General features: G+C 48.6%; 2 protein-coding genes across 4 annotated transcripts in view; both read right to left on the bottom strand.

The window, feature by feature from the left end:
- The window catches only part of Ankrd46 (ankyrin repeat domain 46), a 29,119-nt gene extending 6,026 nt beyond the window's left edge, over positions 1-23,093 (bottom strand). The window contains exons 1-3 of one of the 2 annotated variants that reach the window (XM_027431492.2): positions 22,997-23,093; positions 3,588-3,923; positions 1,476-1,634 (exon numbers count right to left, since the gene is read on the bottom strand). In XM_027431492.2, coding sequence (XP_027287293.1) covers positions 1,476-1,634; positions 3,588-3,898 — 470 coding nt within the window. In that variant the 5' untranslated portion in view covers positions 3,899-3,923; positions 22,997-23,093. Of the gene's footprint in view, positions 1-1,475; positions 1,635-3,587; positions 3,924-13,607; positions 16,221-22,996 lie in introns of those variants that run through there. The other variant, XM_035449615.1, reaches the window with a different exon arrangement.
- An 8,980-nt stretch (positions 23,094-32,073) lies between these two features.
- On the bottom strand, positions 32,074-68,965 carry Snx31 (sorting nexin 31). 2 transcript variants are annotated; one of them, XM_027431490.2, is made up of 14 exons: positions 68,900-68,965; positions 68,690-68,764; positions 61,150-61,264; positions 57,905-57,969; positions 55,278-55,388; positions 52,845-52,935; positions 51,735-51,822; positions 48,197-48,266; positions 46,122-46,214; positions 45,390-45,593; positions 42,609-42,722; positions 42,051-42,128; positions 34,952-35,008; positions 32,074-32,790 (listed from the first exon to the last, which is right to left on the bottom strand). In XM_027431490.2, the coding sequence occupies exons 1-14, from the start codon at positions 68,963-68,965 to the stop codon at positions 32,698-32,700; spliced, it is 1,320 nt and encodes a 439-aa protein (XP_027287291.1). In that variant the 3' UTR covers positions 32,074-32,697. The 2 variants fall into 2 exon arrangements, with proteins under 2 accessions (XP_027287291.1, XP_027287292.1); XM_027431491.2 differs by having other exon boundaries at positions 32,074-32,787.
- Between the last annotated feature and the right edge of the window lie 2,325 nt (positions 68,966-71,290).

Raw genomic sequence — 71,290 nt, 5'->3', positions numbered from 1 at the left:
CCCTGGGCTCCTGGAGGACAACGGAAAGTGCTTAAATAACTAACAAAGCAGAGCTTGGTGAGACCGTGGGACCCAGCAGACAGTGAAGGAAGGTGGCTGCCAAGGCATCCGAGGTGGGCTGTTGGGCTGTGCAATGCTGACCCTCGTGGTCCAAATGGTATGTGGGTGACTGGACCCCAGTTCACAGCTATGTTCCCACAGAAACGCCGGGAGAGACAGCCCGTAGTAGGCACCTGAACTGACCTCATTGAGTATTTGAAAGCTGAAACACTAAGGCAGCCCACCAGACTCCATGCCACGAATTCCTACTTGGCCTCTGGCGGTGCCTGCCAAGCCGTGGGGGTCAGAGAGCAGGGGCACTGTGCAGACCTCCACACTGACCCCACCGTGCTCCCCACCACAGCTAGATGAAAAGTGATCACATCTGAGGATCCTGCCAGCCACCATATCTGAGCTCTGTTACACAGAGGAGCCCAAATCTCGTTACTTCCAACTCATGTTACAGCTACTTTTTCTCATTTGTTTGAGTTATGAGCACTTGTGTATAATCATGAGGACTGGAGTTTGCATCTTTGCACCCACAAAATATGTTGGGAGCCAAATCTCAGGGCTTGGCATGAGATCCTAGGCCATGCTTGGCAGGCCACATAGTTAACCTTTACACAGCAGCTCCTTAGAACCTCAGCTCAAGAAAAGAAACAACTTGACCCAGTCCTCCACCCACAGGCTCAGCCACCTAGGCAACCCTCCCAGGACCTCTTACTCATGAACTCTTTACCCTGCCAAACATCCTCTTTGTGGCTTCCTAATATCCTGCCTATACCAACACCTGGTGCACAAACAACCCATTCTGCCCCTCCCCATATCCTGACTATATAAGCTAACCTGAGAAAAGTAAGTTGGCCAGTTGATCAGAATCCTGTCTTGTGGTCATTCTTTCTGCGTCTCTTGTCCCCATGCCCTATCCCTGACTCTCTTGCCCCAGGTTGACGTCCTGCGGGTCAGGACAGCTATGTAGCCCAGGCTGGCTTAGAACTTGTGGCATTTCTCCCGCCTCAGCCTTGCCTTCCAGTATCACAGGTGTGAGCCTGGCAAAGGCACTTTCAATGACTGATGAGTCCGCCGGTGTTTAGAATCCATCTCTCTCCCTCCTGCTTGTTCCCAGGGCTGCACCACCCTCCTTTGAAGTGATCACCTGCCCCCCATGCTACCCAACTTGTCTTATCCCTCTCTAATAAAGCCCATTCTTGTGACCCATACTTAAAATTTTGAAGCTCCTCCCCTCACCCCTACCTTCAATTGTCTCTTCTCCAACGCAGCCGCTGTGGCACAGCTAACTAAACGCTATGGGGCTGTGGTCACCGGGTACTTAGGGCAAGTTTTACAACTGTAACCTGAAGCCGCAGCACAAATATGAAGTAAGAGAACACAAAGCAGCTGGGTGACCACTTAAATCCATGACTGTGTCCTCGTACCTTTCGCTCTCCGCCGTCTGCATGGTCTCCAGCTTCGAGTGCGTGCCTCTGTTAAAGCCTTTCACCTCCTGCTCCTCCAAAGACTCCAGCAATCGGATGACATCTTTATTCACGCCCCGCCGCTTTGCCAGAACTAAGGGGGTGGCACCTTGATGGTTGCTGAAAAAGGTCACGAAAACAAAGTCATTGCAGGGACCGCGCCACAAGGCTAGCTCCCATTGGTGCCCCGTCAGCCAGGACAGCGTGGGCCAATGGTTCACAAGTCAAACCCAGAGCAGACCCAAGCAAGCTGGAATCAGACATGTGAATTACTGGATTTTTCCTTCCAGGAAAGAAAGAAAAAAAAAAGAGCATTCAGGAAAAAGAAAGAACAAATGACAGTAAATAAAAGGAAAAGGAGAACATCCCAGAGATGAATTGGAAAGCCCAGTCCTAGACTCAGTCATTGTACACACTGAGTATGTTCATGTATAGATACACACATGTATGTGTACACACCTACGACTCTAGACTCAATCATTGCACACATTGAGTATATTATTCATGTATAGATACACACATGCATGTGTACACGCCTACGACTCTAGACTCAATCATTGCACACATTGAGTATATTATTCATGTATAGATACACACATGTATGTGCACACGCCTACGACTCTAGACTCAATCATTGCACACATTGAGTATATTATTCATGTATAGATACACACATGCATGTGCACACGCCTACGTCTCTAGACTCAGCCTTTGTACACACTGTGTACATATATTCATGTATAGATACACACATGTATGTGCACACGCATACATCTCTAGACTCAGCCTTTGTACACACTGTGCACATATATTCAGGTATAGATACACACATGTATGTGTGCACACACACATCTCTAGACTCAGCCTTTGTACACACTGTGCACATATATTCAGGTATAGATACACACATGTATGTGTGCACACACACGTCTCTAGACTCAGCCTTTGTACACACTGTGCACATATATTCAGGTATAGATACACACATGTATGTGTGCACACACACGTCTCTAGACTCAGCCTTTGTACACACTGTGCACATATATTCAGGTATAGATACACATGTATGTGCACACGCACACGTCTCTAGACTCAGCCTTTGTACACACTGTGCACATATATTCATGTACACTTGCACACACACGTTTATATACACAGACATAGAAGGTTAAGAATAAAGAGCTGCCTTGAGCACTGAGCATCGGAAGAACAGAACAGACCTCAAATCATGTCAGCTCCTGCCCCAATCTGTCCTGCTGTCACAGAAACATATGCTGTCAGGCCCATCCAGGTGGCCACGGCCCCAGAGCACCAGGGCAGCAAGAACCTGCAGCCCAACAGTTCAAGCTCAGCACTGAGACGAGCTGGCCTTTCCCACACAACCAAACCCCATGGTGTCCTCAAGTGAACAGCCTGAAGAGGACTCGGGCCCCAGAGCCACGATGACGCCAGGACGCAATTCAAAAGACCAAATGACGGCACATGAGCTCTGTGGAGGAACTAGGTCCAAATCCCAGCCCTGTCCTTCATACACTATGTGGCCTCTTGACCTACTTATTTCATGAATGAGACACGGGAGGGTTGGAGCGGGGTAGGGGTGCTCAACAAATACTCGGCTGGGGAAAATCTAAAAATAAGAAATAAAAAATGAAGATAAGAGACTAGAGCTTTTGAGAGCTACCTGTGAGTTTAGAACAAGCAGATAAAAACAGCCTTCATCCTTCTTCTTGTCGAATTATACTTTACAATTAGTTAAGCGAAACCAGCTACGGTGTCACACACATAGACGTACACACACGTGTGCTCGCACACACACACACACACACACACACACACACACACACACACACACACACACACACACACACACACACACACACACACACACGCAGGTGCGCGCGTGAATGCTCCAGGGCTGATCTCAGGTTCCCTCACTCCCCTAATAAGGCTTCAGTCTTCGAAGCCTTCCTGAACTCGTCATTACCACTGATCACCTGGGGGTCAGACCCCAGCCTGCACCACTAACAACTAATGGGAAGAATCGACCTGGCTTCAAAGGCACCAGAAACTCACCAAATATCAATTTTGAGTCCATTGGAAACTAAGAACTGGATGGTGTCCACGTGGCCACAAAGGTGGAGGGCGGTGTTCCCTTGGTAGTCTGTGGCCAGAGGGTCAGCGCCAAACTTATGTAGCAGCTGGCAGATGTCCACATTCCCTCGGGCCGCAGCGAGGTGAAGGCCCGTTCTGCCCCGGCTGTCACGAATGTTTGGGTCGAAGCCACTTTCCAAAAGCCGCTTGGAATAGGTGAAGTCCCCATCAATGCAGGCCTGGAGCAGGGGCACATTAGTCTGTGAAGAGTCGTTCACAAAAACGTAGGACATTGTCGGCTGTGGTGGATGGACACTCCTGCAGTGAGAGATGAGGCCAAAGGTAATCCAGTCAGAGAAACACAATTGATCTTTCTTGGCCTCTTCCTCAGAATAAATTTCACCACCAAACAAACAATAATCACAAAATTATCAGTTATGTTTTATTTTCTGCTAAAAGATTGTATTTTCTTCACATCTGCCAGATGAAAATGGCAATTACATTACTGAATAGCTCTTACTTTTTGATCACAAAAAGTGCTGAAAGATTTTGAAGCTAAAATATAATTGCTTAAATTTCAATTCATGGCATCAGAAACGCCTGTGACTCTCCTTCACACACTTGCTTCTTACAGGAGACACTCTAGAGTAAACAGAAGGACCACTGAGAAAGCCCACTGAGCAGACTTAATCCAACCCATAGCAATTGTATTTGAGGCACAAAATTTAAGAATTTATTTATTTATTTATTTATTTATTTATTTATTTATTTGGTTTTTCGAGACAGGATTTCTCTGTGTAGCTTTGGAGCCTATCCTGCAACTCACTCTGCAGACCAGGCTGGCCTCGAACTCACAGAGATCCGCCTGCCTCTGCCTCCTGAGTGCTGGGATTAAAGTCGTGTGCCACCAACGTCCAGCCAAGACTTCATTTTAAAAAGTGAAAGGAATTAATACACTGGTATTAAAAACATCATTAAACCAGCTGACTTTTACAGAATTATCCTTCTTGCGCTGTTTCACTACCTCAATGCTTGCTTTTACCAGACTCCCAGCATGTAAGGACCGAGTGATGAGAGAGACAGTCAAAGCAACAGCCGCTGTGCCCACAGGACGCCCAACCCCCACTCCACGAGGGTTCTGCAGCCTGACACTCCTGGAGGCTAGGCACACAGTAGGCAGCCCCAGTACCAAGGCCCCTCAGTGTCCAGAGAGATCACACCTGAACAGACCCAAGCCGAGCCTGGTACTACCTGCCTTAGCCGCAAGATGCCCGGCTTCACAAGCTCTGCCCTCGCTCCTGGCTTCATCTAAGAAGAAAGTCTCCCAAAGGAAACTTCTGAAGAGAAAACAAAAAGGCATAGACTTTCAGACAAGGCTCTTTAAAAAAAAAACAAAAAAACAAAAAACATTTATTTATCTGTGTGTGTGTGTGTGTGTGTGTGTGTGTGTGTGTGTGTGTCGCTATGGTGCGTGTGTGAAGTCAAGAGAGTAACTTGTGGGAGTCCGTGCTCTCCTTCTACCATGAGTCCCGGTCACCAAATTCAGGTCCTTGTCTTCTGTATGCTTCCCCTGTAGAGGAGGCTATTATTCACCGGCAGGCTCGGCTTGCAGTTTCTCAGGTGAAATCTTTTTGGAACACTAATGGCTCTGGTACTAGGCCAATCCACTGTCCCACCCCATCCCCTCTCGAGAGGGTCCGGGAGTGCAGAGGCCCACTGCATTGAGTCTGTCAGGGCTCTCAGCTCTCCAGGCTGGGCTGCCTGACTGGAGCTCTCAGGCTTCGACCTCTCAGCCCATACATCCCGAGGACTTGTTCTGAGCAGGTGTCAACATGGGGTGTTTATTGCAGGCTGTGTAACCATAGCAACATCGAGGTAAGCTTTACTATCCCTGACTGTCCATGAGAACCCCTACAGATTTCAGGCCAAGGAGACGGTGTGGTCTTCCTGGGCTTCCAGACAGATGACCTGCACAGGAATGTAGACAGTTAGACAGGAAAGACTAGAGGCAAGCAATCCATCAGTAGGCCAGTGGACAGGAAATGATGGCTTCTTGACCCAAAGCAGTGACAGAAGGAGGGACCTTCTGGAGAGGGACAGAGAACATGACAAGGGTGAGCAATTGCTACAGATGCCTCTAGGCAGAGGTCAAGATGAGAAACACTGATTACAGCACAGCGTGATGCTTAGAGGTTCTCACTCTTCCTGCCTCAGCCACCACTGACAGCTTGAAATACTAAATGCTTTGTTTTATTGGTTTTTTTAAGACAGGGTTTCTCTGTGTAGCCCTAGCTATCCTGGCACTCACTCTGTAGACCAGGCTGGCCTTGAACTCACAGAGATCCATCTGCCTCTGCCTCCCAAGGGCTGGGATTAAAGGCTATGTGTACCACCACCACCCAGCTGAAATAATAAATTCTTAAAAATTAATCCCCAGGCCTAGAGAGATGGCTCAGCTGTTAAGAGCAGCTGGCTGTTCTTCCAGAGGACCTGGGTTCCGTTCCCAACACTGACATGTCGGCTCACAACTGTCTGTAACTCCAGTGCTGGTGGGTCAAACACCCTCACAGACACAAAGCTCCTAAAAATAAATAAACCATGAGAGAGAGAGAGAGAGAGAGAGAGAGAGAGAGAGAGAGAGAGAGAGAGAGAGAACGCACACTTATTGCTCTTGAGTAAGACTCAGGTTCAGTTCCTGGCACCCACATGGTGGTTTGCGGTCATCCATCACCCCAGCTGCAGGGAGTCCAAAGCCCTCTTTGGACCTCTGTGTGCATCAGGCGCACACTTGGTGCACAGACAAACTCGGAAGTAGAACAGTCATACACTTAAAATAAACCTAGAAAACTATTTTTAAGATTTAGAAAGGCCCAGTTTCCACATGGTGGCTGTCTTCTAACCTATCTAATAAAGGAGTAATTCCATCTTAATTCATTTAATAAAATAGTTCACAGTTTTGTGTGAGTATTCTCTACCCCCCGCCCCCCCACACACTGTTCACTGGATTCGGGCCCAAAACAAACAAAACCCAAACCCAAACTGTCCTGTCTTTGTCCAAGAGACACGGCGGCTATGCTCTGTAAGTAATGATCCTCAAAATGTTATCTACTTGGTGTCCTGACCCAGGTCTTCTAGCGTGCAGACTGGAAACCTGTGGAGTGGCCCAGGCTGGGCAAGGACGCGGCCCTTCTTGTCCCATGAGGTGAGAAAGGAAGTTGGTAGGTTTCTGTCCTGGATGAGCTGTTTCACCTCAGCCCCAGTTAAGACTCCCACAGGCAGACGGCGCTTTCCTCTTGGTCAGGGAGGTGACCTGCCCTAGCGCAGGCCACAGTTCTCAGTGAAGGTTCACAGACTGAAGGAGCCTGCAGCAGAACACATCTAACAAGGTCAGCAAAGACATCAGCATTGCACGCAGAACCATCGACAATGACAAGGAACTTCTCTTAGAGCCCAGGAGCAGCGTGGGAAAGAATGTACAGGTCTGTGACGCACAAGCAGGTCGAGGGTCCTGTGCACACTCCCCAGACGGCCTGCGGTTTAGCAGCAATGTGCCAGGGCACCCAAGCGACTGCTGGGCTCTCAGGTAGTGAGAAGGAAGGATGGGGACTGTGGCAGCACAGAGTCACCGAGGTGTCGTCATCCATCGACAGGGGACAAACCGGGTTCTGCAAGTCACTCTCAGCCTCTCAACTCTGAACGCACATTCTGCACAACATCAATGGAGGCTGACCTTTAACTCCGGGTAATCAGCTGTTGCAGGGCCACAGAATTTGGACCCAGAGTCTTGCGCAAGCCAGGCAAGGGATCACCCTCTGAATGACACCCCCCAGCTCCACAAAAGCACATTTGTAAACAAAATACTATTCGGGCTGGAGAGATGGCTCAGCAGTTAAGAGCACCAACTACTCTGCCAGAGGTCCTGAGTTCGATTCCCAGCACCCACATGGTGGCTCACAAACATCTGTAATGGGATCCGACGCCCTCTTCTGGCATAAAGTCATACATACAGATAATGCACTCATATACATAAATAAATAAATCTTAACATAAAAATCATTAAAGAAAAAAAAGAAAATACTATACATAAGAGAGAGAAAAGCTTGTATAAAGCAAACAAACTAGATTTAACTCGATACTCTAATTTCTGTCCCGCTGACAGGCCTGGCACTTAAGTCATGTGTTGCCCACCCTCATGCTTCCCTTGGGCCCACGTGGATGGCCTCCTATACACACGTGTACCCTGTCTGACCACTCAAGTCTGACCAAGCCCTGTGAAAGCACGGAGCTGGGCCACCATTCTGTTTCACAAAAGAGCAACATAAGAAAAATTCACCAAGTGCCTGGGATGCACCTTGTTAGCTGGCTGCATATAAGGTCCAAATACCAAAGTCACCATGAATGTGACACCTGCATTGATGACACTGGTCGTGCCATGTGCTGTCCTTCTGTCTTCTCAGCCTGGAGAAGACACTGCGTGCCCTCCAATTCTGTAACCACGAGAGCACGGCCCAAGAGAAACCGCACAGTACCACACATGGGCCTTTGCCCAGCTCCTTTTCACTTGCACGAGTCTCTTCACATACGGTTGTGACTGCCCCTTTTACTCTGCTGTTCCTTGTGATGGACAGACCATTGGTTGATGAGCTTGCTACTGAAGGACACTGAGTTGTGACTGGAATTTAGCCTTCACATCAGAGCACCAGGGTGTGTATGAGGAAACCAAGGATAACGTCTGTTTTCTCCTTCTACCAGGGATCTAACCTGGCTGTCAGGCTTGGCAGCAAGCCCATCCTGTCACTCAGAGCCATGCGCACACTAGGCTGTCAGGAGGGCTGTTGGGAAGGCTGTATGAAGCTGGCTCTTCTGGTTTTCTAGGTTAGGTGCTTAGGGATGTAACCGGTGAGCAGTAGAAAACCTAACACTTTTGACTTTTGAAAGAATGCCCGGCCCACTGGTGTCATCTTTCCCACACAAAGAATGATATAACAAAGTCATCTTTGGAGTCATTTTTCTAGGGTAAAGCTATTTACAGACAACTCTGTAGGACCCAGCCTTTGGAATTTACCAGAGGATATACTTAACAAGAACCATCCCAAATGCAAAGTGAGGGACAATGACCAGAGTGTCCGAAGTTGACTAGCAGCTTTCATGTCAGCAAGGGCTGAGGGAGACCCCCTGACTGTGGCTCTGAAAGCCAAGCACACACAAAGAGGGTCGGCTCTGAGGCGGAGAAAGCAGAAGGGAGGAGATGTGAACCCTGGCTCGTGAGAGGAGGAACCTCAGAACTGCAGCGACAGTTTTCTTGTTGCTGGAAGTTGTCTAAGCTCGGCCATGACACAATGTGTGGCGCTGCACTGCCTGGGAGCAAAGTCAGCTCTTACCAACGGGCAGGGCTTAGCCCTCAGTCACGGTAGTGAGCGTGAGCACAGTGCCCTGACTCGCTGAGGCAAGCTTGCAAGGCATGTCCACCTCTTGGTAAGAGAGTGGCTTCCAGCAGTGGGGTGACAAAACCCCCAGGAAAAAGAACTGGCCTGTGGCAGAGTGAGAACACAACAGCCTAGAACATGAGTGGCCTGTGGTGGAGGCAGCCAAGCCCCAGAGAGCACCCTGCCCTGCATATGGGCCCTGGACTGCAGGGCAGGGTGCATGAGGCCAGCCCAGGGATGGGCACAGAGGCAGACATGGGGGCACTGTCACAGGAGTATGGGGTCAAGTCTGGGGTGCAGCCTCACAGCTGGAACGCTTGCCCTGTGTGGCGCTGATGAAGTCACTCATTTTGTGGGACGAAATTGTCACGTAGCTCCCCCATGCCAACCAGCTCTGACCTGAACCCTGAACCAAAACAACAAACCAGCAAGGGGATTTGGGTGGAAACCTGAGAGCCACTGACTTGATGGAAAGTTCTATCGGCCTGAGAGCCACTGACTTGATGGAAAGTTCTATCGGCCATGCTGTTCCATTTATATCCCAAACTCTGGATCCAAGGCCTTGGATCAATGTGCAGAAGTTCCAGGATCAAATTTTTGGTGGCCAGGAACTAACAGAAGACGCTGCTCTGTCGCAGTGCAGACTGCACTGATGGCCTTGAATCTGTTTCTATATACAACCTCAACTGCACGTACTCTATCGATTTGTTTTTCATCTTGAAAGTCACTGGGAAAGACATGACTACGTGTTACGTTCCCGGTTCAAATGCACTGGTGACATCATACCTACAGAGTGACTGGAAGGGGTTTGAAGCTAAGACACGGGAGCAAAATGTAAACAAAACCCGGTGCTGTCAGATCTTCACTGCCCACATCGTCTAACATAAGGTAACAGTGCTGTGGTAAACGGAGCCTGCCTGCATTTTCTGTGCACTGTTGGTTACTGTTATCTCTTTAAAGGAATCCAGTGGCTTCCAGACAGAGTACAGCCTGAAGAGCCACATGGTAAGAGCTTGAGGGAGCCAGCCAATCCTGCCACTGTGCACTGACTACTCATAACACGGGGTCTCCCAGTCAGCAGTGACTGTTCATAACCCAAGTCTACACAGATTCACAGACCTCAGGCAAGGGAACACGTAAGAGGAATTCCACCATTTCCCAGCCTCTTTTCTTCCTACTAGAGTGGTTTTAATCATGTCAGAGGCCCGGAGATGTCAGTGAACCCACCACTGCTACACTATGGCAGAGTGAAGCTTTGTATCTAGTCCATAATATTTCTAACTGCCATGCAACTCTACACATTCAATTAAGAAATCCAGAGCAAATGGCTCGTGCAGAACTCGTGCGTAGGGGGTGGGGCCAGCTGGGTGGAGCACTGATCTTGACTCAAACCCCAGCACATTCCATAGAAAGAAGAAACTTCACTGCTTGCTCATGGTGGTCTTATACCTCAGACCACGTTTCTAGAGGGCAAGACGGGGGTGTTATTTGTCTGAATATCCTGGCAGAGGCAGGATGACGCCCAGCTCACTGATGTTTCATGACACATAGATGCAGGAGAGCCCCGTGGTTTTTTCCCGAGTGTACCTTACGTAGGGCTAAAGTTTCAGCCTTCCTGGGACCAGTTCTATGTTTCACTGTCAAGTGTCCAGAAAATAAATCAAACAAAGAAAACTCATCCATCCTCCTATCAGCTAGACGTCCAACAGCTGGGTGCTGTGGGCCTCCAGGTTTGCTTCTCTTCTATTCCCATGTATATTAAGCAGTTGGCACACACGCCAACGTTAAACCCTTTTACTTGCTATTCTGGAAACGTCCACCACTATTAACACTGCCTTATAACAATATTTAAGACAGGCTCATGTAGCCCAGAAGAGCCTAAAACTATGTAGTCAAGGTTGACCTGATCCCCCTGCCCCCACCTCCTGTGTGTCCTCGAGATTGCAGCCATGTGTCTGGCATCTTATAATCAGCTTCAGTGGGTGAAGGTGACTATACTACATGCATGCGTCACAGTTTTCCTAGTGAATCTCATCACAAGCTGTTTGCCTCTTATTTTTCCTATTAACCAGGCTCAAGTTCATTGGCATTTTAAATCATGCCTAAGAGAAGTTAAAAATACACGTTTTTGATGGACAGCTGACTATTATCATAGATCTAAGGTGGATGACAGTTGTGGTCAGGTGAGGCCAGTGGTGCCTGTGGCTATGAAACTCAGGTCCTCTCTTTATGGCTCACTTGTTACTGTGACAGCAAGCATGGTGTCACTGTGAAAGCCTCAAGAGTCTGTGTGTGTTCATCTTAAACTAAGTTGGATTTAAAGGCTTATTTATTTTTAGGACTCTTGTATTAGAAGTGCTTGGGAATTAAATTTCTATTGATCAATCCTATGGTTAAAATGTGAGAGTCTAATCTTCGAGTTATCTCTCCTAAATAAAGATAATTATGCGGGGGCTGAAGAGATGGCTCAGAGGTTAAGAGCACTGGCTGCTCTTCCAGAGGACCGGAGTTCAATTCCCAGCAACCACAGGGTGGTTCACAACCATCTACAGTGAGATCTGGTGTCCTCTGCTGGCGTGCAGTCAGAACACTGTGTACATAATAAATAAATATTTTTAAAAAGATACACACACACATTTTAAAAAGATAATTATGCAAGTATTTACTTGGTATTTTTAATTATTTCCTAAAAAACCAGATTTATTTTTATTTATATGTGTGTATTTGGTGCCCTTGAAGGTCAGAAGAGGGTGTTGGATCCCCTGGATCTGGGATTACAGGAGACTGTGAGTGTCCTAAGCCAGTCCTGGGTCCCAAACTCAGGTCCTCTGCAAGAGCAGTGAGTGTCCAGCCACCACCATGGGGTCTTAAAAGGAGAATCGGTTGCCAGTATTCTGAAAGTCCTGGTGTAAGAAAGCTGAGAAAGAACTGTTCACAGCCCAGCACCGTGGAAGGAAGACATTAGAGCTGTCCTCTGAGGTTAAAAACACGGACATTCAGAGTAAGCCATGTTTAGATGATCACGGAGCTGCTGCCAAGAAACACTTACACTCTACATGCAAACTTCAGAGTGCTCACATTCTGTGGCCCTTCTAACATTTTAGTCCTTTGCCCCTTCTGAGACATGGCCTTATGTAGCCCAGGCTGGCCTCCCAGTGTGGCTGTGTAGCTGGCATGTGCCATCAAACCCAGTTCATGCAGAACTAAGGAACGAAGCCAGGGCTTCCCACAGTTGAGGCAAGAACTGTACCAACCGCACTACATCCTAGCCCTAAAATTCTAGATTTATCATTTCAACGCCATCCTATCGATATTTATTTCATAATTAAAGCTTCATTAACACAGCAAAGGGGAAGATTAATTAGAAATGTATTAATTAATGAACGATACTTCTCAAAGGGCCATTGCACTATGCTGACATTCACAAGCTAATTTAAACTAGGTGAATCAGGAGGTACTTAGTAGATGCCCTCAGGGAACTAAGCTTATTGAAAAGCAAAATCAAAGCAAAACCACGAGAATTCCTGCACCTATGTCTGATCATGTGAACAACTGCCTGTAACATGTGAGGTGCAGGCATAGGTCACTAGGTTTGGTCATGAGACCCTTATCACATGATCAACTGACAATCCTTTCCATCAAAGAGTCGTACAAGGAAGCCCAAGTCTAATGCGCACATTCCAAAGGGACCCCCTCATCCCAGGAACAATGAAGGTCTGCGGTGTCCCGTGCTCCACAGGAAGTAGCTGGGCGCAAGTGTTCTGAAGAAACCTTGTCACTGAACACAAAGTAAGTTTTTGTGGAAAAACAACTACAAAATCTTTGGAAATATCCTCTACTTGTCAGGAAGTGACTGACTTCCTGGACTTGCTGTTCCTAAGTATTTCTTACATCTGCGGCAAGTGAACCATTACCCATTTTTTTTTCTCCTCCAGCAAGAAACCAAAAACATTAAAGAGGGCTGTCTGATATATTCCGGCATTATTATTTAATTATTTAATGGCGTGAGTTTAGTCACAACTCAACTTTTAGAAAAGATAACAGGTTTAAATAAGTCTAAATAAAATTTTCATGAAAGCAGTAATTGCTAGTTTGGATAGTTTAACGCTTTGTTTTCTAGGATCTTCGCTGTGTAAGTACGTGGCGTTTGACGCGGCTTTGCATTTGTCAATCGGTACACTGTACACTGCCCCACTGTACACTGCCCGGGAGGAGGTCAGGCTGTGGGGACAGCTGCTTTCACAGTGTGGCTCAGGTGGCTCAGCAGCGCCACCTTGTGGGCAATCTAGTCCTCAGCTTAGTTTAGTCTGCAGACAGCCACGCTTGCTGTGAGCGTGGAAACCAAGAGTTACAATATGCACAGGCGCTCCCCCCCATACCTCAGAGGCAGGGCATCGTCCCTCACACACTTTGGGGAGGGTCTAGTGCATGATCCTGAGGTTGTCTGGCTACTGCCTACTTTCCCATAACACCAGGAGACCCTCACAGACCCTAAAAACCCAGCAGCTAACTCTCACAGACCGTCCTATTGGGGCAACACGCCACCCCGGAGCCCTCTGTTGTTGGCCGCACATACCTAACGCAGCTGCAGAGGCTGAGCAGCCAACTTCACCCAAAAGCCATTTCAAACGGCTTATGGGAGAGGGACCTCCACACAGGTGGTGGATGTTTCACAGCCTCTGAGAGGGGAGGGAAGGGGTATCCCGGGCTTTACAGGGGGGAGCGCTGGCCCTTTCCTCTCTTGGAGCTGAGAGTCATCCTCTGATACCAGATAGTGAAGGTAGGAATGAGTGCCACAGTCTGGATTTAAGAAAGAAAAACGGGATTTCTTCTTTGTCCTGTGTTTCCAAGCCCAGATTATGGGGTAAGAATAAGATTAGAGGCAGAAGTAGAGAAGACTGTCTACATGTTGCCACTTGGGAACTACTCTATGGGTGAAAAGTGGGAAACGCCAAAACCCTGAGGCAGAGCAGGTCCAGCAGTTTCCAGAGTTTCTCCGGCAAAATAATCATCTCAAGGAGACGAGCAAGGAGTCCCGGCAATTTCCTTCTGAGTGTCAGCCACATAGTCTCTTAGTAAGGTAACACATCAGGCGCTCAGTCTCCCAGAGGACTCTGGGAATCATTCGGAGATGGGAACACAGGCTGGCAAGCCCTCGGGTAGTTCCCAGGAATTATGTTCACATGGTGGGGGTAGTGTGTGCATGTGTACAAAGGTCAATGGTGCTGGATCCCCAGGAACCGGAGTTTAGGGCCACCTGACACGGTGCTGAGAGCTGAACTGGGATCCTCTCGAAGAGCAGACTGAGCCGTCTCTCCAGCCTCCACCCTAGGAACTTATAAAGTTCCTAGGCTTATAAAGCTCACGGGTCACTGTGGCAACACTGGGGAGAACGACTGCTGCGGTCTCAGCTCAACAGCCGTACTCCGACCCACTGTGTCTCAGGAAGCGTCTGGGGCTGAGGAAGGGTCTCCTGCTTGGACGCGCTGGGCTGTCCAGTGAAGACCCAGACACCACCAGCTGAAGGTCCTCGATATTCAGTCATTTGCACCGTAATACTAAAGAGCGTGCCAATAGCACGGTGAATGTCCTCGTTTTTAAAATGTTCTGTAGGACCTGTCATCAGGGGCATGACAAACTATAACACTTAACAATCCTTTATTTGAAAGTCGGAACAACTGCTACTTTCAACTTCTGTTCTGGCACTCGAGAGAACCACGCTGTTCAGAAAAGATCACTGTGACATGAAAATTGTTCTTTAAAAGGCTTTCAAAAGATGACGACCTCATGGGCTTCAAATATTACAATGCGCTGCTTATTTTTGAGGACACGGAACAAATTATATCTCAGAATGCACAAGTTCTGGGTCCTGGAAAATGACCTGAAATCGGAGACATTTTGATCTTCATCTACAGAGGCTTAAGAAGAGACAAAGACAGACTAAAGCCATGCCTCAGGCCGAGACAGCTGGTAAAGGTCTCTCCCAGCAAACAGGGCCCCCTACGCCATCGTTCTACTATCTGCACTGGGCTGAGTCTCATTTTCAATTATTGTTTACCAGGTGACGTTAGGTGTGTGACATCACTGCAGAAACAGACACACGTGGAGCCCCCAAGCCTCATCTCCACCTTCGCTGCCTTCCTGGACTTGAACTCCCACCACCCGGATTCTACCCACAAGGACCTCCGACCCTGTAACACCCCCTCCGACACTGTAACACCCCCGTCTCCCCACTTCATGATATTTCTGTTACATCCTTCAGTCTCTGCTTTAGCCACACCCCACCACCACCTCCAAACGGGGACATCTGCCTGCACAATTGTTGCCAAGTCTCTTCAGCCAGCTTCAAGGCCAGCCTCTGAGGGTCAGTGTGGTCCTCCCATCAGCTTCAAGGCCAGCCCCTGAGGGTCAGCACGGTCCTCCCATCAGCTTCAAGGCTGGCCTCTGAGGGTCAGCACGGTCCTCCCATCAGTCAGCTTCAAGGCCGGCCTCTGAGGGTCAGTGTGGTCCTCCCATCAGCAGCTTCAAGGCCAGCCTCTGAGGGTCAGCACGGTCCTCCCATCAGCTTCAAGGCCAGCCCCTGAGGGTCAGTGTGGTCCTCCTGTCAGCTTCAAGGCCAGCCCCTGAGGGTCAGTGTGGTCCTCCCATCAGCTTCAAGGCCAGACTCTGAGGGTCAGCGTGGTCCTCCCATCAGTCAGCTTCAAGGCCGGCCTCTGAGGGTCAGTGTGGTCCTCCCATCAGCTTCAAGGCCGGCCTCTGAGGGTCAGCGTGGTCCTCCCATCAGTCAGCTTCAAGGCCAGCCTCTGAGGGTCAGTGTGGTCCTCCCATCAGCTTCAAGGCCAGCCTCTGAGGGTCAGTGTGGTCCTCCCATCAGCTTCAAGGCCGGCCTCTGAGGGTCAGCGTGGTCCTCCCATCAGTCAGCTTCAAGGCCGGCCTCTGAGGGTCAGTGTGGTCCTCCCATCAGCTTCAAGGCCGGCCTCTGAGGGTCAGCGTGGTCCTCCCATCAGTCAGCTTCAAGGCCGGCCTCTGAGGGTCAGTGTGGTCCTCCCGTCAGCTTCAAGGCCGGCCTCTGAGGGTCAGCGTGGTCCTCCCGTCAGCTTCAAGGCCGGCCTCTGAGGGTCAGCGCAGTCTCCCCCTGCTTTTGCTCGGCATCGGCATCTTCTATCGTCTAACCTGGTTACTGGTTCCTTTGTTTTCAGTGCCGGGTGATAGGACAAGGTCGGGTGTATCAGTCAGAGAATCCATTCATTCACTGAAGAACAGCTTGCTTGATCCCACACCTGCTCTAGTTTGAACATAGGGGCTGTGAATACCTACGTGCGGGTTTTTGTGTGGACATGTTTTTGACTCCTACCAAGGAATGTAACGTCTGGCTTGTGTGGCAGAAACATTCATTTCTGTAAGAACCATCAAACTGTTTTCCAGCGTGGATTGTACTGTTTTACCTTCCCATTGGTAATGAATAAGACCCTGGAAAATCTCTACTTTGTTTCATGGTGCAGGGCCTTGCTGGGCAGTCAAACACTCAATCACTAAGCTGCATTCAGAGACGTTGGTCTTCTGAGGTCAACCTCACCACGCAGCTTAAGCTGGACATGAACTCTTGCCCCCGGCTGGGGTGGGATCACAAGCAAGCACCCTGATGCTGGGCTGCTGACGTACATTCTTGCCAACAACCTCCCATGCGACTCGTGCTCTGGGTTTTAAGCGTTTTACTAGGTGGAGAACGGCACTTAAGCACTGCTTGAGGTTGCATTCCCTTGGTAGCGTATGCTGGAGAGTTTTCCTATACTCTTGTCCTGACCTGCACAGGTGTGCCCCAGGTACACACACATACATACACACGAAATAAATAACTGGGGGAAAAAAAAAAAAAACAGCCAAGACCAGTCACCAAAGTCTTCATCCCACATTTAAACTGGGTTAAATTCTATTTGTTCAGCTTTAAGAGTTTTTACATTTTAGGTAACAGTCCTCCTCAGGCTTGGCTTTTTTTTGGGGGGGGGGGTTCAAGACAGGGTTTCTCTGTGGCTTTGGAGGCTGTCCTGGAACTAGTTCTTGTAGACCAGGCTGGTCTTGAACTCACAGAGATCCGCCTGCCTCAGCCTCCCAAGTGCTGGGATTAAAGGTGTGCGCCACCAATGCCCGGCTCTCAGGCATGGTTTTTATACACATGTTCTTCTAGTCTGTCTTTCCACTTGCCTTTTCACTCACTCGATTATATCTTTCCCAGGGCAGAAGAGAAACCAAATCTAAAAAAAAATCTTCTCACTCCTTTCTTCAATACCGTGCCTCTGCTGTGGCCTCCCAAGTGGCCTGGGCTCTCCTGTTCTGAGGCCGCATCCCAGCCCGGCGGCGGTGGTTACTGACAGCCTGTTGATAGTGTTTCTGCGGAGGGGATCATGTAACCTTCATGTCTTCCCTCCTGAACACTATAATCTTTGTGTTCTACCACAGCTAGGAAGGACTCCCACCACACTGAAAAGCAGTGGTGAGAGACGCCTGTCCTGCATCTGACCTCGTGGGAAAGTCTCAGCACTGACTAAGTACAGTGTCGGCTGCAGGTTGGTAGATGCTCTTTCCTGAGTTGGCAAATGAGGTTGTTTCCAGCACTAATGCAATGACGGCCTTTCATTCACATACACGTGTGAGACAGCGTCTCTCTATCTGCCCAGGTTAGCCTGGCCTCAAATTCACAACCCTCCTGCTTCCACCTTCTAAGCGCTGGGGTTGCAAGCACAGACCGCCAGGCCTGCTCACTCCTGTTAGTGATCTGTGTCCTCCCTTTCTCTTCAGGGTTAGGGTTAGGAGCCAGCTTTGGGGTCCCCGGCTACTGGTTTCCCACTTTGAGTTTCGCAGGCTTCTGCTCTAATTCTTTCCTTCTCCTTCCTTCGGCCATCGCTGCTCTTCGAGCTTACTACAGCGATAATTTAGATGAAAGATTTTAAGCAATTTTGGTAAACCCCAGAGCTGTACAGTAGTTACCACAGCCAGGCACGTCATGTTTAAAATTTAACAGACATGTGCGGCCACAGCTATTTTTTTTTTTACAGGCAGCGTGGCTCTAGCACATAGCACGCTAGTGTCTGCATCTGTCTCCACCTTGTTCAAGTCTACAGGGTGCGTGTGCCTGGGTGCTACGGTGTTTTTACTGCCTCTGTTTATGACAGCTCATTTCGTGTATGGCAAGCATCGCAACCTTGTTCTGGGACCCTTTTGTCATCCTCCCTTTTCAACTCCATCTGCCTGGCTTGTCAAACCAGCGGGACGGGAGGACACTTAACCACGTCCCTCCAAAGCGCCTCCCCTCCCTAGGCCTCTAATGTTCTTAATCTCATCAATCACGAGCATAAAAGGTCCCACAGCTCTATTCTCTCATTTCCTTAGTCAGGGTGCCACAGTCTCGTGACGTTAACCTGTTATGGTTTGAGCATGAAGTATTCCCACCACAGGTACTGAAGGCTCGTTCCAGCTGGGGGGGGGCTATTTGGGGAGATTGTGAGATTTTCGGCATGTGGATCCCGCTGGAGGAAGTCAGTCACTTGGAGCCTCTCTCTCTCTCTCTCTCTCTCTCTCTCTCTCTCTCTCTCTCTCTCTCTCTCTCTCTCTCTCCCCCATCTCTCCATGAGACAAGCCTTGCCACCAGCTCCCATCTCTGTGATGTTTTGTTCCACAAAGGCTCTAGAAGCAACAGAGGGAAGACGATGGACCAAAATCTCTAAACTGGAAACAAAATACATCTTTCCTCTTTTTAATTCATTTATATCAGGAATTTTGCAATGTTGAGTAAAAACTGGCCAAGGAACCACCTTTCTGATAACTACTTAAACTTCTGTTTCCAGTAAAACCTTTGTCTCGAACCCCAGTTTCTAATAATCTATTTGACCAGGCACCTCAGGTACGGCTAAAACTAAACCCGACTCCTGCTCCGTGTGTTTCCCGGCCTCACGTCTGCTTTCAATCTCTCAGCCAGTCCTTTTCTAGAATATGACTGCCGAACACTATACAAATCCCTCTAATCCATGCTTTCACTTTCTTTGCTTTCAACAACCCAAGGTCAAACACAGTCCGAAAGGTAAGTGGAAGACGACTCTAGAGAGAACACACACCGTTCTGAATAGTATGGTGAAATCTTGAGCCACCCAGCTCTGCTCCAGCCTAGACATGACTCACCACTTCGCTCAGCAGGTCCTGTTTACCTCAGTCATTTAGCTGCCACCTGGACTAGTATAGATCAGTGGCCACAGTATCGGTAACGCAATGCTCGGGGCCCATGTCGCAATGCCTGTATCATTGCTTCATTCATCGTGCAGGCATTTCATCACCTCAGACCCCATGAGGAGATGGTGAATATGTATACACTTCTAAACAGGCAGGGGCCATATGCACGCAACTTTTATTGCAGCTTAATGCTATCAATCGTCCTATTTTATCACTGTGGGTAATCTCCTAGTGTGACTACTTTATTAATCTTATCATATGCATGAATATAAAGGAGAATACCACACTGTATATAAGACCTGGTGTCACTGAAGGTTTCAGGCATCCATGGGGGAGGTCTTGGAACAATGAATGACTTTGATACCTCCTAACTTGGCCTCTCTGACTCCATCTTTGCTTGAACACATTAACTCAGGGCCTCTCGCTCTGCTCGAATCCCTCTACCATCTCTTTCTTCATGAGTAAAAGCCTTTCCTAGCATCCACTCAGCCTCAGGCTCCATTCTTTTCTCTCTCCCTCTGCTCAAACCTAGCGGGCTCCTTGTTAGTCTTTTAACAGTGTGTTTTCTCAATTTCTGTGTTTGCTGCATACTCCCCTGCCCCCAACAGCGGGAGGGCCGCCCTGCCTGCCTTCAGTTTCACTTGGGTGTATTCCCTCTGCTTCTTACTGTAAAACTGAGCAAGTTCCTTGACCGGCACCTCCTACCCCTCACTGTTTCATTTTTATTCTTAGTAATTGCTAGCATCTAACTGGATATATTTCCATATTTTTAAAAGATTTATTATGTATACAATGTTCTGCCTGCATGTATGCCTGCAGGCCGGAAGAGGGCACCAGATCTCATTACAGATGGCTGTGAGCCACCATGTGGGTGCTGGGAATTGAACTCAGGACCTCTGGAAGAGCAGTCAGTGCTCTTAACCTCTGAGCCACCTCTCCAGCCCTATATTTCCATTTTTAAACAGATTGTTTTATTATCCCCATCTTTCTCTGAGGGAACGTCAGCTCCATTAGATCAAGGACGTGGGTTACTTACCCTTATGTCCCTGGTTCTTAGAATTGATCCACCACAAAAGACAGGCTGTATGTGTGCTGTGTGAACCTTGACCTCGCAACTCTTAAATCCTAGGACGGGTAAGTGAATTGGGGCTTGGTGATGGTTAGCTTTAGCTGTCAACACAAGAAGGAAGTCCCTGGGGAGGGGTCACAGTGAGGGGGGGTCTAGATTGCTAGCCTCTGGGCACACCTATGAGGGATTTGATTTCTTCAGTGGGGTCAATCAGGATGGAACAACCCACCCTGTGGCAGCACACAAATTTCAACAGCTGGGCCTTAGACAGATGGAGCAGAGTCAGCGACGATGCTGACTCTAGTATGCTCTCTGCTCTTGACCGCGGCTGCTTCAAGTCCCTGCCACCCTTAATTCTCCACAATGACAGACAGCACCATGGAGTCACGAGCCCTCTCCCTTAAGTTGCTTTGCAGAGGCATTTTATCGCAACCATAGTTAAGACAGGCTCTCCAAGCCCCAGTCTCTGGGATTGGGAAATAACCATTTCCAGTCTCACATCCAAAATCCTTGACCTTGCAGCCAGTAACTCGATTTACTCTGCAGAATGTGCCCTGAATCCTTCATTCCTTATTATGTGACAATTTCCTCCTATGTCTTCCCAGTGTTCTGTAAAACATTAGCTTACTGTGGGAGGAAAAAAAATCTTTGTTTGGCATAATGCCGAATGTGCAAGGTAAGCTCACTAGAACTGCCGTGAAAATACAATCAACGAACACACAGCTAATGTGTGTAAATGAACACAGACCTGCTTCTGCTTCAAGTCGAGCTGTACTAAAACAGGAGGACCCTGGACATTCAACTTTAGTATCACTTGTGGAGGAGTATTATTTTAAGTTGTGTGACTTTTGTTTATGCTGCATTTGTTTAACTCGGTGAAGCTGTGATTCTCTGCCTGTCTAAAACATCTGATGGTCTAATAAAGAGCTGAATGGCCAATAGTGAGGCAGGAGCCAGGATAGGCGGGGTTGGCAGGCAGAGAGGATAAATAGGAGAAATGAGAAAAAGGAGGAGCAATTAAAGAACGAGAGGAGGGCATTTGGGGCCACCCAGCCATCCACAGAGTAAAAGTATGAAAAAGAAAAGGCCCAGAGGCAAAAGGTAGTCGGGTTAATTTAAGAAACGCTAGCTAGCAACAAGCCAAGCTAAGACCGGACATTCATGAGCAACAATAAGACTCTGTGTGACGTACTTGGGAACTGGGTGGTGGGCCCCCCCTAAAAAGCCAAAAGAGTAAAAGAGAAAAGAAACATCTTACTACAATCACTACAAGGTTTAAAGGACAAACTAGTTTTCTCGTTAAACCCCCTTTACAAAGGACAGCGGTACAGGCTCTCCCATACTGTCTGTCACACACATGAGGTCTTAAATCATTTCAGGCTACAAATTGTATCAACAAACAAAATCTTCAGGGACACTACGTTTGGAAAGTAACAGAAATGGGATTCGGGAGTGAGGTCTTGGGGGGGGGGGGGTGTCTCGGATCCCACTTAGCTCTTTGCCACCTGTCTGGACTTGGACAAGCTAATTTAGACTCCGTGCCTCAGTTTCCTCATCTGCAAATTAGATAAGGCAACTTGTTAAGGTTGTTGCGGAGATGTTAAAGCGGTACTTCACTGACCCGGACAGCAGGCTGCTACTGTACCATAAAACCACCAGGCCCCTGACAGCGCCCTGGGAAGTGCCCGGCTACCAGTGCTCGGTTCTGGAGCGTGAGAAGCGTTACTCTTCAATGGTGCCAGCCTATGACTACATTCTAAACACTGTCAAGAGTAAATGTCAGGAGCCCATTCCCCACGGAGGGATGCTATTGCAGCCCAGATACCACAAGGAGGGCCTGGGCCCTCCCCCAAACGATTTGACAGACTTTGAAGGTCCCTGGTGGGGGTCCTCACTATCCCTGGGGAGAGTTGGGGGATGGTTTGGGGAAAACATGGGAGGAAGGGAGGGCGAGGGAATGGGGGGGGATGGATATGTAAATATGAGTAGTAATTAAAGAAAAAAAAAGAGTAAATCAATGTCCTCGCCGGGCGTTGGTGGTGCACGCCTTCAATCCCAGCACTCGGGAGGCAGAGGCAGGAGGATCTCTGTGAGTTCGAGGCCAGCCTGGTCTATAGAGCGAGTGCCAGGACAGGCTCCAAAGTTACACAGAGAAACCCTGTCTCGAAAAACCAATAAATAAATTAAATAAATAAATAAATAAATAAATAAATGTCTTCTCCCCAGACAGTGAGTGTCAGGAGACAAACGTGTCAGGTGTTGAAAATCCATGATCACCTGAGGCGGCGGAAAGGGTGCAAACCCTGCCTTACCGTGCACGGGTCCCCGGGGCGGTGACAAGTGCGCACAGGTCACCCGCACGCTCGCCCGCCCCGCACGCTCGCCCACCCCGCGGACCGACTCCTCTGCGCCCCGCTAAGGACGTCACCTTTTCCTAACCAGGCTCCGCATCCGGGCCTCGCTAGGACGTGGCCGTCGTGTCCCCCCCACCCCACCCCACCCACCCCACAGGGACACCGGATTGCGCGAGCATCCCCGGCGCCGCCACACAGGCCCGGCCCGGGCCCTCCGGCCGGCATCGCCCGCGGGGAGGCCGCTCGCCCCCCCGCGTCCGGCTGCACGGGCCGTGGGGACCCGCAGGGCAGGTGTCACCGGCTCCCGCCCGGCCCCGGTACCTGCGCCCGAGGCAGCCAGCGGCGACAGCAGCAGCCGCTCCTCCTCCTCCTGCAGCGACGGCGAGCGGGGCGAGCGGGGGGCGAGCGGGAGAGCGGGGCGGGGCCGGCCACCGAGGTGGAGCCCGCGCGGGCGGGCCAGAGTGGCCGGGAGCCGCGCAGCCGCGCGCCCCCTGCAGGCGGGAGGCTCGCACGGCGGCTCGGCGAGCTCTCCAGCCCTGGGCGCTTTCACCTCCTCGTCTGTAAATACGCGTCCGTCCCGCCTCCGCCAAGTAGAAGTCTCGAAGGCAAAAGCAAATTCGCTAAGTGCCCACGAGCATTAGTTTATTAGTTTCTGGCAGCGGAGGGAGAGATGTTTAAAAAAATCCAAACTCAAGGGGCCGGAGAGATGGCTCAGAGGTTAAGAGTACTGGCTGCTCTTCCAGAGGTCCGGAATTCAATTCCCAGCAACTACATGGTGGCTCACAACCATCTGTAATGAGATCTGGTGCCTCTTCTGGCACGCAGGCACAAGACTGTATACATAATAAATAAAAAAAATCCAAACTCACATATTAGTAGCAAATAAATAGCTGAGAGTCCTACTCCTTGGGATATGATCCTGACGGGTTGTTTATTATTCGGATTGAACGCTTACACTTGGCTTACCATGACCTGTGTACAGTCAAACCCGAAAAGTGGTGATACACCCACTTGCTGGCACGTTCTTTCACACAAGACACTTTTCTCCCGTTTTTTGTTTTTTTGTTGTTTTGTTTTGTTTTGTTTTTTCAGTTTGTCAGCTTCAGTCTTACGGCCAAGGAGACCTCTTCTAAACACTCAACCGTTCCCCCTCTGGATTCTAGCACCATCCTCCCCACCAAATGACACTGTAGGGTGTGGTCGGTTCAAGGGTTCAGGCTAAGTGTTTTCCTGGCCATGTCAAATAAATGTTAGGATTACTGTCCGACTTGAGGAAATCTCATATTTCCTTCACTTAGGATTGGAGAGACAGCTTGGTTGGTAGAGGAACTTGTATTGCAATTCCCAGAACCCACATAAAACGCCAAGCATGGTGGCCATATGTTGTAAGCCCAGTTCTGGGGAGTGGGAGAGAGTTGGATCCCAGGGGTCCCCCTGGCTGGCCAACTTGGCCTATTCATGGAGCCCCAGGCCTCTGTCTCAAAATCAAAACGGTTGGCTCTTGGGATATGACACCTCTGAGCTCTAAGTGCCAGTGCACATATATGTACACACAGACACATAAGTATTTGCACATGTGGGCACACGCACACACACACCGACTCTAAGACCAGCGCAGGCAATTCCCAGTGCTGTAAAGCATCGTAGGTAGAATACTTAACATTTACTTGTTCAGGGACTAATCATAAATATTCTATAAATTGTTGATACATTAATCAATCTGTCAGTGGCTGAGTTCATAATATCTTCATGTATGCCTGAGCACGGTGTCAAATCAGTGGATAATTTAAATGGTAATTATATTCATGTAACGTATTCTTCCCTGGTTGTCGCATCAGACAACCTGAGAGTTTATTGATTGCTTACGTTCTAATTTATCTTTTGTTCTTCGTGAATTACGGCTTCTGATCAATAGGAGGAATTTAGGGATAGTGAAGACAGGTTTTTTTTTTCTTCTTCTTCTTCCTTTGATGAGATTTAGGAAGTGAACTGAAAGTTGCATGTGTCTCATGGCTCCTCCGTGTCACCGCAGCTGGGTACTTGACTCGGTGGACACTGAATGTCTTCATAGATGTATTTTTACATCCCAGAAATCTCTTGATACTTACTGGAAGTGACCATAAGTAACAAGATCACATCCTCCTAAATGCAAACTAAAGAGTCTCTTACCATTTTCTTGCTTAGTCGAGCCCCAGAATGTTTGGACGACCCCTCTACCCAACGGTGCCGATTCCCCAGGAAGAATTGCTTTGGAAATCTGAAGAGAAAGCAACCATCTTTTGGTGGTGTTGTTTTGTTTGGTGACAGGGTTTCTCTGTATTGCCCTGGCTGTGCTGGAACTCTTCCTGTAGACACCAGGCTGGCCTTGAACTCACAGAGATCCACCTGCTCTGCCTTCTGAGTGCTGGGATTAAAGGTGTACGACACACTGCCTGGGATGAGAAAGTAACCATTTTTTTAAGGATTTTATTTATTTTTATGTATACAGTCTTGTGCCTGCATGCCAGCACAGGGCATCAGATCTCATTCAAGGTGGTTGTGAGCCACCATATGGTTGTCGGGAATTGAACTCAGGTCCTCTGGAAGAACAGTCAGTGCTCTTAACCTCTGAGCCATCTCTCCAGCCCCGAAAGTAACCACCTTAACCAATGGGAGCTGAAATATTAACTTCACAGAACACGTGGTCATGTGAACACATTTCCAGAATCCCTTCAGGGGTTTGAAGCCCGGTCTGTATAAGAGAGGACAGTACCTCAGTTTCCTATTGTCAATGGTAACAAACCGCCACAAATCTAATTGTTTAAGTGATTGCATTAGTCATTTTACAGGTCACGAGGTCATACGTAGACAATTTAGGGTGACTCCACATCTCAAGACCTTTAGATAATCACTCTTGCAAAGCCCCTTTCTGGTGAGTGGTGGTATCTGGATAAAATCTAGGCGCCTGGGTGTGCCTGGAAAGGATTATCTTGATTAAATCAGCTGAGGTGGGAGGGTCTGTCCACTGTGGGCAGCCCCATTCCCTGGCTGTGACCTTGGGACAGGGAACTGAGCAGAAGCAGGCATCTGTTGTTCTTGCTTCCTGACGGTGGATACACTCTGACCAGGGGAAACAAGAGTCCAGGCTGTGCTGATTAAGCCATCCTACACAGTCTCAGAAAATGCAGAGGACTTTTTAAAATAACCACAACCCTCCGGTTGTGACCAGTTCTCTGTGCAGAAAGAGATGTGTCTAGAATGGGGAGATGTTTTTAAAACACTCGGGACTTGCAAAAGAAGAGACCCATCACTAGCCAGGCTTGGTGGCGTATGCCTTTAGTCCCAGCTCTCGTGAGTTTGAGATCAGCCTGATCTACACCGTGAGTTCCAGGGCAGCCAGGCTTCCAAGAGAGCCCTGCAGAGTTCCAGGTCATCTTGTTTCTTGTAGTACTGTAGAATGACCAGGAGAGGGAGACATGCTCCTGAAAAGAGTAGCTCCCACAGGTCTCTAAACAACTGTAAATCAGGTTGTGAGGTGTGAAGGTCCCTGGGTTCCCAGAACCACAGAGCAGCAAGCCACTGAACGTTATACTATAGCACGCATTCATCTGCACCAAATTTGGATCCTTCTCTGTCCCTCAAATCTTTGAAACACATAAACCACAAGAAAATACGTATACCAGACAGCGTCTTTGCAAAACTGGAAAAATTCAAAGCCAAGAGAATAGAAACCAGAGCTACTAGAAAGTGTCTCAAGCCAAACTTTCAAGATAAGACCGCTCTCCCTTATTAATTACAAAATAGACATCTTGGGACTTGATTTTCTTTTAACTACAAAAATACAGCTGGAACCCTGGGAAGAGGAAGGTTGTTTTCCTTGACACACCAGAACCATCCCGGCTTCACCACTGAGGAAACGATTCCACAGGAACACAGATCCTGTCTGGCACTAATTAACTTCCCTCCCACGGTTACACAACTGTCTCTGTGAGCAGTTCCTTCTGGGAAGGTTTAAGCCAACGCCCTGCAAACCCTGGACAGGTGATTTGTGAGACACTGGGCTGTGGGGGTGAGAACTACCATACATGTTGATAAGATGAAAGATTTGTTCCAGGAGTTGCCTTATGTAATTGTGCCAGCTGCTCAGGAAGTGAAGGTTTAGAAGGGAGTGTTGCAGGAGCAATAACTACAGGCTGGCAAAAATCCACTTGCCACCAAACCCGCTGACCTGAGTTCAATCCCCAGGACTCACACGGTGGAAGGAAAGAACCAAGTCCCACGGGTTGCCTCTGAAACTTGTGATGCACACGTGTGTGCACCTGCTTACACACACAATAGATAGATGATTGATAGATACATGATAGATAGATGGATAGATGATTGATAGGAGATAGATAGGGAGAGACCCTGGATACCTGTACCTGTACCATTTGGGCATGGTCACAGGTACCTAGAGGGGTAGGATAAAGAGCGAGGAGAGGAAGCGTTCCTTCTCTTTTGGGGTTCAGGCCAGTTCTCGGAGTGGACTTCTGGGAGTGGACTTCTCCCAGTGCCAAATCTGGTTATTGGCTCCTCGTGTGAGTATCCCTTCTTAATAAATTACCAGTTAATAACCTATCCCATGGTTGATCTTGTTCCCTATCAAGATAGATGATACATAAGTGATAGATAGATAAGTGATAGACAGACAGACAGACAGATGATAGATCATAGGTGATAGACAGATAGATGATAGGTAGGTGATAGACAGACAGATAGATGGATGGATCATAGGTGATAGACAGACAGATGATTGGTAGACACATAGATACATTTGTTACATGGCATCCAGAATGAGAGGATCCTTGACAGTGACCACAGATGACTTTCAAAGAAGTTCACAATGTCACGGCATATCCATCCGTCCTCTCGCTCACAAGGAATGGTTAAGACACCAGTGAAAACTCACATGGTTGGTTTGTATCATCCCCCAAATCCACACGGTGAAACTTAGTGACCAGTGTGTCAGTATCAAAAGGTCAGGCGTTTAGGGAATGGTTACATCACAAAGGCAGAGGCCCTCTGGATGAAATGTACACCTGGAAGAACCTGAGGGCCATGTCCCTTCCTTCAGTCTCCTCAGCCGTGTGGGGATGGGGAGCAGCTGCCTTCTGGGAGGCAGGGAGCACCCGTGGGAGATGGCGATCTGTCAGCATCTTTGTAATGACCTTCCCAGCTTCCAGAGCTCTGAGAGGGACACATCTGTGTTTTATAAATTATCCAGTCTTGGCGATTTTCTTATATTAAAGAGAAACTCCTCATCAAAGTACAGCTGCACCACACTAGGCTCAAAAGGCAGGGGCACCCGGAAGCCACCTGCACAGAATAACCGGTTACAGTGTTTCCTAAGCATGTTTTATTCTGTGGGAGGACACAGCATACTCACCCTTTCCTTGGCTCACTGAGGACAGGAATGAAGTTGCCCCTGAAGGGAAGGCGCTCTGTCTCCCACAGCCACTCTCTGCTGGTCTGGTTGGCATTGCGCACACAGCTCACCAGGCAGAAGGATAACTGAAAAGGCATTCAGGACCGTCCAGGTGCTTCTGTCCTGAGTTTGTTGTGGTTTTTCCTGCCATTTTGTATTGTAGGGTCCTTCTCTTGCGTGTTTTCTCATCAAAGCTTGAAGTCCATTTGGTTTTCCACAAATTTAGAACATTTAATGTTCCTTAACCTCACTGTGGGGATGACCTTAGCATCATTTCTAACCGAGACACTGAACATAAAATCACTGCTCACAGAGGGTGGGCGCAGGAGCCTCAGACCTGGGAACAGCATCAGAGCTGGGAAGCGGCATCAGAGGCAGGCTGGAGCTTCAGGCCTGGAGCAGGAGCAGCATCAGTGAGAGACCCGAATCCCAGCCCCTCAACTGAAGAATGGATGAAGAAAATGTGGTATATTTACACAATAGGATAATACTCAATGGTAAGAAACAATGACACCCTAAAACTTACAGGCAAATGGACAGAACTAGAAAAAAAAAAAAACAAAACAAACAAACAAAAATCCCCAGTGAGGTGACCCAAAACCAGAAAGACAAACATAGTATGTACTCACTCATAAGTGGATACCAGACATAAAGCAAAAGATACACAGACTACAATCCACAACCCCAGAGAAGCTAGAGCCCTCTTCCAGAAACAGATGGAAACAGATGCAGAAACCCACAGCTAACCAATGGGCCAAGCTCCTGGAGAACAGTCAAAGTGAGGGAGGAGCAAAAATATGAACAAAGGAGTCAAGACCATGATGGGGAAACCCACAGGATCAGCTGACCTGAGCTAGTGAGAGATCAGTGACTCAGGTCTGACAAATGGGGAACCTGCATGAGACCCAACTAGACTCCCTTAATACAGGTGACAATGGTGTGGCTGGGACAATAGATGAGGTCACTGGCAGTGGGTCCAAGATCTAACTCTAATGCACAGACTGACTTAGTGGAGCCCATGCTATATGGAGAGATGCCTTGCCCAGCCTAGACACAGGGGTGTGGGGGTGGGGAGGGGCCTTGGTCCTGCCTCAAGGAGATGATGGGACAGACTTAGTAGACTTCCTAGGGGAGGCCTTACCCTCTCTGAGGAGCAGATGGGAGGTGGGAGGGGAAACTGGGATTGGAATGTAAAAAATAAATTAAAAAAAAAAAAAACCACACACACACAAAAAGGGTGGACGCAGGCTGCAAGTTCTCAACATGCTAACACGGACCACGAGACAGCAGTGGGAGGTGCCCCCTCTGCAGGCAGAGCCCACCATGCTCCCCTCCACAGGAGTCCACTGCCTCAGACAATGGGGCTGGCCTCAGTTTAATCAGTGCCCCCCTTTTTTTCTTTTTTGCCCCAATTAAGCCTTTGTGAGATTTTCAAATTTAAGTTTACTCATGATAGTTATTTTGCAATGTAAACCAAAAATTTAAAGAATGTATGTGGGCACGGTGGTGCACACCTTTAATTTCAGCACTGGGAGGCAGAGGCAGGAGGATTTCTGTGAGTGCAAGGCCCAGTTGGTTTCTATGGAGAGTTCCAGGTCAGTCAGGGCTACATAGTGAGACTTAGTCTTATAAAAAAAAAAAAAAAAAAAAAAAAAAGGCCTATATCCAGATGAGCTGTTGGATAATGCAGACATGTAGTGATGTCAGAAGGAAAAAATGGCTGATGGGGACCTTTTTTAACAGGAACAACTGTCCCTCAGGATCCACGGAGGCTAAAATCCACAGGTGCTCATGCCCGTTGTGGAAAATGACACGCTTATTGCATGAAACCTTCCTGCAGCCTCCACATATGTTAAATCCCCTCTGGGGCACACATAGTAGGAGTACACAGCAAGCGCAATCAGAAAGGGCCCTGTGCCGTACTTGGGGAACAATGCTGGGAAGAGTGAGGTCTATACAGGTTCAGGACCCCTCGATGGATGAAGGTGCAGAGAAATCCATGCTGCTGTCTACGGATCCGATGGAAGAAAGGCAGGAGGGCGCATGCCGCAAATGCCCAAAGCCTCCAGAGAGTGCAAGCTGTAGCCTACCCTGCTCCGGGGTGGCCCTGGGGTGGGCGGGAGTCTCCATACAGCCGGGATGGTGGGGCTCACCCAACGGCTAGCCCCGGGACGGCTCGCCCAGGGCCTGCAGCGGGGCTGACCGCTCCAACAGATGTGACTGCAGACTCAAGAACCCGTGACCAATCTTTAGATTCTAAAGTCCGCCCAAGTCCTAGATAGATGCTGGGATCAGAATGCTGAGTTTTGAGGCAGGTGCTGCACGCGGATGATGATGACGCAGCGCTCAGGGCAGAAACTGCACACAGGGGCTGGGCTCGCACTGCTGGTGAGCCGCCAGGACGCCCGTGGTGTAGCAGGCACCGTTTCCTCCAGCCCGCTATGCACTCCCCTAACTTAAAACTCCACGTGCTTTGTTTGAGACGGCACTCGCTGTGTAGCCCAGGCTGGCCTTGAACTTGTGATCTCTGTGCCTCAGCCTCCCGAGTGCTGGGATTACAGACAGGCACCAGCCTTAACCTGAGGCTCCGCCAGCGAAGAGCATCTTTGCCGGTTTCCCAAGGCCCAGTCTCTTTTCCATCCCTGACTCATCCTCCCTTCTGTGAGTGGTCCCCTGCCACGCCCCACTCTGTATTCTCCCTCCAGGGTCTCTCTTGGGGCTTGCCCGAGAGCCCCCCAGCTGTCCTTGGCGCACAGTTACCACACAGTCTCTAGGATGACTTACTCTCCTATGCTGAATTGAAACACAAAAGGGGCATCAGATAAATGTTTTCAACCTACAAAAACAGTAATCGCATATGCTCAATCTTCTAATCCCAGCACAAACTCTTTGTTTCAGGCTCTGTACCGGCCTGTCCTTGGGGTTCTGACAGATATGCCCTCAGCTGCAGCCACTAAGAGCACAACCTGTGTCTGTTCACTATGTTCCCTTTTAAAAGGGCCCTGCCCACCTCCCATCCCTCTCTCTCTCTCTCCCTCCTTCCCTCCCCCCTTTTTATGATCCCTTTCCCTAATTAAAAAAAAAAAACCCTCTGCTTGAACCCCGTCACATGGCTTCTTTCTCTCGTGTGTTGCCTTTCTTAAATTACAACAACTGTGTCTGAGATGGCCCCTTACACTGCGAAGGATCCTAACGACTCTTAAGTTACTGAAACAGCAGAGATGCTTCGATGAGACCCTGTCCCTGTCCCCAACACACCAATCCGCCCAGTGGGGGTGATCTGAAATGTCTCTGCAGAGATCCCACTACAGCCTAGAACACAAACTCAAACCCTTAACCAGGAAGCTATGCCTATAGGCATTGATTTCTACATATTAGAGGGCTCTTACGGAGTCTACATTTCAAAACACACACACACACACACACACACACACACACAAAATTTTCATCAGCAAACTATTCATTAGATAGATGTTCCATTTATTTCACAATTATCTAGCTCAGAAAAGGACATTGGAATATTACACTCTTACCTAGTTATTTTTGCATATTTATCTTTCCCTCTTTACCATGCTCTTAATTCCGTACATAATTATGTTCATCACTGTCGTACACCAGAAGCTGTATAAGGAAAAATATTGTGGAAAAAATACGCATTTGTAAAGCTAAGCGATTTATATTAGATGTCCATGCGGGACTTTATCGATATCCTAAAGAAAAATATTCCAGTTGGCATGATGATTATTGGTTAGAATTCAGTTTTGTTTTTAGTTACTTGTGTGTGCATGCCACATATGTGTGGGTACCAGAGGAGGCCAGAAGAGGACGTTGGAACCTCTGGAGCTGGGGAGATGGCTGTGAGCCGCCGCGTGCATTATGGCACTCAAACCCAGGTCCTCTGCAAAAGCATCAAATGTTTTTAACCACTGAGCCGTTTCTCCAGACCAAGAATCCAATCTAAGAGTGGCAAACAATCTCTGTGAGTTCGAGGCCAGCCTGGTCTACAGAGTGAGTTCCAGGACAGCTAGGACTGTCATACAGAGAACCATTGTCTCAAAAAAAAATTTTTTTAATTAAAAAAAACAGGAGTGGATACAGTCACACAGTGAGAGGACTTAGGCCAAGGCAGCTAATACTTTGGGGTCATCTGTGTCAGTAGTGTCAGGAGCAGGTGAGGAAGTGGGTCAGAATTTAGCATCTCTTCCTGCTCTCTGGATAGGTCACAGGAGCCATAATTTCCTGAGCTGGTGGATCTACCTCGGTGCCAAATGCATTCGTATGGTTTAGAACAAGCGTTTTATCCTTGCAGTATCAGAACATACAAAAGGTCACGGAGCTAAATACACGTCTACCCTAGAGGGAAAACAGAACCAACCTTCCGTTGGTGGATTTGAACCTGCCACCTGCCACTTAAATCAATGCTAGAGCTTTGGTTCCTACACCGTTTCAATCCTGAGAGTTACAGAGGGTTACAGATAGACTGATGAACACTGGGCACCTCAATGGCAAAGAACGTGACCCCCAAACTCTGGCGCTGTCTTAAGACAGCCCTGAAGACGGGTTAAAAGATGAGACCCCTTCAGAGACCTCCTTCCGTCAGGGTCCCCCAAACACACTCGTCTTCAGCTTTCTTCATCTTGCTTTTTCTCAGAAAATTAAAATAGTCTTTCTGCTGGAAAATAAACAGAGAGTTCGGAAATGTAAACTAGAGGAAGAAATGTCCATAACGACAACAAGAGAACCTCAAGGAGGTTGAAATAGTATCAGCAGAGCAGCAAAAGGTTACATCTGTCTTAACAAAAGTCACCTTAAAAGGTGTGTTAATCCTTCACTGGGGTAGGAGTGGGGACAGCGCCCCCTGCTGGCCTGCGCAGGAAGCGTCCTGGGCTGGGGGTCCGCCGACCCACACTGACTCCTGCCTGCCTGTTCTTCCCACTGGTCCAGAGTCGTGAATCCCAGGTCTGCTTGTGCACGGAAGCACAGACTTGAAAATGTCGTGTAAGGCATTTATCTGCTTCCGGTACTTAATGATCTCTCAAAGCAGGTGTGTATGTGGGGTGTGAGTGTGTGCATGTGAGTGTGTATATATGTGGGGTGTGAGTGTGTGTGAGCATGTATATGCCTGTATGTGTGTGGTGTGTGTATATGTATAGTGGTGTGTGTGTATGGGGGTGTGTGTATATAAGTGTGTGTGACATGTGTGTGTGGTGTGGGGAGATGTGTGTGTATGGTGTGTGTATATGTATAGTGGTGTGTGTGTGTGTGTGTGCCTGTGTGTGTGTGCCTGTGTGTGTGTGAGTGTGTGTGTGTATGCCTGTGTGTGTGTGAGTGTGTGTGTGTATGTGTATATGCCTCTGTGTGTGTGTGTGTGTGTGTGTGTGTGTGTGTGTGTGTATGTATATGCCTGTATGTGTGAGTGTGTGTGGTGTGTGTGTGTGTGGTGTGTGTGTGTGTGTATGTGTGGTGTGTGTGTATGTCGGCCCATGTGTTGTGTGTATGCATGTGTATGTGTGTATTGATGTGTGTATATGTGTGTATGTGTGTGTGTTGGGTGTGTGCAGGCCACCAGGTGCACACCTGGAAGTCAGGGGTTAACTTCTGGAAGTAGTTTTCTCTTTCCATCTTGTTGTGGCCTGGCCTCTAGTTTTCTGCCTCACTGTGTGCTACCCAGGCAAGCTGGCCCTTGGGCTTCTGGCAAATTCTCCTGTCTCTGCTCCAAACTCACGGAGTTACAGGTGTGCGTGCGCCACAGCCAGCCTCGTCATTGGTTCCCGGGATCAAACTCGATTCTCTGAGCTTGTGTGGCTGGTGTTTACTCACTGCGCCACCTTCCTGCCTCTTACAGCTACAGTGGTTGTTTGTTACTGGTGTGTGTGTGTGTGTGTGTGCGCGCGCGCGAGAGAGAGAGCGCGCGTGCTTGCACACTTGTGTGTGTGCGCAGGTGAGCGTGTGGAGGTCAGAGAACAGCTTTCTCCAGTCAGTTCTCTCCTTCAGCTTCGGGATGCAGGGATGGGACTCTGGTCACCAGGCTGAAGCACCAGGCACTTTTAACCATCTCACCACCAGCCCTGTGCTGTTTTCCAAACTCAAGGCACCTCCTGCATTTACATATTTAGGTGTGTATTTCTATATGAGGTACTTGTACACACACACCAGACCCTGTAACAGGTGCTAGGAAACCCCAGTAAAATGCTACTGACAGGGTGCCTTTATCTCATTTACCTACACTGGAATTTGGACACGGAAAGAAGGGTTTCAGGCTAATTAACTAAGGACACAGTTCTGGGGTCAGAGGCCCTGCTTTCTTCCACCACTGATTTCTGATCACCTCTGGGCAAGTCACTTAACCTCTCTCTGCTCTAGGTTCCTCCGTGGATTTGCAGCTTGCAAGAGGATGAGAGCATTAACTTACTGAAACCTGCACACAACAGCTGGGCTGGGACTGAGTGCTTAACAGCCTTACCTCCCACCAGGAGTCTTTCTTGCCCCACAAAACTAACACACAGAGAACTTACAAACTTAAAAGCACCTTTGTACTGCAGAGAACCAGTGAGACTGAAACACTCAGATAAACCAAACCCCAATCTGTAATTACAAAGAGGATTTTCCACCAACGTGCCAGATGAAGAAGAAAATCACAAAGGAATTTTGTGTCCCTTGTCCTGAGCCCAGCTGATGAAACAGGTGGTTCTGGGACTGGCCTGTCTGCACAGGGGCTTCTAAGAAGCAGTCAGCTACCAAACTTGTGCTAGAACGACAAGAACTTGCTCAAAGGAGAGTGAGGAAAAGCATCCCAGTTATAACACATGGATGGTGACATTTTATTCACAGACCTGGCTCAGTTGGAACGGCTGCTTCTTACTTCTGCCTTGTTCTGGAACCTCGATCTGCTAAATAGGTTAGCAAAATGTTAGTGCAGCCCAGGGAAGCCAGCACATGAACAATGCATCAACTGAGATGCCCCCCTCCACAGTCATGCTCTTACTGACCCTTCAGCTGCTGGTCAGCAGGTGAGCCTGCCTTGCACCTGCACACCTGCCTGGCATCTGCACACCTGCCTGCACACCTGCCTGCACACCTGCCTGCACACCTGCCTGGCACCTGCACACCTGCCTGACATCTGCACACCTGCCTGCACACCTGCCTGGTACCTGCACACCTGCCTGACATCTGCACACCTGCCTGGTACCTGCACACCTGCCTGGCACCTGCACACCTGTCTCATATCTGCACATCTACCTCCAATCTGCTTGCCTGCCCTTCCTGTGGCAGGAATGAAGTCACCAAAGTGACAGGGAGCTTCAGGTCTAACACTGGTGGCTGCCTATGGAGCCTGTAATTTAACACAGCTTTTGAAAGGATTTTATGGGAAATAAAACGTACTGCTAAATCCTGAGCTCATCCACACAGCATTAATGCATGCCCTGACACAAAGCCAGATGGGGCTTTGCACAGTCAAAAGGCATCATTAATCAAGTCAGAACCAGAAAAAGGCATCATTAATCACATCAGAACCAGGCTACAGCTCTGGGCTGGGCCTCCGCTGCATAAGGTACATAGTTAGGGGCCCAGAGGAGGCAGGTGGCCATCTGGGCTGAGGACAGGGTTCGCAATAATAATAATAGTTATGACATTGTAGATCACACTTGGTCTTGTGCGAAGGCATATACTCTACCAGCGGGACTACATCCTGAACCCTTAGCTGTTATATTTTTAATTTTATTTATTTGTGTGTGTGTGTGTGTGTGTGTGTGTGTGTGTGTGTGTGTGTGTGTGTGTTCCATACCATACACATGGACATCAGCCCTGAGAAGTCATTTCTCTCCTTCCAACATGCGGGTCCCAGTGATGGAACCCAGACTTATTAGGTCTGGCAGCCAGTACCCTTTACCCACTGAGCCATCATGCTGGACTAAATCCCTGAGCTTTTCTGAGACAGGGTCTCGCTATTTAATTTAGGCTGGTCTGTACTCTGCATAGGTCAGGTGGACCTGAAACTTTCCATCCTCCTTCCTGGCACTGGGGGGGTTTCAAGGGAACTATTTGCACAGAATTTGATGGAGGGGAGGGGTGGGGTAAAACATGAAGGAGTGCGGGACTCCCAAGGCCTGCCGTGAGGGAGGAGGGTGTATAGCAGCCGTAGCCTTTGTCAGGGAGAGATGAAGCCATAGAGACCCGCATAGACCAGGTGGGAAAGAGAGATTGGGTACGTATCCCTGGCAAGGACAGAACTGGGGGATACGTACCCAACCTCTTTTCCCACCTGGTGACCCATGGGAAACAAAGTCACGGAGCACCCAAAGGTCTTCTGTGGGCACGGACCAGGGTGGAGGAGTGCCTGGCACCCCTGGTGAATGCTACGTAGCTAGTCAGAGGTTGGGGGGCAGGCTTCTGGATGCTTCCCCATGGGAAAGAAATGAACTATTAAACAACCAGGAGCTGTACACCTCCCCAGCTGTGTCTAGCCCTGCACTCTAACTGAAGGACCGAAGAATAACTTGCATCCTTAAGGAGGGATGCAGGAGTCTCACAATTCACACCTACGAACCCAGTGGCCAAGAGTCACTCACATCACAGGCCTGTGCCTGCCTTCGAGGGGCTGGTAAATGTAACTTCTAACAGGGTGTTTTGTCTCTCCAGATAAAACTGTCATCGCGAAAGAAGATGGGCAGAAAGGAAGATGCCAGAGACTCCAGCAGCCTCTGGGGTGGTTGGCTCCAGGCTGCAGAGCCAGAGGCATGAAGTCTACTAGAGACTTCTGAGCCTCCTTAAGGACAGGGGTCATTGTTCATGCTTCCCAGGTATGCCAGCAAGAATGTGGATGTGATGGCCGGCCTGGCATTTATAAAGAGACGTAAGTTCACACTGAAGGTAAAACAGCAGGAAGTCTCTAACTCCACTGTGGTACCACAGCCCCGCCCTAGACTAGGCCTACCTGAGCTTCTTATACATGAGGGAGAAGCACCCTTCTCTTTTGTTTAGGACACTTGCTGTCTCGGTTGGGCTTGGTTTTTGTTTTGTCAACTTGACAGGAACCTAGCTGTATCTGAGGAAAGGTCACCTGAGGAAATGCCTTCATCAGACCAGCCTGTGGGGCATTTTCCTGATTAATGATTGATGGGGGTGGGGGCAGACCATGGTAGGTGGTGCCACCCCTGGACAGGTGTTCCTGGGGTGTATAGGAAAGCAAACTGAGCAAGTTGTGGGGAGCAAGCCCCATGGTCTCTGCTTCAGTTCCTATCGTCCCCCACCCAGCTCCAGATTCCTGCCTTGGCTTCCCTAATGGAGCTGTGAGCTGACATTAACCCTTTCCTCCCCCACGTTGCTTTTGGTCACTTTTATCACAGCCACAGGAACTTAACCAAGACTCTAACTTTGTTTCCTGACTAATACACTTTCTTTTAAAATAAAACATCTTGGCCGGGCGTTGGTGGCGCATGCCTTTAATCCCAGCACTCGGGAGGCAGAGGCAGGTGGATCTCTGTGAGTTCGAGACCAGCCTGGTCTCCAGAGCGAGTGCCAGGATAGGCTCCAAAGATAAATCTCAGGCCTGTGTGTAGGAGGAGAGCTTTAAGAATGCTGTATTCCCACACTCACTCTGGTTTATGATTAATATTGGCTTTAAAATTCTAAATATGTGGGACTGGAGAGATGGTTTAAAGCAGCCGCTGCTCTTGCAGAAGGCCTGAGTTCAACTCCCATCGCCCATATGATGGCTCACAGCCATCCACAACTCCAGTTCCAGGGTGTTCAATGCCTTTGTCTGATCTCCACGGGCACCAGACACACATGCAGTACATATACATACATGCACGCAGGCAACGCGCCCATACACGTAAAGCAAAACAAATAAACCTTTTACATTTTCTAAGTTATTCTTTGTGAGTGTACATTTACACCATTCTTCACTGGCGATTGTTTGACTCAAGTTTCCATCATCTCTGTGGTGGTGAACTGCAGTCCTAACATCTGGGAGGGTGAAACAGGAGACTAGCTCTAAGTTCAAGTCTAGCCTGGGGTACAGAGCAAGACTCTGTCTGCAAAGAAAAGATAACGACCTCTTATAATCCACATCTCAAGGTTTACTTGTGCTTTGGATTTTGTGTGTTTGCTGTGTGTGCATGCCTGTGGAAGCCGGCCCAAAGCTCATGTGCTCAGTCTTCCTCAATAGCACTCCACATTCTATATTGAGGCCGGGTCTCCGGCTGAATCTGGAGCTTTCTGTTTCAGCTAGTCTGAGCTCGCTCTGAGGATTCCTGCCTCCACCTCTTAGGCTGGGATCACAACAGGGCTGCCACGCCCGGCCAGCGTTTTCTGTGGGGGTCTGAGGAATCTGAACTCACGGACTCATCTTCCTGTCCCAATCCTTGCTTTTGAAATCATTACATACACTAACAAGACTATCATATACTAACAAATTTTGATTTGACACCAAAACGTCTTCGCCTTTCCATTCCCTCTAAGTGGGAAAACCCAGTCAGTGTTCCTGGGAACTGTCAGTCAGCATTAACTGTGGAGCTCTGTTGGTTAAAGTTCTCCGGGCTTTTCCCCTTTGCCCCGGATTCTTCCCGATTATCAAACCTTTGGACCCAGAATCTGCCTCACTAAGCAGACCTGTCTGCCTTAGTCGACAGAGTTCTGTAAGTGGTATGTGTTCTTTCCACGTGTGTATTTGCCTGGAAAACAAGCAAATGCCACTGTCTTGCATTTCTATCGACACTTTAAGCCTCAAAATGACTGTGGTCCACTGTGCTCCATGAAGAGGCCCAGTACTGAGCCGTGAGTTCACAGGGCTCAGTTAGGCTGCCCCTGGGACGCCTTTTACTCGAGGCTTTGTGGGAGGAAACTCAGCTTGAAACATGGTTTGTCTTTGAAGGCAGTTTCTTTCCAAGAACCAGAATAAGCTGTAAACAAATAAATAAAATAAATGATGGGATCTCAGCAACGAAACCCGTCGACTATTTTGGCGAACCAATCTACGCCTGTCGGCTAAAGCACCGGTTCTGATGTTTGCTGGAATAAATGGTAAGTTTCAAGGGCTGTGCAAACAACAGCCGTGTGGCGGGGTTGGTTTTTTTACTGAGCTGGCTCCTTGCTATTCACTGTCCAAGTACTTCCTGCATTAAGTGGCCACTGTTTTATTCTTCTACATCTGAGGTCAGCCTCTCTTTTTAAAAAAGCCTCCTCCAGTTAATTACTTCTCATTCTTCTTTAGAATATCACAATCGTCAAGCCCAGGAGAGACTGCTGTGCCTGAGAGGGTGGATTTTATTACTCTTCTCACAAAGAGACTCCTTCATCCACGGCTCTCCAGTACAACTTAAACAGTTCAGTCACCAGGAGGCAGCGGATTTATTTGCCCTAAAAAGATATTTTTGGATCCAGAAGAGAAATAAAGTCCAAAGCACAATTGGTTTGTTGGTGGCAAGGGGTGGGGGGTGCTGTAAAGATCGATGGCAAAGATGCCACCCATCCACTTATAAAGAATTAAATCTAGCCGGGCATTGGTGGCACAAGCCTTTGATCCCAACACTCAGGAGGCAAAGGCAGGTGGGATCTCTGTGAGTTCAAGAGCAGCCTGGTCTACAGAGAGAGTTCCAGGACAGCCAAAGCTACACAGAGAAAATCTGTCTTGAAAAACAAAACAAACAAACAAACAAAAGCAAAAAAAAAAAGAATTAAATATAAATAAAAACATTAGGGAAAGTATTCCAATGTTTTCTGTTGTTATTTTTAAAGATGGATGTATGGGCCTAAGATGGCTCAGTGGTTAAAAGCACTTGTTGCTCTTGCAGAGGACTGGGATTCAGTTCCCAGCACCCACACACAAATATCTGGAACTCACTCTGTAGACCAGGCTGGTCTCAAGAGATCCTCCTGCCTCTGCCTCCCCAGTGCTGAAATTAAAGGTGTGAGCCACCACCGCCCAGTGATAAATCTCTTTTTAAAGGATCAATATAACCTTCTGTAAAAATTTACCAACACAAGGGTTGGAGAGATAGCTCAGGGATTAAGAGCACTGACTGTACTTCCAGAGGTCCTGAGTTCACTTCCCAGCAACCACATGGTGGCTCACAACCATCTGTAATGGGATCTGGTGCCCTCTTCTGGCCTGCACTGTATAGTGTATACATGATAAATAAATAAATCTTTAAAAAAAAATTTACCAACACAAATGTCCATCAACCTGTCCTGTCTTATTTGGAACATGGTTATATAGTAATGATAAAATAATCAGAAAAGTCTAGAATCGAAGATGCATTCTTGTTTTGTATTACAGTGTATGCACCAAGCCTTTCTAAGTTACTAGGCCTTCGATGGAAAGATGCATACCAGAAAAATAAAGTTCATTTGGAGAAACAAACAAACAAACAAAAACTGTCCTGAGAGTTTCTTTCACCCTGTGGCTTCCTGCTTGGTAGACAGGAAGTGTCAAGGAGCTATGGATTCCCTCCAGAGAAAACTCTATAGAGATTTTTGAAGAGCATCTCTGCTCTGTTAAAGATCTCCTCAAAATCCTGACTTAACAGGAGGTGGGGTAGCAGAACACACTTGATGTGAGCACTGGGACTGAAGGTGTAAACCAGGATTCAGGGGAGGGGCTGGGTGGATAAAAGAAAAAGTTGTATGAAACTCACAACCATTTTTGTTGTTGCTATTGTTTGCTTGTTTTTGTTTTTGAGACATTGTTTCTTTATGTAGCCTTGGCTGTTCTGGAACTCACTCTGTAGACCAGACCAAGCTGACCTTGAACTCATAGAGATCTGCCTGCCTCTGCATCCTGAGTGCTGGGATTAAAGTCATATGCCACGACTGCTGGGCCAAAACTCACAACTTTTTTTTTTAACCTGGCACCATTTTTTTCATTCATTTATTTAGCTCATAAATAAAGTCAGGCACAATTATGATACACAATACAGAATGTTCATAATGGCATGGCTAAATTAAACCAATTAACATGTTATATCACACCTATTCATCATTTCTGTTTTGAGAACATTTAAAGTATGCTATCTCACAACTTTTAAAATATAGCATATTGTTATCAACCATATTTATCATGCTCTCAGTAGACCTCAAGACTTCACAGAGTCCATGCCTCTTGTCCAACTGCAGTTTTATATCCTTAAACCAATCGTTTCCCCATTGTTAAAAGACACACATTGAAGCCTAATAGCCACAATTCTGTTCTCTGTACCCATAAGTTCATCATTTCTAGGTTACACATAAAATTGAAATTGTGTGGAAAAAAAATAAGTGACAAACTCACAACTTTTCAAGCTAATTAAAAATATATAATTCAAAGAAGAAAGGGAATTTGGGTGGAGATTATCCTGCATGGGTGGACAATGCCTTCCCTGGAAGATCCCCTGAGAAATATATTACATGAAAATCTCAGTGAGGAGTACATGATCCCCCATGAGATTGGCTAGAAGAGCCCCAGAGGTCCCCAAAACAGCCTAGGGTATCACCATTGCTCCTGAATGTTCACCATAAGTAGACAGCATGACCCTACGGCTACAGACTCAACGCACTTTGGTTGCAGAACATAGAAAAATCAAAACTTCCTCCCCACTGGCTACCTTCCAAGGTGTCGGTAGGAGCAATGCAGGCCGGAAAGAAAAGCCATCAGGAGGTGGACCCTGCTTGCTATAAAATGGACCTTGTGTCCACTGGTACAATAGTGATGTGAAGGTTATGGGAAAACCGACTGCTTTCTGATTGGATTTCAGGCCTGCTCTACAGGGTGGAAAAATCTCCTTTTACTGCTTCTCACTACTGCTGTCTAGTTAAAGTGACCCAGCCAAGCGTGTAAGAACTGCCAGGACCCAGGCTCTCCCCAACAACTCTGCTAACACCGGCAGGTGCTAACTTCCAGGTGAATTTGGTCTACATGTGCTAATACACACGAGCCTATCTCAGAGTTCTTACCATTTCTGGGTTCTCCTCAGCGAGCTTCGACATCTTCTCTGAGATCATCTTCTTCAGGCAGCTACTCAGGAAAAAAGCCTATGAAAAAAAGCCGGGAAAAAAAGATTACTCTTAGGCCAGGCGTGGTGGCACACGCCTTTGATCCTGGCACTTGGGAGGCAGAGGCAGGAGGATCTCTGTGAGTTTGAAGCCAGTCTGGTCTAGTGAGTTCCAGGCCAGCCAGGCCTTCATAATGAGACCCAGTCTCAAACAAACAAACAAATGAAAAAAAAAAAAAAAAACATGTCGTCAGAAAGAGCCCCAGGAAGCCTCTGGAACTGAGAGCGGAAATGAACCTTCTTCTCCTTTAAGTTCTTCATCTCAACTCAGAGCTGACTATCACACTAAATTCTTTGAACTTATGACCACGGTGACCAGGAATATAAAGCAAAAATAAAAACAAAGTATTTCAGCCCAATGCCAGGGAAGGACCCTGCTCCAGCTGTGCTTGGTTCATCTGAGCCAGCCAGTCAGCACTTTAGTGCAGACGGTCTTCACACGTCCGTCCTGAGAACTCACCTGTTTGGTGTACACAACAAACCACGGCTGCTGACTGTCCTCACTGTACTGAAATCTCAGCTCCAGGTTCTGGTTGAGAGTTCGCTGGGGCCCGTCTGTATCCAGTAGAGTTCCCTGCAGAGGCAAAGACACCATCAAAGCCCCCTTGAACACACTGGGCCTGATATCAGAAAGCCACCATTCCCCAAAGGCTGTCAGTCTCCCCAAGGAAGTGAAGGGACCAGCTCCCCATTTCGGCAGCCATGACAGTAACACGTGCTTGCCACGACCTTGCCTTGGCCACTAGGAGGTTAGGTGCCTGCCTCGTGGCAAGGAACCAATCAGAAGTTAGCTGGTGGTGCTATGCTTTATGGCTCTGGTGTGCTTTACGCACAAGTGCACAGCAATGACACGCAGAGCATAGCAACCACCCTGGGAGGGACTATGGGCCATAACAATCAGTTGACCAATCAACACAGGGCAAGCCCTCCAAGCCTGGAGGCACACCAGTCCTGAGTCTGTGCATACCCCTAGACACTCCCCTTACGCTGCCCTATAAGATCTCTATGCAGACAGTTCGAGCTTTCTTTTCTAGCCATCCGCCATGGTGGATGGATGGAAGGCCTGAGCTAACATGAGGTTAGCTCGTTAAACAACTATAATAAAGCCTCGTGCAGTTTGCAACAAGCTTTCGACTCCACCTGGTGATTGGGGTGACCGAGGTCCTGGACCGAGATCCTGGAGGCCTGAGCTTCCGGGGGTCTTACAGAAGGAAATGACACAGGAAGTGTTAAGAGAGGAGGAAGCATAGGTCTACGGGAAGAAACAGAATGGCTGTAGCCCAGGCTAGGCAGGTGAAGGAAGACTTCCTGGAAGGAAGGGCGTGTTAGGAGAAGTAGAAGCTGCCCACGTTTGTTGTGTTGTCTTTATTTTGTAAGAACGAGAGGGGGTGGTTCCTGGTAGAATAAAGAGTGAGAGACACAGAAATACACGGTGGCTCACAACCATCCTTTATGAGATCTGGTGTCCTCTTCTGGTGTGCAGACATCCATGGAAGCAGAATGTTATATACATAAAAGAAGAAGAAGAAGAAGAAGAAGAAGAAGAAGAAGAGGAAGAGGAAGAGGAAGAGGAAGAGGAAGAGGAAGAGGAAGAAGAAGAAGAAGAAGAAGAAGAAGAAGAAGAAGAAGAAGAAGAAGAAGAAGAAGAAGAAGAAGAAGAAACCCCTAAGGCATGAAGAGGCTGGAAGGTTGTTCACACTGTGAGGGACAGGGTGTGGCTTGGGCTCCAAGCAAGAGGGCTGGTGAGGAGAAGGCCCAGAGAGCCAGGCTAGAGGGGATCCACAAGGCTGTGGGTTGTATCTATGGCATCTCTCCCTGTTTCTCCTAGAAATGGAGAGTCAAGCTTCCTCAGGAAAGCCATCTCTTGCACTGTAGGCTGTCTCTGAGGAACCCTCGGAGAATGTTGTCGGAGAGAGGTGCACAGCCAAGCTTAGGTCAACTGCACAAATCGTCTGTGTCTTCTCGTTTGACTCTGAGTCGAGATGCCAACATAGAAGGTCCTCACCAGGTTCCCGTGGCCTGGGAATGGCCAGCTCTTTGGCTGCTGTCTTTAAAGTCTCTGCTTCCCTTTTCCTTTGGACACGTGAGGGTTCAACACTCATCCTTCCAACAACGGGTCTACTAGTGTAGGCATCTGACCTGTAATGGTGGCCACACCCTTTTGGGTGTGGCTTCAGGCAGATGGAAGCAGAAAGATAGGAGCTTGAGGTGTGGCTTTCCTTTGTGCACTCTTTCTGTTGGGTCATCGGATCAGTAGGAAGAGCAGGGAGACGCTCCGGCGGTTCTTTGTATTTTTCTGTGTCATTGTTCCCCCAATAAACACCCTTTTATCATTTAATCTTGGGTCTAGTGATATCATTTCATCCTTTCCTTACTACTAGAATGGGACGTATAGGTGTCTAGCACTGGCTAACAAAGAGCTTGACTCCCGTGGCTTCATGGATAAAGCCGAGGATTCCAGACTGCATCCCGAGGACACTGGGCATCCCTGAAGAGACTTGGCAAAAAATAGATGATAATGCGGTTTGAAATATTAGTCTCATAGCATCTGTGTGAGGAGCAAACTGGGGGCAATAGCTGCTCTCAGGTAACGCCGCAGAGAAAGTGAATAAAGGAAGTAAGCCCTACGATTACCCCACCCCTAGAGGAGTTTCTAGATACAGCCCAGGGTGGGAGAACCGAAAAGAAGACAGAGACCTGCTGAGGTGACAGGAGAAGGGTATGAAGCTGAGGTTAGAGTTTGCCGGTAGAACACCATGGAGGCTCCTGTAAAGTGTTTTGATGGGGGATGTCCTTCTGTGTATATGTTTCTCTTATTGGTTGGTGAATAAAACACTGTTCGGCCAGTGAAACAGGAAGATAGGCCAGACTAGGAGATGAGAAGGATTCTGGAAAATGTAGGCAGAAACGGTCACCAAGTAGCAGAGGAAGAGGTAACAGGTCCGGGTCCTTCTCTGGTAAGATAATACCATGTGGAAATACTTAGATTAATAGAAATGGGTTAATAATTAAGACAGAGCTAGCCAATAAGAAGCCCTAGTCATAGGCCAACAGATTTATAATTAATGTAAGTCTCTGTGTTTATTTGGGGCTGTCAAGGGTGGCGGGACCTGGCAGTGTTGGGCTGGACAGTGATCCGAGCACACGTGGTGTGAAGCTCTGAGATGAATCCTGTGTCTCCCCAGGAAGCACACAGAAGGAAACTTTGAATGACAGACAAAGCAAGGTGCCGGATACTCACAAGGAAAGTGACCTGCCAGCATTTTACTCCGCTCATCTGGAAAGCGATGTCCTGGGTCTGGCCATCGGGCAGAGTCACACAGCAGCTGATCTCGTTGTTACCGATGGAAAGCACAACCCCACAGCCGGGTTCTGGGTGGTTGCAGGTACAGGGGTCCAGTTGAATGTAGCCGTAGTGCCGGACCTCCTGGGACAGCTCCAGAAACTATCCCACGGTGGGGTGGAAAAGAAGGGAGAGACCACTCATCCTCAGTTACAGAGCTCACAGGGGGATGCTGCTGCTGGTGAAACCCACAGGGTGGGCTCACGGCAAAGCGCTTTGTTTCTAGAGCATACAAATGGGGCTCTGAGTCCCGCCTCCTTCCCCACTCTGACCCCTGACCCTGCTCCTGCTTGGTACTTGGAGCCAACATACTCGGGTATGAATGAAGACTGGATTTGAGAAAGCAAAAGAGTACATGTGATTTATATATAATCATAAAGGAGAATACTCTACAATTACACCACACTATGGAGGGTCTATATCAATTTAACTTGGCCGCAGACTGGACAGGATTTATTTTTTTTCTAGAATCCTTACACAATAAATTGTTACTAATTATAGGATCAGAAGAAACAGTGGAGGCGTTCTCATTTTCAGTGCTTGATGGTTTTGAACGATAGCAATAGCCAGATTCTAAAGTGTGCTGGAGTCGCTTCTAAGGGACGTCTCTTGGTACAATGCTTAACTCACCTTCGTTTGGTTCTCCTTCTCCTGCAGTGCCTTGAGTTCCTCCCTCTGAGCCTGTGTGGGTTTCACCCACTCTATTTCAATGTCCTGTACTGCCTTAAAACAACATAATTATATAATTAGCAACCTTAGTAGAAATGAATTCATCTGTATAAAGGGTTAAAAAACTAGACCTGAATGGATCTATATAAGGATTTGACAGATTATAAAGACTGCTTTTTGGTTGTTTTGTTTTGACGGGGTCTTTTTAAAACTTTACTTTTATTTTATGTGCATTGGTATTGTGCTTGCATGTATGTCTATGTGAGGATGTTGAGTCCCCTGGAACTGGAGTTGAGAGCTGTCATTCGGGTGCTGGGAATTGAACTCAGGACCTCTGGGGGAGCAGTCAGTGCTCTTAACCACTGAGCCATCTCTCCAGCTCAATATTAAGCCCAGGGTCTTAATATTGAGCAGTCTTTCTGTAGCTCAGCCTGGCCTTAAACTCCTGATCCTTTTGACTTAGCGCCCCCCCCCCCCCAGTGCCTGGATTACCAGAGTGCACCTCCACAGCTGGCCTGGGTCAATTAATTGAACAAATAGGACAAGATTGATCTACAGTTTGGTATAATTTTAATACTTGGCAAAGAAAGTTAAAGCAACTTCAATATCATCTAGTCAAGTAACTCCCAAGAGATTAACGTACAAAGCTCCATTCAAAGGCTGCCGCTCTTTAGAGGACCAGCCTTCAGTTCCTATCACCTGTGTGAGGTGGTGCCAGCCTCCTGTGACTCCAGCTCCAGGGATAACGCCTCTGGCCATCACAGCCTCCTGCACTTCCATGCACAAACCCACACAGGCACATGTACACATATGATTTTAAGAAATGAATTTTTTTGAAATGAATCTTTTTTAAAGTAGAAAATTAAAAATGAATATGTTGGGTGGCGGTGGTGCTCGCCTTTAATCCCAGCACTCAGGAGACCGAGGCAGGTGGATCTCTGTGAATTCAAAGCCAGTCTGGTCTACATAGCACCTTCCAGGCTATATAATAAGACCCTGTCTCTAAAAAGCAAAAAGTAAGTATACTGACAAAGCTATTACAGTTATTGTATATAAAAACAAGATAATTTAAGGGCTGGAGAGATGGCTCAAAGGTTAAGAGGATCTGAATTCATTTCCCAGCACCCACTACTGTCTGCGACTCCAGTTCCAGGGGACCCGACACCCTCACACAGACATACATGCAGGCAGGCAAAACACTAATGCACATAAAATAAATAAATAAATAAATAAATAAATAAATTTTAAAAATTAAAAAAAAAAATGGGTCTCATGAATTCCAGGCTGGCCTTGAACTTTCACCTATGAAGCCAAAGATGACTTTGTGTTTCTACAGGCGTGTGCCACTGCACCTGCTTTGTTTTTTCCTGTGTGTGAGTGTGTGCCTGTATGTCTGTATGCATGTATGTACATATGTATGTAGGTATGTACATTACATGTGTTCTTGGTGCCTATGGAGACCAAAAGAGGATGTCAAATCCCTGAAAATAGAGTTAGAGTTTCGAGCCACCATCGAGGGTGCTGGGAACAGCCCTACTCCTCTGCAAGAGCATCTCGTACTCTTGACCCCTGAGCGGTCTCTCCAGCCCCCACTCTAACCATCCTGAAGTGTACAATGAGTGGCCTGGAACACATTTAACGTTGTATAATCATAACCACTGTAAACACCAAAACCAATTGTTGTTCCCAACAAAGGCTCCAAATTGGAGGAGAGAAGAGGGACTCATGTCTTTAACCCCGGCATTTCCGAGGCAAAGGCAAATGGATCAGGAGTTCAAGGCCACCCTTGGCTCCATAGTAAGGCTCCATTCCAAGCAACACAAGCAAAACAAAACAACAATGACAACAAAAGGAAAAAAACAATGAAAACAGAAACATTGTACCCGCATTAAACAACAGCTGTCCTTTCATCTTCCACCCTCAGTCCCCGGAAACATCCACTTAGTGTCTACAAGTTGCCTATTCTACACAGGTTCTTAACCACTAGGGACACGTATGTGTACAGTCCCAACCCCAGTGGCCAAGGCCGACCTCACCTGCATATACAGCAAGTCCCCAGCGGCTCTGCAGTCCATCAGCATGGAGTCCAGGGCCGGGTCCAGGTACCTGCATGGTTACACGACCCTGGGTGACATGCCTAGGGATGTATCCAGGATAGATGTTCTAAAGAGCAATGGCCCTCCACCCTGGGAACTGGGTCCCCCTTTTCTCATGAACCGTATCACTGTACTTGCCTAGCATTTGATTTATTCCTGTGTTCTTTCCGTGTCCTTGTCCTGTCTTCTCTATATTGTGAGCTTTTACCTATACGCTCTAGAGTAAAGGTCTCTCTCTCTCTCTCTCTGTCTCTCTCTGTCTCTCTCTGTCTCTCTCTGTCTCTCTCTGTCTCTCTCTCTCTCTCTCTGTCTCTCTCTCTCTCTCTCTCTCTCTCTCTCTCTCACACACACACACACACACACACACACACACACACACCGAGCTTTAGGGGAATGGTGTGTATTCCTGTTCACACTTGGACAGCCTCTCTCTCTCTCTCTCTCTCTTTTCTCTCTCTCTCTCTCTCTCTCTCTCACACACACACACACACACACACACACACACACACACACACACACCGAGCTTTAGGGGAATGGTGTGCATTCTGCATCCCTATTCACACTTAGTCTCTGTCTTGGCCATCGAGTCCCGCAGCCCGCTCCCCACCGTAACACCTGCCCTGGCCACCTGCCCCACCCACTCCCATCCACACTCACCACCCTGCCCCTGGCCACCCTCTCCCGCCTCTGGAGCTGCTGAGGAAATGTCCCACTGCAGGCTTTCTGCTCCATCCTCATGGTGTGACTTCTCCTGAGCAGCCTTCAACCCTTGGGGCTGTAGGAACTGGATCATCCATCCGTCCTGCGCGTGTCTCAGGCCCTCGGTGGGACACCTCTGCTATCGTTTCCCTTCGGTCCCAACCAACTCTGCAAGCCAGCCATGCTTTCTCTGCCCCCTTCACCTCCTCCTGCTCCTGCTTACAAGGCCACTGCCTCCACACCCTCCTCCCTGACGTATCCTTTCTCTTAAAGCCTGCTCTACAGCGCCCCTCTTCTCTGGGCCCTGCTCCCCGGCCTGTGCCAGCACCCCTCCTCTGTCTGTGCTTTATCAGCACCTTGAGTTTATCCCCACCACGGCCCTGACCAACTTGTTTTGACACCAGATGTGAAGACCCAGCCCTCAAGCCTAGAGATGACCCCTTGGGTCTCAGCATAGTGACTTGCAAGTGTCAGGGGATCCGTGTCTCTCTGTGAGATGGGAACCACCACCAGATAGAAATTCACTGTTAAGTATGTGGCGCTCTGAGAATGGACAGAGATGCAAAGGGAAGAAATGGGTGGTGTAGAACTCACCGGAAGACAGAAGCAAGCAGCTCACTGTCTGGTGTGACTACAGAGAGCTGGATCAGACCATGAAATGGTGAAAATAGGGTTTGAAGGTCAAGCTCACACCGGCAGAGAGAAGCAACAGAACCATTCCAACTATCGTTCCCTTTAGCTGCAGGTCCACACTCCTCGGAAGACCCTGTGTGGCTGAGAATTGCGTGACAGACAGACAGCCCTGAGGCACGGTCCAGGCTTGGGCTCATGATGGGGGAAGTCCCTCTAAATCCATGTTTCTCTGATTGGTTGATGAATAAAACACCGATTGGCCAGGAGAGGCAGGAAGATAGGTGGGGCTAGGAGAATTCTGGAGAGAGGAAGGCAGAGAGAGAGGCCATGTAGAGACCAGGAAGAAATGATGTCCCGGATATTCTCTGGTAAGATAAGGCCATGTAGAAACACATAAATGAGTAGTTATGGGTTAATAATTAAGACAGAGCTAGCCGATAAGAAGCCCTAACCACCGGCCAACAGTTTATAAAATTAAACTGTTGATTTGGGGCTGAAGGGTGATGGAACCTGGCAGGAAAGAAACTCCAGCAACATGCTCTGTGCTGCCAGGGCCAACACCCTCTGAAGGAACCATATCATCCATCACTAGAGAGAGGTGCTCAGTGAAGTCCTGGATGAAGAAAAATCCTTAAAACTCCAGCTAGGCCCTTCTGATAGGCCACACCCATCGGAATCAAGCCACTGCTGGAGCTGGACTCCCCTGTCAGGAGAGGATACCCCAGGGTGTTGTTCTGACTCTCAGCTCCAGCCACAGCAGAGTACCTCTTTCCCTCCTGTTCATAAGCAAAAGCATCTGCTGAATGCAGGTGGTGGTGACAGGAAGGATTTACCTTGCTTTTGCATCTAGGTATCTAGGATGTACCTATTTGAGGACAACATAGGCACTGCCTAAAGTCTAACTCAGACTTCTAGGTGAGGGAAAGGATTCTCACCACTCCTTTGACACCCGGTTCTCAGGAACCTGTGTGAACTTGAGAAGTCTAAGCCCCAGGGATTTTCTGCTATTGCTGCTGTTATCATTCTTATCCATATGACAATAACAAACATGAATAAGATTTATCGAGTGTGTGGGACTGCTTTAATCGCCACAGTAGTCCTAGGAGGATTATTCTCCCATTTTACAAACATGTAAACTAAGGCTTAAGGAGTGCGAATAACTTGGCAAGCTGGGACTTAGCTCGTGTCCTCTGAGCTAGGAATAGCCTCGCTCAGACACACATTATTGGAAGCAGCTCTGGAATAGTGTAAACCCTTACAAGGAAGCAGAGTCCTTTCCTCCTCAGAAATATCCACTTTTAGTGGTTTCTCAAAAGTCTTTCAATAGCTGGGGCTGGCCCTTCAAAATTCAAAGCCACAAGCTAGACCCAGCATTGGGTCAAGTACACTATCCCTAGATTTCAAGATGCTTTTTTTTTTCTAAGTTTGTATCCTCAGATTACAGAATAACTGAGCTGGATGGAGCCAGCTTGAGGAGCAATTCATTGTAGTCGTGGTGATAAAGGCTGGGGTCCCAGATCATAGGACAGGGCTGGGAAAGCAGGCAACTTTCATTGTGATGTTCTGTTTACTTGTTCGTGGTAGGACTTCTATTTCCCAGGGAAACGGCAGCATTCTCTACAGAGACACTGGTGTCCTTTTTTTTTGTTGTTGTTGTTGTTGTTGTTGGTTTTTTGAGACAGGGTTTCTCTGTGTAGCTTTGGAGCCTATCCTAGCACTCACTCTGTAGACCAGGCTGGCCTCGAACTCACAGAGATCTTCCAGCCTCTGCCTCCCGAGTGCTGGGATTAAAGGTGTGTGCCACCAATGCCCGGTGACACTGGTGTCCTTTTAATGTGGGAATTAGATGCGGGCACATAGCCTTTGGGAGTGTGAGCTGAAGGCTTGCGGGGTCAAATTCAGTGCAAACCGGCTGAGTCGCCCCCTCTGCCCTCAAGGAATACCACAGTTCAGAAGACACCAGATCTGCTTGTAGTTATCAATAAATCCTTCTGTTACTACAGCTAGTCATCCACCCCACAGCAAAGCCACGGCCAGCAGCTCCCTGTCGCTATCTTTCAGGTCACTCTACCCGTGTCTGTCTGTCTCTCAAGCCGAGGACAGACTGACAAGCTCTCACACAGCGGCTCTTCTCACAGGTACTCACCACTTTCTCAGTCCTATCTTACAGTCTTCCACCTCAGAGGTCTGAAGACTCGCGCAAGGCAGCTCAAAGTCAGCCAGCTTCTTCACAACTGCAGAGGGGAAAGGCAGCGTGGAGGTCAGGCTGCGTCCTGCTCTGAGTTTACCTCACGTTACGTAAAACCGTGATCGTTACAGCCTGTGCCTCGACCTTAGGAACCCCATTTTACAGCTTTTTGTTGGTTCGCTTGCTTGGGGTTTTGTGTTTGTTTGTTTGTTTGTTTTGTTTTGTTCTGCTATTTACTTCATTTTGAGGGTAGATGGTGATTACTGCAAGGCAGGATGGATCCACACACCACCATCTGTCTTGCATCGCCCATCCGGCATAGACTGAGAGATGACTTTTTCTTCACAGGAGAAAGAGGGGCTGCCCTATCAGGATGAATTATGGGTATATGAAAACCATCTTGGGCCGACAAGGCTCCAAAACTTATTGAACACAACAGAGCAAGGAAAGGGTGCAACTCCCTCACCTGGATCCCGTAAGTGATAATGGCCCCACACCAACCTGTCATCTGATACCCTGTGTGTGTAGCAAGGGACTCCCAGAGAACTCCCAGCTAACTGTCGCTGAGCCTTGGTTGCCTGATGCAGATGGAGCCCACTGGGCTGCTGTCAGCTGCTGTCTGCCTGCCTGTCCATGCATTCACTCGGCTGTCTGTCTGTCTGTCCGCATGCTCCTGTCTGCCCATTTCCACCCAGACCTCCTGTCTACGTCACCACAATATGAAATAGAAATGACATGCTACCTCTCTGGGGGATCTTTGTCCCCACCCTCTGAGTGTTTCATTCTCCAAATCACTGTTCATTTGTTTGTTTGTTTAAGGCAGTGTCGCACTATGGAGCTCTGACTGTCCTGGAATTCATTATGTAGACCAGGCTGTCCTTGAATTCACAGAGATCTGTCGGCCTCTACCTGAAGTGCTGGGATTAACACCACACCTGTCTACAATCGCCAAATCTTTAGAGACCATGAACTGAGGGTATCCAGTCCCTTTGTGGGTGCCCCTCACACCTCAGAGCCACGCCCCCGCTCACACCCGACCATCTCTTTTGCTTTCCTTTTCCATCTTACCAGAGAGTTTGCCCTCAGGAAAGCACCGGATGAGAAAAAGGCCGAAGTAGCCCAAGAGCTCTGGATACAGTCCGAGTTTGTGTGCCACCACCTTAGCCAGGAACAAGGAAAGGGGGAGTATTAGGCTAATGGCTTCCAGAATGGGGTGGCAGGACCAGAAGAGACCAGTGCATGCCAACAGCAAGTGCTTCCACAGGCCAGACAACCAAAGAAACGTTCTGTAGCCCAAAAACCATTCATATTGATGATATTTTCAATCTGAAATGGCCTCCTCGGGCTGATGCATTTGAACTCTTTTTACCCAGATGGTAGTAACTGCATTTGGGGACTGTGGAAATAGAGCCATGGATTTTGGACACAGAGCCATTGTAAATTTGTGGGGCCGGGACTTACAGGTTATGGGCCAGTTTTACTTTTAGCCCAGATTTTTCTTTTTCTTTCCTTTTTTTTTTAAGATTTACTTTTATTTATTATGTATACAGTGCTCTGCCTGCATGCCAGAAGAGGGCACCAGGCCTCATTCTAGATGGTTGTAAGCCACCATGTGGTTACTGGGAATTGAACTCAGGACCTCTGTAAGAGCAAGCAGTGCTCTTAACTCTGAGCCATCTCTCCAGCCCCCCTGCTTTTTTTTTTTAAGATTTTATTTATTTATTATGTATAAAGCATTCTGCTTCCATGTATATCTGCACACCAGAAAAGGGCTCCAGATCTCATTACAGATGGTTGTGAGCCACCAAGTGGTTGCTGGGAATTGAACTCAGGACCTCTGGAAGAACAGTCAGTGCTCTTAACCTCTGAGCCATCTCTCCAGCCCAGATTTTTCTACCCTGTGATGTGGAAATGTGTTGCTATCATTGCTAATGAAAAGCTGATTGGCCAATAGCTGGGCAGATTTTCAGGGCAGATAGGATGCTGGGAAGAAGGAGGGTGGAGTCTGAGGAGTTGAGACCCAGACTTAGAAGAAAAAACATGGGAAGTTCATAGGTGAAGTTCGAACATGTCTGGGGCAGAACACAGATTAATAGAAACGGGTTAATTTAGGCTGTAAGAACTGACTGGAGGCAAGCCCAAGCTATCAGCCAAGCTTTTATAATAAACATCAAGTCTCTGTGTGGTTATTTGAAAGTAGCTGCCGGGACACAGAGAAACGTCACCTAAAATCCCGGTCTACCAGGATGTGAGAAGTCCCAGCTCACTTCCCTGTCATCAAGATGGACTGTACCCTAACCCAAACCATGAACCAAGACAAAGCTTCCTCCCTGAAACTGTTCTTGTTGGGGCACTGAGAGAAGCAGCTAATGAAATATTCATTCTGGAAATCTCGGGGAGACATGAAATTATAGTGACTAAAACAAAACCAACGTCACCTCAGCGGACACGCTGGGCTCTACCCAGGCTGGTTGTCCCGTCTTGGACTTGGACATATGTCCTGGATCATTTATTCCAGGGCTTATCGTCTGATGGAGGACAGCAACTTCCTCCACAAACATCTGTTTTCTGTGGCATCTAGCCCTGGGGCTTGCACTTCCTGTGTGCACCAAGCAAAAGGCATTTCCTGCTGTTCGGGGGTGTATAAATGTGCTGGTAACCTCCTTGGGCGCCCCGCCCTGCTTCTCTCTGAAGCTTCCTGCCACAGCCAAGACCATGGTTTTGGTCCAGCGTAACCTTTGGATACCATTAAGAGTAACTTACTATGACCTGGCTCAGTGGACACTTCCAACTCCAGGCCTAGGGTTCTCCTCTCTGACATCAGCTGGATTTCATGTCAACCTGTGTGGCTTCATATTTACCACAGAGTGGGAACTCACAAAATCTACCTCCATTCACTTTCCCTCAGCAGGGACCAGAGGCCACCCCTCTCCTCCTTCTCCTAGCCTATGCATTTAAGACTCGGGAAGACAGCATTCCCTCTGCAGCCAGCTGGGCCCGGGAGACAGAGCTGCTGATGGCCACATCTGAATTGGGGAAAACGCTCTTGGTCATCCTCAAAATTATTCAAACGCGGGTCACCCTTGGTGTCAGCGTTTGGCTGACACCTATGGGAGGCAACTTCCTGGGCCCTCTGGTTATGGCCTGCTCCAGACTCTGCCAGGCACCACCCTCCTTCCTGCTCCCACCCATGCAGCAGTCCCCAGACAGAGCCTTCCACCAGGGCCCAGCCTGGTGAACGCCAGGGAAGTAGCCACAACCTTAGGAAAACCCCAGAGGTCTCAGGAGGGGTATAATCAAGGAGACCCCCAAGGTTGCGCTGTGCCTTGGCTTCTTCGGTCAGTTTCCCTTTGGGGTGACTTATATGCTGCACCCCTGTGGATAGATCATCCACAGAGGGAAAGCATAGGCAGGGAACTTCCGGAAGGCAATCACATTCAAGTCCCCGCCTCCAAACGGCGGTTTCTGCATTTCCTGGAGCTGAAGCTAAACAAAGTTTACCTCGAGGACCCTTTCGGCCGTGTCCGATGTTAGAACCTCCACGTCAATCCTCCTCCCATCGGGCAGAAACACAGCCAGGGAGGTTTTCTTGGTGGGGATGTTCAATGTGTGCTGTAAGTAAAAAGACAGACGTCAGTTTCCACACTCATCACAGAGAGAGCCGCTGCCTGTCCCCACTGTGCGCACACTCATCACAGAGAGAGCCGCTGCCTGTCCCCACTGTGTGTGCGCACACTCATCACAGAGAGAGCCGCTGCCTGTCCCCACTGTGTGTGCGCACACTCATCACAGAGACAGCCACTGCCTGTCCCCACTGTGCGCACACTCATCAGAGAGAGCCACTGCCTGTCCCCACTGTGCGCACACTCATCACAGAGAGAGCCGCTGCCTGTCCCCACTGTGTGTGCGCACACTCATCACAGAGAGAGCCGCTGCCTGTCCCCACTGTGTGTGCGCACACTCATCACAGAGAGAGCCGCTGCCTGTCCCCACTGTGTGTGCGCACACTCATCACAGAGACAGCCACTGCCTGTCCCCACTGTGCGCACACTCATCACAGAGAGAGCCACTGCCTGTCCCCACTGTGTGTGCGCACACTCATCACAGAGAGAGCCGCTGCCTGTCCCCACTGTGTGTGCGCACACTCATCACAGAGAGAGCCGCTGCCTGTCCCCACTGTGTGTGCGCACACTCATCACAGAGAGAGCCACTGCCTGTCCCCACTGTGCGCACACTCATCACAGAGAGAGCCACTGCCTGTCCCCACTGTGCGCACACTCATCACAGAGAGAGCCGCTGCCTGTCCCCACTGTGTGTGCGCACACTCATCACAGAGAGAGCCACTGCCTGTCCCCACTGTGCGCACACTCATCACAGAGAGAGCCACTGCCTGTCCCCACTGTGCGCACACTCATCACAGAGAGAGCCACTGCCTGTCCCCACTGTGCGCACACTCATCACAGAGAGAGCCGCTGCCTGTCCCCACTGTGTGTGCGCACACTCATCACAGAGAGAGCCGCTGCCTGTCCCCACTGTGTGTGCGCACACTCATCACAGAGAGAGCCGCTGCCTGTCCCCACTGTGTGTGCGCACACTCATCACAGAGACAGCCACTGCCTGTCCCCACTGTGCGCACACTCATCAGAGAGAGCCACTGCCTGTCCCCACTGTGCGCACACTCATCACAGAGAGAGCCGCTGCCTGTCCCCACTGTGTGTGCGCACACTCATCACAGAGAGAGCCGCTGCCTGTCCCCACTGTGTGTGCGCACACTCATCACAGAGAGAGCCACTGCCTGTCCCCACTGTGCGCACACTCATCACAGAGAGAGCCACTGCCTGTCCCCACTGTGCGCATGGAGATAGAACGGAAGGGAGCAAATGCCCAGAGATTTAATGGAGGTTCTTTTTTTTAAAAAAAAAATGAAAAAAAAAGGTTTTATTTATTGTGAATACAACATTCTGCTTCCATGTATATCTGCACACCAGAAGAGGGCACCAGATCTCATAACAGATGGTTGTGAGCCACCGTGTGGTTGCTGGGACTTGAACTCAGGACCTCTGGAAGAGCAGTCGGTGCTCTTAACCTCTGAGCCATCTCTCCAGCCCCTTAATGGAGGTTCTTTGATGGGACAGAGTAGAGGTGAGGAGGCGTCTGGAGAGGAGGCGAAGCAATGGTGTGAAGTCTGAATTGCTTCCAAATAAACAAGGGAGCATCCATTTTGGAGGGGAAAAAATCTTTTGATAAAAATTATCCACATCGGGCTGAAGAGATGGTTCAGAGGTTAAGAGCACCGACTGCTCTTCCAGAGGTCCTGAGTTCAAGTCCCAGCAACCACATGGTGGCTCACAACCAACCATCTGTTATGAGATCTGGTGCCCTCTTCTGGTGTGTAGGAATATATACAGACAAAAGGCTGTATACATAATAAATAAATCTTTAAAAAAAAATTATCCACATCTTGCTTGGGTAATCTCAGAATTAACTCGTTTTAGATTCTCCCAAGCACCTCCAAAGAGAAGGGGAGGGGAGGGGAGGGGAAGGGAGGGGAGAGGAGGCTGGTTGCATCGCCCCAAGTCACAGAAATCAAAATATCACCACCTCACTCCTGAGCCAGATTCGCCCGTCACCAAGCCGGATCTGCGGCTGCTCGTCTGGTCCCAAGCAGGGGCATAAAAAAAATGTTTCCACACGTGCAAAGGGAATGAAAGGCACACTCAACAAACGGCTCTCCAAGGTTTCAGCCTAGCGCTAAGTGGCCAGCTTCTGGTCCATGGAAAGGGAGCTGTTTTATGCCACTCTGTTCAGACTGAGTGTTCTCCATGAACAAAGTTAGGAAGACAGACAGCAGACAGCAGGGCCCGAGGTTCCGATGTCTGCCTTTGGTGCTCTTGGACACCTTGGCTACAGCTCTTGGGTCCGGAGTACTAAAACTCCAGCTCCTTCTCTGCCTTTCTTGGGACGCATGGCACACAGGCTACAGAACAAGTATCTGGTGACATGCTTCATCTCCCGTGTAGGATCCGAGCAGGAAGCAGCCTCCAGCCTACTAGACATGACACTACTTCACCCAAGCCCAGAAAGCCTGTGCGTGTGGGGATCGGGTAGGCTCAGGAAGGAAGCTTTACCATCTGCACCAACGTTAAAAACTCGGTGAAGACGTCACTTCTTGTCACACGAGGGTCCGCAGTTACTGGAAAATACGGAAAGCGAGCCAGTTAGCATGAGCTGGGCGGGAGTTGTGTCCATTGCTGTCTCCCAGTAAGGGAGAGGTCTCAATGCGGGACAATTGACAGAGTCTGCCCCTGTGAGGTGGTCTGGGCAATATAAGCCCATGGTGCCATTTCAAGACCATGGTGTTCCCAGGAACCTCTCAAGCAACCCACACGGCTCAGTGGCCTCCTTATTACCCTCTGGTCTGATGATGAAACTATTACAAGAAGTAAAAATATATTATAAGTTTGGGTCTAGACAGCCAGTCTGGTAAGTCACTTAGTAGTGTGAAATTTTTTTTATTTTATTTATTTATTATGCATACAACATTCTGCTTCCGTGTATATCTGCACACCAGAAGAGGACACCAGATCTCATAACGGATGGTTGTGAGCCACCATGTGGTTGCTGGGAATTGAACTCAGGACCTCTGGAAGAGCAGTCGGTGCTCTTAACCTCTGAGCCATCTCTCCAGCCCCAGTAATGTGAAGTTTTTAAGTATGCCCAAAGCACCTGCCTCGTCAGGTGACAGGAGGGACAGCTCGCGCTGGGGGTGCTGTTCAGTGGTAGAGTGTGCAAGGCTCTGGCTTCAGTCTCTATTATGCGTGCATGAGTGTGGGGTGTGTGTGTGTGTGTGTGCGCGCGTGTGCATGTGTGTGAAAGCAGGAGGCTGGAGAGATGACTTGGTGAATCTGAGCACTTGTTGCTCTTGTAGAGGACCCAGGTTCAGTTCCCAGCACCCACACGGTGTCTCACAACCATGCACAACTCTAGTTACAGAATATCCGACACCCTCTTCTAACCCCAAAGGGACACACATGTGCACATGTATGCAAATAGGCAAAGCATGCCCATGCACAGAATAAAATTAAATAAATCTGAAAAAAAAATAAAGTGACAAGCATCCAGAGAGATTTAACGTGGCTCACTCTTGACTTAGACAAAACGTCTCTTCCTCCACTCGGCTTTAAAACTCTAGACAGCGACAGCCGTGGGGACAGAGCAGAGCCAACGACGGCTGGGGACAGAGCAGAGCCAACGACGGCTGAGTCCCCAGGGGACGAGCCTGCTCCCCTCAGGCTCCTCCAGGAAGCTGCCTCAGCTAAGCTCACACAGTGCTGCCTCTCAGCTCCCTTCTTTCTCCTCTTTCCTTTCTGTCGCTCTATCCAAACTTTACCAAACAACATTCAATAGCGTTCGACATGAGCACAGGGCTGAGCCGTCCCCAGCAAGGCTGTGCGTTCCGAGAAAGCTGAAAGAGGTGGAGTGTGTAACACGAGACACCTGTGTGTGTGTGTGTGTGTGTGTGTGTGTGTGTGTTTGCACGTGTGTGCACACATGCATGTGTGCATACACATGAGCACATATACTTAAAAATATTCATTGAATATAAGTCTGTGTGTCATATGTGTGTGTTCCGGTACACGTGAGTCTGTGTGTCATACGTGTGTGTTCCGGTACATGTGAGTCTGTGTGTCATACGTGTGTGTTCTGGTACATGTGAGTCTGTGTGTCATATGTGTGTGTTCTGGTACATGTGAGTCTGTGTGTCATATGTGTGTGTTCTGGCACATGTGAGTCTGTGTGTCATATGTGTGTGTTCTGGCACATATGAGTCTGTGTGTCATACGTGTGTGTTCTGGTACATGTGAGTCTGTGTGTCATATGTGTGTGTTCCAGTACATGTGAGTCTGTGTGTCGTATGTGTGTGTTCTGGCACATGTGAGTCTGTGTGTCATACGTGTGTGTTCTGGTACATGTGAGTCTGTGTGTCATACGTGTGTGTTCTGGTACATGTGAGTCTGTGTGTCATATGTGTGTGTTCCAGTACATGTGAGTCTGTGTGTCGTATGTGTGTGTTCTGGCACATGTGAGTCTGTGTGTCATACGTGTGTGTTCCGGTACACGTGAGTCTGTGTGTCATATGTGTGTGTTCTGGCACATATGAGTCTGTGTGTCATACGTGTGTGTTCTGGTACATGTGAGTCTGTGTGTCATACGTGTGTGTTCCAGTACACGTGCATGTGCAGAGGCCAGAGGAAAACATCGTGTGTTGGCCTGCACAGTCTCAGGTGATCAGATTGGTCTGTGGACCTGACTGTGGGGCAATGTCTGACTAACAGTTGACCACTGTAGGCGGTGACACACCCGGGCAAGTGGTTCTGGGCCCTATAAGGAAGAAAGTTCAGGCCGGGCAGTGATTGGTGTACATGTGTAATCCCAGCACGGTTATGTTAGTCAACACATAACTGTTATGCTATGCTGTGCTATGCTATGCTGTGTTATGCTGTGTTATGTTATGTTATATTATGCTGTGTTATGCTGTTATGCTATGTTATGCTATGCTATGCTATGCTATGCTATGCTATGCTGTGCTATGCTGTGCTATGCTGTGCTATGCTGTGCTATGCTGTGCTATGCTGTGCTATGTTATGCTATGCTATGCTATGCTATGCTATGCTATGCTATGCTATGCTGTGTTATGCTGTGTTATGTTATGTTATATTATGCTGTGTTATGCTTTATGCTATGCTGTGCTATGCTGTGCTATGCTGTGCTACCCTGTGCTATGCTGTGCTACCCTGTGCTACGCTGTGTTACACTGTGCTACGCTGTGTTACGCTGTGTTACACTGTGTTACGCTGTGCTATGTTATGCTATGCTATGCTATGCTATGCTATGCTATGCTATGCTATGCTGTGTTATGCTGTGTTATGCTGTGTTATGCTGTGCCCCGAGATACAGGTTCAGCTCAGCTCAGCTCAGCCCATCATTTGTCTTAATTCCTCAGTTCTTCAGTGGAACCAATCCACAACTCTCCAGAATAATTAAACTTAAACTACTTTAAATACTCAGCAGGAAGAAGGCCGCTGTAAAGTCACACACACCACACACCGGAAATATCCAGCGTCGGCAGGTGGAGAGAGAGAGAGAGACTAGGGCGGTGGGGTCCCTGTGCCTGGCGGGAGGAGGCTAAGACGGGAAGTAACTGCGGGGGACATGAAGTCTCCTACGGGGGCGATGACGATATTCTAAAACTAGATGGTTTGCACAGTTACATAACTGTGTTAAAAACGCCGAATACGGGCTTTGAAACAGATGGCTTCGTGACGGGAATTTACGCTGCAATGCAGCTGCTAAACAGAGTTCAAGCACATACCAGTTTGCAGGTAGCGTTCCAGCCGGTCCCTCCTCTCTTCAGCCATGGAGGCAGTCATCGCCAGGTAGTGCTTTGTCGGGAAAGGGGGCAGGCAGTTTCCAAACACTCGCCTCAGCTGAAAGGTCCCAAGACAGTCCAAGTGAGACACTCACTCTAGGGCGACGAGGCAGAAAGCCCTGTCTTGGATCGCTTTATTTAAAAGGCAAAGCGATCCCTGTTGGTGGCCAAAGGGAGGGGACGAGGAGGACGCTTCCTTTAGGACAGACATCCTTCACTATACATTCCACAGATGCCGGGCTATATTTTCATATTTTTACGAGACTGTCCACCACTCATAGCGCACATTTCCTTAAATTCATTCTATATCTAAAAGATCAGAGATTATAGTCAGATTTTTTTTTTTTTAATTTTTGATTTGTCTCACTGTGTAGCCCTGGCTGTCCTCGAACTCACTATGTTAGACCAGGCTGGCCTCGAACTCACAGAGATCCTCCTCAATCTGCCTTCCAAGTCAAATTACAGGTGTGTGTGACCATTCTTGGCTCTTTTCACTCAATTAATGTAGCCATCTAAGCTTAAATATCTGCCTTTCACGCCATTTCTATGGGACAGTGCTGACCACAGAGGTCCTATACAGCTGACATAAAGTCCAATAGAATCCCAGGCAGGCTCTTTCCCCCTACCCAACATATAGAATCTAAGACTATGGTGGCTGTTACTTTTGTGGAAAATACATAAAAATAACTTTTTTAAAAAGGACTTATTTATTTGTCTTATGTATATGAATGCTATTTCTGTACGAATGCCTTTATGTCAGACGAGGGCATTGGATCCCTCTATGGATAGTTGTGAGCTGCCATGTGGGTTTTGGGAATTGAACTCAGGACCTCTGGAAAGAGCGGTCAGTGCTCTAACCACTGAGCCATCTCTCCTGCCCCCATAACAAATAACTTTTCGGCACATAAGTTAAAATACACACTGCTTTTACAGAGGACTCAGCTTTAACAGCCACCGCCCCTGTCAGGCAGCTCAGAGCCGCCCGTAACTCCAGCTCCAAGAGGATCCGATGCCGCTGGCTTCTACAGGCACCAATTCGAATAGACACCCACACAGGCATGCACACACACATGAAACAACAATAAGTTTTAAAAGTGAAGGAAACCAGCCAGAGTCCTGGGCGGCTGAAACCTGCCGATCCCAGAGCTTAAACAGCGGAACCAGCTGCAAGAGGAAGGAGGCAGCAAACAGACAAGACCTTAAATTCCCATTTCATTTCAGTTGCCTCTGCCATAATTATAGCGTGTACCTGGCAATCCACACGGTCGCTAGCTTGAAAACACATGGAGAATCTGATCTCTTCTCTTCACCCCAAGGCCACTGTGCTGGTGAAATCTACTAACATTTGTTTTCTGGATTGTAACAGCAGCCATCTAGACTGTTGCTCTTGTTCTCTTACGGCCTCCTAGCTCCTTCTAATACTTAAAAACTAAGAATCCTCCGAGGTGCCTCCCCCTGCCCCAAGTCAAAGGTGAAATTTTTCCAATGATCTACAACTATGACACCTACATGAATGCAATTAGCCACTTGTAAGTAAAGTTACACTTAACTTATTTAAATAAGATAAAATGTTAAAATCTGTTGCTAAGTCATAGGTACTAGCCACATTCCATGTCGCTGATGGACAGTAGCAGGTGTAAGTCATTACCTAATTGGCGGAGCACATATACAGCGTCTCTATTGGCCCAGGAATTTCTACCAGCCAAATGTCGGTCTGAATATAGAGAGGTTATTAACTGTCTGGCTATGAACAAATTACGGCTTCCTGCTGCTCATTGCTCAGCTGCTGTTCAGTTCTTAGAGAACCAAACTCATTGCCAGCATTTATTTTTGTGCTTTAAATTTTAAAAACACACAAAATAAATAAATAAATTTTAAAAATACATCCTGCAGAGAATACAGAACAGTAAAGCCACTTCGGGAGACAGTTTGGTAGCTTCTTACAGTGTTAAGCGTAGTCTCACTGTAGAATCAAGCAGTCACACTCGGAACATTTCACTGAACTGATTTGAAGACCATGTCCTCACAAAACCTGCATGTGGTGCCAGGGAGATGAGTCAGCTGCTGGGAGCACTGACTGCTCCTCCATGGGACCAGGGTTCAGTTCCCAGCCCCTCACTAGGCAGCTCACAACTGCCTGTAACTCTAGTGGCAAGGGCTCTGACAGCCTCTTCTGGCCTCCAAAGGCACCTGCACACACAGCATGAACACACATGACACACACCACACAAATAAAAATAAACCTTCCCCAGGCAGTGGTGGCACACGCCTTTAATCCCAGCACTCAGGAGGCAGAGGCAGGCAGATCTCTGTGAGTTCGAGGCCAGCCTGGTCTACAGAGCGAGTTCCAGGACAGCCTCCAAAGCCACAGAGAAACCTGTCTCAAAAAAACAAAAACAAAAACAAAACAAACAAAAAAAATATGAAGGGTCAGCAGTGATCTATTCCTGCAATAGGATATTGTTCATCCATGAAGCAAAGAGACACAGGTGAACCTTTAATGCATGTTGCTAAGTGAAAAAAGCTAGTCTGAAAAATTATATCACCATCTGAAAAAGGTAAACTATAAAGATAATAAAAAGATCACTTGTCACGAGGGCTGTAGGACAGGAGGGTGCTGAATAGGACAAAAGCACGAGGGTAGTGAGGCTGCCGGTGAGAGACCATATTCAGGGGCATGATGCCCTACACTTGTCCAGACATACTAAACTTTACAGCACAAGCCTGACATTTGCAAACATTTTTAAAATCCTTTAGGTCATCATCGTCGTCGTCGTCGGGAGACCCTCAGGATGTGACAGAAGAATCTAACGGCATCGCAAACTTCTGCACCACCTCACTGAAAGGAGTGAGGAGAAGCAACCACCCAGGACACTACAGGAAAGCGTGACATGCGCATGAAGAATGCACAAAAAATCAGCTGTGCCTGAGTGTTGTACTGTTGATGAGGTTGTTTTCCACGGGCGTCTGAGTTAATGCTCATGCTGCTGTACCGCGTACAAACTTAACATTGAAGCAAGCCGGTGGCAGGGAGTTGGATTTCTTGATGCTGCAGTGAGTTAGCGGGTAAGAGCGGGAGTCTGGGATGACCTGTGTTGATGCTGTCTTATGAACTCCTGATTAGTGTATAAATGTTATAACTAGATGTCCAATGTCCCTGGCTGGTGCCTGTGTTTGAGTAGTTGGTCCCCAAGTACTGGGTCCTGGACAGAAATTGGATATTTCAAGACAAAAGCTAATCAGCTCTGAATAAGTTATAGGGGTGGTTAGTAATGGTGCATCCTTGCTGATCGGGTCATTGTAACGACTGTGAACACTAAGGGTATGTTAAGACAGAGGACACGGGGCTAGGGAGGTGTCCAGAGCACTCGTGCCCATCCACGGGACCTGGGTCGGGTTCTAAACACCCACACGGTAGCTCACAACCATCTATAACTTCATCTCCATAGGATCTGACTAACACTCATCTGAACTCTGAGGGTACAGCACACATGACGCACACACATGAGGCCCATACATATTTAAAACATTTTTAAGTAAGTATTTAAAATATTTTGAAGAGTATAGAAAACTGAATGCCTGGCGTGTGGGAACTCCATGCTTTTTTATAAGCTAAAACTGTTGCTACAAAAATTGAGCTTAAAAAAAAATAAATAAACCCAGATACCCGATGTTCTGGATTCTTTTCAGAAAATGAGAAGATCTGGAAGTGACAGGGTCATCTTTGAGAGGCAGCAATAAAAGCTCCCACTGTGCCTCGTGCTTCCCTAACCCCTGTCTAATATCCAGCTGTCATCTCGCCTGGTATCAAACATTCTCATGGCAATTATGTTTCCTTTAAACCCAAGGAAATGTTCTTGCCTTCGTGCATTCCTGCCACGCCCAAGAGTCAAAGGGCCCAGCTGCCGTACCACCAGCCAGAGCTGCCCCACCAACCAGGACATCGCGATCCTCCGTCTGCCCTCGCTTTCACCTGTCTTCTTCACATGCAATCATTTCTTGGTTAGCTGACGGCTGATTAAGGCATGCCGAAAAGGGAACTGTCTTCTTTGATGTGTGTCCATAAACGTCAGACATTCCCTAACTGGCTCTAGTCACAGCAGCCTCGAGTCAACAGGCCTACCCTTATGACCCATCTGCTGGACTGAATCTGGGGGAGCCCCTGCGCTGAGGCCATGAAATGGGAAAAGTCAACAGGGCTGAGAGTCTACAGCCTGTCACAGAGCAGAATTCCTCCCAGCAGGTTTTACAGCAAGGACTGGTTCCTCAGGAAACCTCTGGCCTTTCGGGTTGAACGCAGTCTAAGGGGGAGGGGGGCGGACGAGTGAGCTGAGTAAACTCTGCCAAAAGTCAGCCATCGTCTTGTCTCTACCGTCCAGTTCCCCAGCACAGACCTCTCACCTGGGCTCAGCAGACTTTGGCTGTTGCAGCCACCAGTGTAGCAAGACTTGTAGAGTCCACTCTCCATCAAGACTCCATGGAAGACATCACGTTGTAGTTCTTGTCTGTTTTGTTTCTTTCCTAGGCTGGCCTTGAACTCAATGTGTAGCTGAAGATGGTCTTGATCCTCCAGCCTCCATTTCCCAAGCCCAGGGTCACAGGCATGTGCTACCATGCCTGGCTCACAAAATACGGGGGATCAAACCCCAGGCTTCAAATGTGCTGGGCAAGCCCTCTGCCCGCTGAGCCATATCCTCAGCCTGGTGTGCGTGCGTGCAGGTGTGTGTGTGTGCACGTGTGTGCACGTGTGTGTGTGTGTGTGTGTGTGTGTGTGTGTGTGTGCATATGTGTGTGTGCATGTGTGTGTGCATGTGTGTGTGCATGTGTGTGTTCATGTACATGTGTAAGTATGTGTTTGTATATGTATGCGTGTGTACATGCATGTTTGTATGTGTGTGTGTGTCTGTCAATGCATGTGTGTGCTTGTGTACACATGCTCCAGAGGGTGTGCATATGCATGTATCTGTATGTGTCTGTGTCTTCATGTACGTGCATGAGTGTGTGTGAGTGTGCATGTCTTATGTCTGTACGTGTGTGTGTGTGTGTGTGTGTGTATGTGTTTGTGTGTGTGTGTCTGTCTGTGCATGTGTGTGCTTGTGCATGTACCTGTATGTGTCTGTGTGTCCATGTATGTGCATGAGTGTGTGAGAGTGTGCATGTCTGTATGTCTGTATGTGTGTGTGTGAGTGTGCATGTCTGTATGTCTGTATGTGTGTGTGTCTGTGTGTTTGTATCTGTGTGTGTGTCTGTGCGTGTGTCTTCTCCATAACTGGCATCAAACAGTTGAAGGATTTTCCCAGATCCTTCTCTCCTAGTTTTTATCCCTCCCCTTTTTTAAATGGATGTGAAATGGCTCCAAAATCCTTTAAATTTTTTTTTTAATTCCGTTGATTAGATTGTTGGGGAGGAGCACAGGTGTGAGATCAGAGGACAAACTGCAGGAGTTGGTAATGTTCTCCCACCACGTCAGTCCCTGGGATTGAACTCAGGTCAACAGGCTTTGCAGCAAGTGCCACTGAGCCATTTTGCTAGCCCCAAATTCTTAATCTAACCAGATACAAAGCACCGTAAAAAGGGAAAGGCGTTGTACATGCGTGTGGATGTCCACTGTAGATTCCTTCCCAGTCTTATTTCCTTAAGAGCTCTGTATGAAGCGTTTATTATATGTGTATTATGTTAAATAAAGACTGTAACTTTAGCAACATGGTTTTCGGCTGTAAGAACTGAATTTAGCTAGGCACAGTGGTGCACAACTTTAATCCCCGCACTTGGGAGGCGGAGGCTGTTGGGGTCCATCCACCTGGTCTACTTAGTAAGTTCCAGGACAGCCAGAGCGACATAGTGAGACCCTGACTCAAAAAGAAATAGAGGAAGGAAGGAAAGAAGGAAGGAAGACAGAAGGAAAGAAGGAAGGACCTAATTTATATATCCCACATATTGAGTGCCTGTAAGATTAAGAAGGGAGCCAGGTGTTGGTGGCGCACGCCTTTAATCCCAGCACTCAGGAGGCAGAGGCAGGCGGATCTCTGTGAGTTCGAGGCCAGCCTGGTCTCCAGAGAGAGTGCCAGGATAGGCTCCAAAGCTACAGAGAAACCCTGTCTCAAAAAAAAAGAAAAAATTCAGAAGGGATACCTGTCCAGGTGATGTGGCCCTGAGTTCTTGTCAGCCGGGGTATAGGGAGAGCTAGTCTGGGAAAGAGAAGGGCGTGTCTCTGAGGTGAGGTGTGACCTGTGCTCTCTGACATGGTCAGCTGCAGCCTTGTTCCCTGGTGAAACCCCCTCGGTGGCTGGCAGCCTACCCTGTGCTGCTGAGCCTGCTAATGTCTGCCGGGTGCCTGCCCTGGCCAGCTCTGCACCCTTACAGCAATACCACCAATTTGGTTGATGCCCCCTTGCCTGCGGTACTTCCCTCAGATCTAGAGATGCCGGGGAAGGCAATGTCAGCTTGCAGGACCCAGAGAGCATCAGCAGGACTGGAACTCTGAAAACCTCTCAAATGGTCAGGGTGCTCCTCCCTGCCACGGCTAAAGTGCTCCTCCCTGCCACGGCTAAGGTGCTCCTCCCTGCCACGGCTAAGGTGCTCCTCCCTGCCACGGCTAAGGTGCTCCTCCCTGCCACGGCTAGGATGCTCCTCCCTGCCACGGCTAAGGTGCTCCTCCCTGCCACGGCTAAGGTGCTTCTCCCTGCCACGGCTAAGGTGCTTCTCCCTGCCACGGCTAGGATGCTCCTCCTGCCACAGCCATGGAGCTCCTCCCTGCCACAGGCCAGCCTACCTGGCTCCTTCCTCATTCAGACCTAATCTGATTTTCCTACCCACCCCACCCCCTTTCCTCTTTGGGCTGGGACAAGTCGACTGCACAGGCCGGGGCTGGTCCTGAATTCTCCACCCCCCTGCCTCTCTCCTGTCCTCTCACCGCCTGCTCCTATCTGCCACTGTCACATCCTCTGCTTGAAAGACCGCTGGCTCCTGGACCATCTGGAATCGGTCCCTCCTCAAGCCCCCCCTCCTCCCAGAAGTCCCCCTGGATTGCGTGAGACGCTTTTTGAGTCTGGTGACTCTTTCTGCCGAGGCGTCACAACCCAAACTGCTCAGTGTGGCCCTTTAGCTGGTGACTCTTGGGTTTGCCAGCAAAGGGGCTCGGAGAGGTGTGGGCCCGATGAGTCAGGACTGGAAAGAGAGACGCACAAAAGGCACCCTCTGTAATTCCTCTTGTCCCTCTTGCTCTCGCTCTGGGAGAGGTGTGAGGGCCGTGGGTGCAGGAGCCGGAGGAAGGAGGTGGGTGCGTGCGGTCCTGCTCATGTTAAAAGCTGATGCTGGAGACGTTGGCACAGGAGTTGGCGCTGGGTTTTAAGGAGTGAGTGTAGTTCACAGATTAGGGGTCGGGCTACACGCGCCCCGCTCCCCACCAGGCACGCAGTCCATTGCCAGAATCTCAGAGTCACACAGCCCAGGCCCTTGGGCACCGTTTCCCCACCAGACTCACCTGCTCATTCCAGCGGTGCAGCTGGCTGTAACGCACCTTGCAGAAGAGGAACCCGTCCAGGAACACGGAGTACAGCTGAAAGCACAGACACCCGCCGCGGGGGGTCATCCAAGGCGAGCGTGGTGATGCGCTCGCCTTGGCGGGGGGAGGGCGCGCGCAGGGTCACCGAGCCCCTCCCCACCCAGCCCGCCCCGGGACCCCCAGGCTCACCACGTAGCGGCCCCCCAGCGCGTCTGGCCGCTGCTGGGACACCGGGATGCAGAAATGCATCTTCATGGCTCTAGAGGTGGCCAGCGGCGGCGTGGCGAGGCGCACGGCTTGCTGCAGAGTCTCCGCTGCTCAGTCCAGCGCTCAGGCTCTAGCTAGAGGTCCGCGGGTGGGCGGGGTCCGGAGCCCCGCCCCGCCCCGCCCCAGCCCCCTGCGCGGTCCCAGGTGCCAGGCTGGATTGGAGGCGATCAGGGTACAGAGAGATCCCGAGGAGAGAGCGCCAGAGCCGCTCGGGCCTGGGTCACCCTGGAGGCCAGAGGCCAGAACCTTAGAGACTTTTAAGGAGGGAAAGCGCCTGGGGCTGGAGAGATGGCTCAGAGGTTAAGAGCACTGACTGCTCTTCCAGAGGTCCTGAGTTCAATTCACAGCAACCACATGGTGGCTCACAACCATCCTGGTGCCCTCTTCTGGTGTTATACATGGAAGGAGGGAGAGCGTCGAATTATTTCTTTAGAGGGCACTTCTTGAACTCAAAAGTGATGAACCCTGGCTCTCTAGCCGCATGATCATTGTACACAGGTGCCAGAAAGTCATGGCCACCCAGGCAGCTTGTCTAGGAAAACTGCTTCCCCAAGGGGCCACTTCAGGGCCCGGGTCTAGTGGCTTCCAGAACTGGCGGATGAGGTGGCATTCAGATCCGCCTCGTAAGGGACAGCTGGCATTTTCTTCTACAGGGGGTGCTTTGGAGATCTGGGGGCTCAGCATCCCACTGGCTACAGGGTGCTCTGGATTATGATTAGAAAGGGAGAAAGGGGGTAGGTATTAGGCTCAGGGTTTTTTGTTTGTTTGTTTTTTGTCTTTATCTTGTTAATGGGTATCACGGTATGCCACAGTATTGTAGCACTGGTTTGGTGTTTTGTTTTGCTTTTTAAATCTTCTTTGTCCCTTAATGTATTAGGAATGTCAGAAACACGGCAGTGGTCTGGAGAAACCCTAATCATGAGTAGATACTTACTTGTCCCTGTAGCTGGGTTCATATAAATCTTTGTTCCCGGGGTCTTTCAATGACCTCTTGTTTTCTGTTTTGTTTTGTTTTTTTTTCCTTGTTGGTATTGATTAATATTAACTATGAACATGGTTACTATTGATTGTCAATTTGGTGGGTTCGAGAATCTCCTAGGAGCCATAGCTCTGGGCAAGTCTGGGGGCGGGGAGGGGGGGTTAAGGAAGAGGATTTTGATTCTTCAACCTAAGTGAGAGCCAGGGCTCCATGGCTGGGGACAAGGGACAGCATCTTCAGCCATGCGGGGGAGTACTGTAAATGTGGACAAGCCTGTACGTCTCACCTGCTGAGCCCGTGCTACCATTCAGCCATGGCATTTTTGGTCTTGGTTAAATATACATAAACTGGGCACAACTGGCCTTTCTGCATCTTCAAGCAGGGAGTGGTAGGGTAAGGTGAAGGGTGCCTGCTGTCAGGGGCAGAGAGGGTGGCCTGGCCTTCAGCTAAGAAGGGAGGGGTGATATATATATATATATATATATATATATATATATATATATATATATATATATATATATCAGGTATCAACCGTGTGTCTGGAATCCAGCCTGGACTGTGGAGGCCACGGTAGACCTGACAGACATTGTTCGAGCATCTAGTCTTACAAGAAAGCTGGAGCAGCTGTATCTAGAGACAGGAAGGGTCACCAGAGCCAGGGGCACTAAACTCAAAAGTTGAAGTGTGAATCAAGATTCATTGACAAAGAGGAGTGTAGACAGTGAGCGGAAACAGAGGCAAGGCTTGAGGTCAGGCTGGGGCACGCCTGCAATCCTAGCACTGAGAAGGCTGAGGCAGGAGACTTACGTAACTCCAGTTCCTGGCCAGACTGGGTGCATAGTGAAACCCTGTCTCAAAAATAAACAAGAAAATTGAAGTACTGTGTAAATTGCTGACTTGAGTTTCATTTTAAAAGTCATTAAGTCGAGACAGGAGCATCAAGAGGCAGCAAAGTCTTTCTCAGACACACATACAAGTTCAGGGCCAGCCTGTCAATCTCAGATACACACAAGTTCAAGGTCAGGCTGCACTTCCAGAGATCCTCTCTCAAAACAAAAACAAAAATAGTTCAGTAAATTTGGCTTGGGATTAGAGCACAATTTCCAACAATTTCTGCAATGTCCCAAAACATACTTCTGCCATATGCTTATATCAATTGGTGTTCTCATCACGGACAATCAAAAGCCAAAAGATGTTGATGATAACCTACAAATATTTAGTCGAGATTTAATTCTTTATGAAAAAATAAGTACATCCATCTTATCAGTATACAAATTTATTTCATCTTTAACAGTGGAAAACTGTATGTCTATTAAAGGATTGCTTTAAAATAT

Source organism: Cricetulus griseus, chromosome 10, assembly GCF_003668045.3.
Source record: "Cricetulus griseus strain 17A/GY chromosome 10, alternate assembly CriGri-PICRH-1.0, whole genome shotgun sequence".
NCBI classification, from domain to species: Eukaryota; Metazoa; Chordata; class Mammalia; order Rodentia; family Cricetidae; genus Cricetulus; species Cricetulus griseus.
The sequence above is the reverse complement of the archived record's forward strand: the minus strand, read 5'-3'. Positions and strand labels throughout refer to the sequence as shown.

What these genes read in the sequence shown, in the direction of transcription:
- Snx31 (XM_027431490.2), bottom strand. Translation starts at nt 68,965, where the DNA reads ATGAAGATGCATTTCTGCATCCCGGTGTCCCAGCAGCGGCCAGACGCG. An exon ending in TGCACCGCTGGAATGAGCAG is followed by an intron (nt 61,265 to 68,689) that starts GTGAGTCTGGTG and finishes GGGACCTTTCAG; the next exon opens with CTGAGGCGAGTGTTTGGAAA. An exon ending in CGGCCGAAAGGGTCCTCGAG is followed by an intron (nt 52,936 to 55,277) that starts GTAAACTTTGTT and finishes TTCCTGGCTAAG; the next exon opens with GTGGTGGCACACAAACTCGG.